General features: G+C 39.3%; 1 protein-coding gene across 1 annotated transcript; it reads left to right on the plus strand.

The window, feature by feature from the left end:
* Positions 1 to 828: 828 nt before the first annotated feature.
* LOC139327526 (SITS-binding protein-like) lies at positions 829 to 37,251 on the plus strand. The gene is made up of 10 exons (XM_070957368.1): positions 829 to 1,296; positions 6,688 to 6,859; positions 10,164 to 10,374; positions 11,638 to 11,788; positions 12,820 to 13,023; positions 14,378 to 14,646; positions 18,214 to 18,350; positions 21,722 to 21,843; positions 32,227 to 32,406; positions 37,078 to 37,251. The coding sequence occupies exons 1-10, from the start codon at positions 829 to 831 to the stop codon at positions 37,249 to 37,251; spliced, it is 2,088 nt and encodes a 695-aa protein (XP_070813469.1).
* The last annotated feature ends 18,244 nt before the right edge of the window (positions 37,252 to 55,495 follow it).

Raw genomic sequence — 55,495 nt, forward strand, 5'->3', positions numbered from 1 at the left:
CGTTAACAATCATCCATAGACTATCATAAGGTGCTTCTTATTTTGAGTTCCTTAGTTGTTATTTTTTTTCAAAGTTTGATTGACACCTCTGCATAGAGTTAATCAAAAGTCTATGTAGAGGTGTCAATCAAACTTTGAAAAAAAATAACAACTAAGGAACTCAAAATAAGAAGCACCTTATGATAGTCTTGAGTCTTGAGTCTTCAGAGAAAGGCAGCGTACAAGTTGAACAAATAAAGTCTATGGATGATCGTTAACAACAAAGAAAGCTAAGCCTTTTTTAGTTGTATCAGTAAGCACTTGTGCTGATGTTTGGTTCAAACCTGCTTGTTCAATAAGCAGGTCTCTCTTCTTTAAAGGCAAGGCTTTCGGAAGCATTCAGGCCTCCTTCAGCAATGGACAGCGTTCCTGATTAGGCAACCTCAGACATGCCAGAGATACGTCAAGCACCTGGGGAAAATCTGGCAGGACAAATGGACCTGGCATTCCACATTATTTGCAGTTCTCTTTTCCAAGCTCCCTCCCTTTACACTGCTTCTGCAGCACTGGCTCAAATAACTTCCTCAGATTTAAGTTTCATCTTGAAGAATGCATGGAGAAAACCTTTCAGGAGTATTATTCTGCCCAGTTCTTTTTGTTTTTCCCCTTCCTGGGTACCAATAGTGTGGAATTATTGATAGACAGCCAAGGTCTATGGGGTGGAGCTGGGAGAGAGGACAGAATTTCCTGTAAAATTCAATAACAGAAAGCTTGGGGCCCTGAAATCCCTTGCCAGATTTCCTCCTCCTCTTCCTTTTACTCCTTCTGTCTTTTTTGCTGATTAAAACAATGCCTTACAATCATCCTAGGAACAACCCCAGTGCAATCCCAGAGGCGATGTGGGATTCTGGGCTAAAGGAAATGAATGAAACCTGGAAAGGAGTGATTGCCTGCTTTGGGGTAGTGGTCTTCCTTCTGATGACCATTGGGATTATTTATTGGCAAGTAGTGGATCAGCCAAACACAAACTGGATCCTGAGAAGTAGTGCCAGTGGTCTGATTTGGGATCGAAAAGATCACAGTCTCATCCTTCAGACTTTGAAAGAAGAAAGAACCTTGCTAAAGATTCGCATGGGAAGCTTCCCAGAGGTGGAGATGCCTTTCATAAAGAACATATGTTGGCAGAATCGGTCAGAATTCTGTTACACCTGGGAAGGTATAGCCGAACTGAAGGTCTTCCTGGACTCCAATCCTTCTCCCAACAGTGAGTGTTACAATATCAACTGGACTCCCCTTCACTGCCAGCTGAAAGTAAAGGTAACTAATTACAGCTTTCCTTTATTTTACTTCTATTGTATTCTCTAAATAACTTTATGACAAGGCAAATTCAGCTGTGGTGATGTCAAGATAGTAATGATGTGAAGAAAGAATATGCATTTGACCAGCTTGGAGTTACCAGATTGGTAACTACAGTAGCAAACAGTTGCTGCATTAATCTTAGTTTTTATTGAGAATATAGAAAATCTATATTTCTACCTTCGCAGCATATAAAGATGTTTAGAAAAATCTGAAGAGAAGGATTCTTCTGCATAAGTGCTATGGAAATCTCAAGATGAAGGAGGAAATAGAGAATATAAAACTGCACTCATGAAATTAAAAATGACAATTATACTATAATTAAATCCCAAAGTGATTTTAGTGCAGCACTGTGGGTTAATGGAAGATGCTTTTATTCAATGAAGCTTCAAGCAAAGCATTCTCTCAGAGCTGTTTCTTGAAGGAATGTGGTTCCTTCATTTCCAAGAATCAGGCAATCACTTTATTTCTCTTTCATTTGCTAACTGAACTTCCATGTATGTTCCTCTTGTTCTAGAAATACCCCCCAAAAAGGTTATTGTGCAGGCACCAGCCACACCTACCCAGAAGACTCTTTCAGCTACTCCAAAGGCTGGAGGTTACCAAAATAAGTCTGAAGGCACCACAAAATATGTCAACAAGGCAAATTATGTTGCCTCTTTCCTTGGATTAAGAGGATTCCATCTCCAACAGTATGAAATTCTTGAATCCAAGCTATCTTGCACAACTTAATTATTGAGAAGACACTACAATAAACACATCATATATGTAAATGTGCAAAAATAATGTGTCAAAAATAACAATTGGCCACCAAAGCTAAATGTCCAAATGACAGCAGAATTCTTCTTTGCTATATTTACCCTGTCTATGTGTGAAGGCTTTAGATTAAAGTAATTTCAAAACTAGCAGATATTTTTCTATCAGAACCAAAATGTAAGAACTGTGCTGCTTTTTGGACATGCAAAGCTGGAAAAGAGGTGTTTTCAGATGCATGTACTGTATGGGCATACATAATTGAAAATAATCTACAATGAGAAATTAGCTCTCCTTCCAAACAAACATATTAATAATTGAGATCTTGCAAAATGAATATTGCAGCCCAAGAGTTTTTATATTTGAGATTAAGGACAATGGGAATGCAATGTTAAAGAAATTTAATGAAAATGTGTTTTGTAATAAACAACTGATCTCTCTTTTTTGCCCCCTTTCCGGTTTCTTTGTATACACTGTCAATCAAAAGGCATTATGTAGAGCTTTTGTCTTTTTCCATAAAAGTGTTGAGAAGAAAGAAAAAGGAGGGAAAGGAGATACTGTGGGTAATAGTAAAATACAGAGGCCTCTGAATTGCCATACAGTTTCACAGCTTCAAAAAATGGCCTCATTTGGAAATTATTTACTAATACGTTAGGCATTCCTGGAAAATAAATTCAAAATTTATGCAGTTGGTGTGAGAAATACTTTTCCATTCCAAATTTCTGGAATGACAGCAAAAGAAGGAAGAAATCATAATAGAAATAGTATAAACAGTTGAATAAATTTACTCCATTTTAAGCATGAGGATTATGCAAGGTTAATTTTCATCCATCACAATGAATCATAGTTCTTTTTATTTTTTTTTAAGAGGTCCACAAACTGCAGCAAAAATAAAGCCAAATCTTTTCAGAATCAGATCTTGGTGACTTGGAAGATGAGAGATCACACATGAACTCTAAAAGGTCTTGTTATATCTTCTGCCAGGGGGTCTCCAAACTTGGCAACTTTAAGACTTGTGGACTTCAACTCCCAGAATTAAAGTCCACAGTCCCAGAACTGTCTCAGGGGACTTCCAGCTAGCCAGCTTTCCATCTTCCAGCCCTTTGAATCCCAACTTAAAATATGTTTGAGACTGATTTGAGCAATTTTAATAATTTTGTAATAGCTTAAGCCAGGATTGTCAAATTCATGGCCCACAGGCCAGATGCATCACATGCTGGCCATGCCCATGCCCGGTTTAGCAAAGGGAGAAAAGTCACAATATGTCTCGTGACGGTGACATGACAACGTGGGTTTGACATCCCTGGCCTAAGCTATTTGAATAGCATTTAGAAATAGTACAGTTATAAAACAACCCTCAATGTTTAAACCTCAACTTTAAATGACTCCAATGTCAGATGACCCAGTCCTTTGAAATCCATACATTCAGATCCAATCTAAGGTCACCCGATCAAACAAAATCCTAGTTGAATCAGGACAGATTATATATATATATATATATATTTTATATTGGGATAGACCAGGTGCTTCGACAGAAAAACACTTAATCTCTCCGCTGGCTCAAGCTGATAAAAGAAGGAGAACTTGTGGCTCAGAGGTTAATACAACTGCCTAATATGCAGGCAGCCCATGTTTGAATCCGAGTAAGGGTATGGCTATCTGATGAGAGCTAAATAGCTTGAAATAGATCTATACTAGTCTCCCTTTATTTCTTTATCAGCAAAATATAAATTTGGTATAAAATATAGTGCTGTCTACAGGTTGGCTGGCTTCAAAAAACAAATTAGACCAATTCATGGAAGTCACGTGGATTAATGGCTATTAGCCTAGCTAATAGTGAAGGCCATCTGCTGGGAAAATACTGAGTCACTTTGTGCAATTGGTTAGCCACTGTGAGTGTGAGAACGAACTGCTGGACTTGATGGGATGACGCTTTTTAGAATACCATTGTTGAGCATGAGTGATTCATAGAGGTGTTTAACTCAGTCTAGTGGACCCATTCTGTCCTGAGGAACCGCTAAGACATAACAAGGCAATACCAGCCTTTTGTCAAATTTATTAGTAAGCTCGAAGTTGCGTCATTTATAAGCAAGTTTGGAGCTGATGGCACTATTCAGATTATTTATGTCTGTTATAATTATATAGATGGTTGTAAATACAGGAACCTTCTACTGATATTATAATAACCATGGATTGGTTTGAAGTTGGAAACTTGTTCTTCACATCCTGCTACCTTCTATACCTGTGATGGTGAACCTATGGCATGCATGTCAGATGTGGCACACAGCACCCTCTCAGATGGCACGTGAGCCGTCGCCCCAGTTCAGGTCTGCCGTGCATGCGCGTCTCAGCTGGTCTTTGGATCTCTGCCACGCATGTGCGGGACGTGTGCATGTATAGGGTGCTGGGCATGTGCGGGACCCCGCACACACACGCATGGAGGACTGGGCGCATGTGTGGCGGGGATGCGTGAGCATTGCATTTTGGGAGTTCGGTCCCACACGCACATTCTCAGGGGCGCACATACATTCACATGCATGCACAGGCTTGGGCACTCAGTCCAGAAAAGATTAGCCATCACTGTTCTATATAGTAAAGTACTTTGTGGATAACAGGCAAATGTCTAACAATAGCAGTGTTCCATAAGAGACTAGTCAGCTAGCAGCATTTCTGTATGTCAGCTGAACTAAAGAAATTGTACTCTAGTGCTAGTTTTAATGACCTTCATTAAAGGGAGCAGAGGATTCAAGAAGAAAGTATTACCTCAATCAGTACAGAAGTAATTCTAATATAGGAATTGAACATTCAGTGTTGTTAATAAATCCTGACAGCCATCTTGTAACATCAGAGAAAGTGGCTTTTCAAGTGAAAGATTATAATTCTCATAATAAGCAGTAAATACAGGAATTATCCCTTCAAGGTACTTATTATTATACACTGCCTGTTTTTTTTTTATAGCAACATCTTTGTTAATAATATGAGTACAGGATGGATTAATCATGTCACATTATATTTTAATTGGCTTACATTGACATATATACCATTGCCTTCAGCAGCCTTTTTAAAATCATATCCTTTGGAGTTCTCTATCATTCTCAATTTGTAATAGCAAAACTTTTGACCCTGCATAAGAACAACATATTAATTTTAACAACATTATTCTAAAGAATCTTGTTAATTATATATTTTTTAAAAAATCAAAGAGGATATTTTCAATGAGATCATTCATAACTGGATTTCAGTTTTACTAACACCTTTTCATAATGGGAGCCACAGGAAAATAAAAATACATTGACATTTACTGAAAGCTAATATGGTAAAAAAAAAAATCTATTCTCTAATTTCACAGAGATATTCTTCTCTTACAGAATAGGCTTCTAATTTTTCCATCTCATTCTAAGGATGTTTTAGAATTTATTTTGATAAAAATTGTGTATTTTTATTTATAAATATACACATTATTTTAAAGTAGTGAATGGAGGGAGTGGTAGTTGCTATATTTTTCTCCAATTTTCTGCAGCCACCTTGGCTGCCCAACTCACTAATTTGAAAAATATATGAAAAACTCCTTCATAATTTCCCTGAAGCATAGAAAAATAGGAGAACTGCAGATCACAACATAGTGAAGGAATTAAGTTTGATAATAGATTGGATGAAGGCTAATCAATTGAAGTTCATATCAGACAAGTAAAGGATATTATTGGTGGGAAAACCATCTGCCCATCTCAGTAGCGTTCAATCAGTAACGTTCAATCTTTTCTGGAAATATTTGCACACTTCTTGAAAACTTTCTTGCCACAGTTGTTAAGTTATTCACTGCAGTTTTTAAGCTAGTAATTCGGCTTCTCCATTGCTTGTCAAAAGGTCACAAAAGATGATCACATGACCCAAGACACTGCAACCGCATGGCATGCAAAAAATACATGCCAATTGCCAAGCATCCAAATTTTGATCATGTGACTGTGGGGCTGCTACAATGATTGTAAGTGTCAAAAACAGTCATAAGTCACTTTTTTCATTACTGTTATAATTTTGAACAATCACTAAATGAAAGCTTGTAAGACGAAGACTTCCTACCTATACTATGGTATCAATTATACATTTTTTAGTAACCTCTTGATTGAGTAACTGTGATTTGTGTTATGTGGGACATTCAAAATAAAGCTGCAAAGTTGTAATTGAGAACAAACAGTATGATCATATCATGCTAGAGTTTCACCAATTGCAATGATCACCAGTCAATTTCTGAGCTCAATTTATTGTTTTGGTATTGGTTTTTAATGCACATAATGGCTTGGGCCAAAATATCAAGGAATGTCTTCGCTTTTATGTACTTATCCCAGCTCTTTATTCATTTAGTGGTCCTCTTCCTGTGCCCTCACTTAGGGAAGCGAGGCAGGAGGCTTCAGGAAAGAGGACCTTGTCCTCCAGTGTATGTGACCTTGTTTAGAGAGCTGTCCTCATATCTTTTGGGATATGTTCATTCTCATAAACCCAGCTGGATCATAGTCTATCCACAGAAGCTGATTGTGCTAAAAATCTCTTTGTTCACATATGCACAGGATTTCATTTTCTTTAATCTTGTATTTTGCTTTACAGGATTACTTTTCCATGGTAAATGTCTCCTGGTATGGAGGAGCCAGTGTCAGTAGTCAACATTGGCCTCTGAACAGTGTGAACATCAAGTCCCAACCGTTCACTATCAGTAATCTTAGTAAAAGCCCAAATGCTTATGGCTCTGTCTTAGAAAAATATTTTTTGGGATCCACTGGTAAGTTTCCTTTTCTTCTTTGATTTCCTGAATTGTGGTGTCTAAATACAATAGCACTTGCAGCTTTGAAAACTTAGATAAAAAGAACTGTTAGGACATTGGGCAAAGTGGATTACCACAAATTTTTGGATAATTACTTTGTTGTCCTTTGTAAGATCTTCTGGCTCCAATGCTAAAACAACTTGGCCAACATTGGCTACCACTGTTCACCTTTATCCAGTAGGAGGAAGTGTTACTGCTTCATTATCTGGGATGTCTTGTTAATGTCCTAAGTATTATTCCTCATTCCTGAAAGGCTAAGAGGAGGAGGGTGGCTATTCATCTTAAGTATTGGTCTCCCCATTACTCAGAACTGAGAGTAATTTGTTATATTTTTTAAAACATAGTTCAGTCTGTGCATTATGCACAATGGTATCCACTGTCCATTCTACTTTTGCAACAGTGCATAAGACTAGGTCATCTTTGCCAATATGGGGTCTTCCAGATGTGTTGAGACAACTCTGAAAATGTGCTGGGAAGGCACTCTCAGAGTTAGTTTCTAAGAATCAAACTCAACTCGAAAGAGTTTTTACCTTAAGAAACGGAGGGAAGCTGCCCAGCCTATGCTGTTAAGGAGAGAGGGATTGCTTAGGATGTAAACCTTACAAGAGACTGAAGAGGCATGGGATCAAAGACAGCCCTTCTCCAGAACAGTCGATGTAGAAGACTTGCCCCATGAAACGCATCACATACCCCAAGATATTGGCTTTCCATAGAGCTGTCAAAGTGATAGTCATAGCATTTCACCTGATGTTTGGTAACATAGCTGCAGTTGTCTGATTGATTGTTGGTACTAGGCTGTTGCCTTTTTATCAGATGATATTTTATCATATTGTACCTCTAATCTGTAACTTACCCACAGCCTTGGGAGCTAGGAAGTACAGGTAGTCCTCAACTTACAACCATTTGTAAGTCTCTCTGAAACATCATCCCCCCCAGAGAGTAGACTGTCCCCCACTCTAGCACACTTCCGGAAGGCGCTGAAGACCTGGTTCTGCCAGTGGGCCTGGCGAACCCAGAGCGGGATGGAGCCCATTAAATGGCTCGTGTGAGGTGCTGTTGCTGGGGTGTGGGGGGTGATTTTATTATATTAATTTATTATATGACTCTTTTTTTATTAGTTTTATTGTTTTTATATGAGGTTTTATATTCTGTAAGCCATCTTGAGTTGCCATGGGCGAATAGGTGGCAATATAAATTCCCTAAATAAATAAATTTGTTTAATAACCATTTGAAGTTATAATGGCACTGAAAATATGCCATTGTTATGATCGTCTTTCACACTTATGACTGTTACAGCATCCCCATGGTCACATGATCAAAAGTTAGATGCCTGGCAACTGGCGTGTATTTATGACAGTTGGAGTGTCCCATGTGATCCCCTTTTGTGATCTTCTGACAAGCAAGTGTCTTGCTTAGTAATAGAATTTTGGGCTCGATTGTGGTCATAAATCAAGGACTACGTGTATATAAATTCAAATGAATGCATTAATGAATGTGCATGTACAACTTTCCAGTCCCTAATACTGTTAGGCTGAGAAAACAAAAGACTAAATGTGTTTTTTCTCATTGATAACTGTATACAGAATTGTCTGATTGGAAGGATAGACTTTAACGAAGTTACAAATAGGTGAAGAGTGGATGTATGAAGTGGAATTATAAATTTAAATCTATCAAAGAATAGGATAGCAGTATGGTCCAAAACTGGGTAGGATAGAATTAGCCTGTTGGATGCAAACCAGTGGTGGTTTTCAAAAATTTTTACTATCGGTTCTGTGGATGTGGCTTGGCGGGCATGGCTTGGCTTGGTGGGCGTGGCTTGGTGGGCGTGGCAGGGGAAGGATACTGTAAAATCTCCATTCCCCCCCTAATCCAGGGGAAGGTTACTGCAAAATCCCCATTTCTTCCCGATCATCTGGGACTTGGGAGGCAGAGAATAGATGGGGGCGGGGCCAGTCAGAATATTTACTACCGATTCTCCGAACTACTCAAAATTTCCGCTACCGGTTCTCCAGAACTGGTCAGAACCTGCTGAAACCCACCTCTGATGCAGACACTTTCCATTTGTTAAAATATCTCGAAATAGGGAGGAGGACCTATTTCACCCTTCCTTTCCATCTTAAGGGGCATAAACAGCATGACAGCATTAAAAACATTTGCCACACTTTACATTGTAAAGCATGTTTAATGTTCTAAGTATCGCGTATCACTGAGCTTTTGTCTAGCCTAGTGTCTCTGCCCTGTCCCATTGTAGCAGATCAAGGGGAAATGCTTCCTTCTAAAGGTTTCCCACAGTTCAGAACTAAGTTTCATACTGTGAAGAGGTTTTATTGCCAGGATCCACAAATCTGAAAATCAGGGAACGCCTCTCTCATATGGTGTTTGGCTTGGAGATACTATTGATTAAAAAAAAAATCTAATTACTCAGAGTTTCCATCAATGTTTGTAGACTATGGAATTAATTATATCTATTATACATACTCCATCTGTAAACAACAGAATGTTTATGCAGTCTCACCTACAAGCAACATAAATAAAATAATGTAATCATATGTACAAGGCTTGTGTGATTTTATGTATACAGTATACACACTCATACATAAAGACCCACAGTCCTGTATTGTATTAGAACTCCCATTTACAAGGATAGACATCAAGGAAGCTACAATCCAATACACTACACTGGGTTGACAAATTAAGATACTAACTAAAAAGGGACCTTGAAAAATCAACATCTTCAAAGAGGGATGGGGGACAGTTTGTATTCCCCACTGTGTCCATCAAAAATTGTCTCAGCAGATGCTAGCATGTAGTCCATCTTGGCTGAGTATACAATACAATACAATACAATGCAATGCAGCGTAACGCAATGCAGCACAGCGCAATGCAACACAATACAATTCTTTATTGGCCAAGTATGATTGGACACACAAGGAATTTGTCTTTGGTGCATTTGTCTTTAGTGTACATAAAAAGAAAAGATACATTTGTTAAGAATCATAAGGGACAACACTTAATGTGTTAGGGTACAAATAACCAATAAAATCATACTAGGAAACAATCAATATAAATCGTAAGGATACAGCAAAAAGTTACAGTCCTAAGTGGGAGGAGATGGGTGATACTGGGAATCTGGAAAAAAAAACATGTCAGAAGAAAGCAATTGCAAACTACTTTGGAACTTTATCTTTCACAAAAAAATATATATATTGAAAAAGTATTTAATGATTCATGAATAATGCTTTTCTGTGTATTATCATTGAAGGAGTAACCGTGATGATGGTTTCAGATACACCAATCTCTCTCTCAGTGGAGAGAAACAGACATTTTTCCCTTGAAAATATTCCTGGCCCAGACAGGGCTGTCCTGCAGTACACTGTGTGCATGAGTCAAAACATCACATCTGCTCATCAGGAACTAGTGGGAAGTCGACTTCCGAGACAACAAAGAAGGTTGCCAGATACAGACATACTTAGGTAAGAATTAAAGGAAGTGTCATAGTGTTAGATGATATCTCAAGCAGTTATTTAATGCCAAGATCTGGGAATTCTGGGAATTGCTGTCCTTACATATTAAAAGAGCTCCAGACTGGGAGAAAAAGTCACAAACATATAGCTTGATCCTAAATCAGATTGAAAATCAGACTGTGGCTCCCAAAGATGGAGGGACATGTTTTGCTGCCATTTTGAGTGGGGTACAAAAAGACTATTGTAAGACCTAAAATAGTTGAAAAACATAAAGAAATCAGGAGAACTCTATCAAATCTAGGAAAAAGTAACAAAAAGTGCTGTGCCTATATGTATAGAATATCGACTGTCGGGAAAGGAATGACAGAATCTGGGGGTGGAATTAAAAGAGGAATCAACCTAGAATCTCTAGCTCACAAGTGAGCTAAGTCCAATCCCCTCCCCCCCCCAATCCATTAACTCCTAGCAGGTGCTAACTGTTAGATAAGAATATTCCTGTGCTCAGGCGTAAATAGCAATAAATCAATTTAACTGGACGGACCTGATCTTTTGCGCCTGACATCAACCCATCTAATAATCACCCTACCGACTGTGACCTTCACCCGCAAAAAACAAGATTAAGTCTGGCCTCCTTACAAAAATTTCCTCATTGGGAACCAAGGCTTCTTCACTTATTTCCATTTGTCAGACACCGACTGAACATAATTGACAGAGTGAGAAAGGGGTCTAACATAACAATTTACTAATTACAAAGGTTTGAGTCACATGTTGGGTTACTTTTTTTTTTATTTATTTATATGCCGCCCTTCTCCGGAGACTCAGGGCGTCTTACAATGCATTAAGCAATAGCCTTCATACTTTGTATATTTTATACAAAGTCAGCTTATTGCCCCCACAAACCGGGTCCTCATTTTACCTACCTTAGAATGGATGGAAGGCTGCGTCAGCCTTGAGCCTGGTGAGAATTGAACTCACGGTAATTGCAGGCAGCTGGAAGCTAAATACTACCTTTAACAGTAGCATTAGTCTGCTACGCCACTCAGGCTCCACTCAGTTTGACCAAATATAAGTTTCTTATTTCTTTTCTACTATGGATGTAAGAAACGTTTGTGCATAGTAGTCGAAAAGAAAGGGTTTTTCAAAAAAAACCCTGAAAATTCTCTGTTGGTATAACCCAGTTATGTAGACAATATATTATTTTTATGATCACAAAATCTGTGATCCAGGCTAATCAGTTGTTGTTAAATCAAGCAAGACTCTTCTTTTTAACAGGTTGCCAGTCTGGAGATATTACGGTATAGTTGATTCTGTTGCTCAAATGAAGCGAGGACTGAGGTCTTTCTACAATAAGCTTCAAACACATAATCTTGGGGAGGGTATAATTGCTCTCAGTGAAGAGTCTACAATGCTACTTCGAAATATGGTATGTGCAGCAAATCCAAGTTATCATCCACAAAATTTGTTCCTCAACAATTTATAATTCTAATATTCTGCATCAAATTACAGTTCAGAATTTCATTCTTCAAATGCTTGGCCAACAAATCTTTTTTTTTTTTTGAGCCACCAGGTATTTCATTATAACAGTATTTAATAGCTATTGGTATACTCATTAGCTATAATTGTTATGGTTTTAACAGCGAGGGAGGGAGGGAGGGAGGGAGGGAGGAAGGGAGGGAGGAAGGAAGGAAGGAAGGAAGGAAGGAAGGAAGGAAGGAAGGAAGGAAGGAAGGAAGGAATGACCGCACCAGACTTAGGCATTCTGTTTTGTATTCCCTGAGCTATACTTTCAGGACTTCTAATCTACACTGTTGAAACAACTATTTGGACAAGAAATGGACAAGCAGCTTCTGGAGCTCCTATTAACACACTGTCTAGGCCCTGACCAGATTCACCCAATGACATCTAAGATAGAAACATCAGGGGTGAAATCTACTTACCTTCCTTACTGGTTCGGAAGCATACGTGCTGCGCACACACCTTCTGCGCATGTGTAAAACCAGGAAGTAATGACACTCTGGTGGCAATCGCTACCAGATCGCTGAACCACAGGGAAAAATCGCTACCGGATCAGGCGATGCGGTTTGATCCAGAAAGATTTCACTCCTGAGAAACATCCAGTACTATAACATTTTGAAAGTTATGATCTGATAAGCAGAAGTCCATCTAAGCGTGCTCAGCTCCCTTAACTACAACCACCAAAGAGTTTATTCAAGTTTTGCCTACCGCTCTATACACAATATCTCTTTCCTGGGTTTCTGCTTTGATGCCAAAGTACCAATGAGGAAACTGGAAAATCTCTCTTGGCTACGTAATTCAGATGCTCAGCTGGAGCTCTCTTTAATAAGCAGTGGTTTACATAATAAGCAATTAGTCCTACTGTCCATACAGCCTAGTTCTTGACCTCTGCGACAAAGGTACAGCCTCATTGTGTTCTCTCTTCTCACTCCTTTGCAGGATCACATCTATTTACCTCTGCTAAGAAGAAAAAGGCTGCATGCACTGAGATTTATCATGAACAACTTCCGTATGAAACCACGAAAACTTTCCATCACTCTGTCCCCTTATACAAGCATCAACTCACCAATTTTCCAAAGGTCCCTGCAAGAAGAGAAAGAAGAATTCTGGTTGAGCCGCCATTCTGAATCCGGTGACTATTCGGTACGATTTGCAAATGTTGTCTTTATTACTTGGCCCATTGTATTTAGTGGTCATTTATATCATAGGATTATTTGGCCGCTTGATTTATTTTAAGGGAAAATTAGACCCAAAATCTGTATAAAGCAGAGGTGAGTGATTGGACTACCTGAATGTTTTGTTCTAAAAATTGTGCCATGCTCCAACTGATTCGGCTAGACTCTCCTCTTGCTGGGATTTGGGTATTAAGGTAGGAGGGAGGAATTTAACCCTGCTCAGCTTCCTCTATAACTTTTTTTTCAAAGTCGCTGTTATTTACTTGCATGGACATAGGCACATTATGCTTACGGATGGAGTGATATGCAAGAATCCCAATCCAAGTTGCAGGAACTTCTAATGCTATTTTAGAGTTAGGGTTAGGGTTAGGTTAGGGCCGAATTGTGATCTTAAGTCAAGGACTACCTGTATTATGTTTCCTTCTCTGAGTGACATTTATTTATTTATTTATTTATTTATTTATTTATTTATTTATTTATTTATTTGTCACATTTCTATGCCGCCCACTCTCTGAGGACTCTGGGCGGCTTACACCAAAGACAGTATACTAAATAGCATATTGCCCCCCCCCCCCAAACAATCTCGGTCCTCATTTTACCCACCTCGGAAGGATGGAAGGCTGAAGGATGGAAGGTTGCTCCAGAATCTGTGGGAGGTTAGGGGGTGAGATATTCATTGGGTGATACTCTTCTCCTGATCAATTAGAAAGTGAGCACTGATTGGACTGCAGTGTCCTCAACATGTTTTCAGCATTCTAGGGTTGCTTGAAAAGACAACCATCACAGTTATGCTTCAAAGTATGAAGCATAATCTTGTGAAAGATTAAGAAGTGGAAACTTTGGCATGGAAATATTTTATACATAGCATACAGAGATAAGCGTGTTGTGTGACAATCCAGAATGTTTTATATTGGAGTAGTACAAAAATGCTATTAAATTTCCTTTCAGTGTACACAGTGTGCAGAAAAAGAATAAGAAACAGTAAGCCACAGAAACAATAGAGATAAGATATGAGGAAAGAAAGGTAAAATTTGTATAGTGAACACTATTCATTATACCTTTTCTATCTTGGCAAACCAGTCGTGTTACCCTATATTCATTCATCTTTCATCTATTGGCTTTTCTTTGTTACGTTTCTCACCTCTATTCACTCAATTTGCCTACTTGCAGAAAATACATAAATTCTGTAAGTCTAATACTATATAATAAAAGCTGAGCTTTTTAGTCCTCCAATTTAGTGGATGAATTTAGTTGGCTAATCCATTTATAGGAATTAGTCTCCACTTCTGCTACAGCTTTCTTATGTCCACTTTCCGTTACAGGTGCCACTCCTTACCAAATGGAAAGGGCAGTTTTCAGCCTGTCTGAATGTAACCAGTCAGGCTGCAGTGCTCTGGTTCCTGGGCCAGGTGAAGCTCCTGAAGCAGCAACTGAGAGCAAAGTATGTGGTTTTTGAAGGTAGTGAAGGCAACATATTTATGGACCAAGAGATCTCACCTCCTGCAGAACTCAGAGGGGATAAGTACATCCGTATTTTGGCTTCAATAGCAACAATGTTGGGAAATACATCAATAATTACTGGTGCTACAAGGTTCGTTTCAGGAAAAAATTCTCACATTATATCTTGTCCTAAGGCAGGGCTGTCTTCCAATATTTTATTTATTTATTAAATTTGTCATCCGTCTTGCCACAAGTTGACTCTTTAGTGCCTTTATTTTTTAAAAAGTGGAAGTTCTTGGAGTTAGACAATATTTGTTAATGCTGTACTTAACACCTTCCCAAATTAGGACTCCCTCCCCCATTTCCAAATATATTGTCTGTCCAAGAACCATGGGAATTGTGGGAAATGACCTCAGACACATACACTGCAGAGAGTACTAATTTGGGGAAAGTAGCTATCCTCAAAGATACCTTTTTTCTTCCTGTTTTTAGGTTCAGTGTGGGATTAAGAACATTGGGTTAGTTTATTTTTCAGACAAAGTTCAACAAAGAATTAAGGAAAGTGCTGACTAGCTCTGAAGTCCTCCACCTGCTTTTTATAACAATGCTTTTCCCCAATCAGTTACAAGTGGAAAGGCTTATCATGTATATTTACTATGAGGCTATTTTCCCATTAATTTTCTGCAATGAAAGAGCAGTATATCATGGAATAAATGGTCTTTCCAGCATGTTTGGAAATGACAAAGAGCTCCATCTTATCTCCTAAAACATACAGGACCTTTAGGGTACCAAGATGATGGCAAACATTGGAGCAGTAAAGGATGGGATTTATGGTTTACATTCCATGTTAAAAGCACTAGGATGGAGAAAGCTCATTCCTTTGGAGGGGGGCATAGCATACATTCCAAGCTGGTGAAAATGCACATAGGGATCAAGATGGGTTCAACAGTTGGATTGTGATTCCTTTTACTATGTATCCTTTTCTCTGATAACCCACAATTGGAAAAAGGAAAGTTTTTTCCTTTTCAAGTAGATCTCATTTGCCAACACCCCTCCATCATGGACTCAGATTGTGAGTGCCTTTTTCTGAATGTGTACAGTGTGACTTGAGCTTCCATAAATTCTGCTGCTATTGAAATAACAATTGATTCCATATAGACAAGATCTCTATTTCAGCTGTGAAATGCAGAGGTGTTTTGTTTTAGCTTAGAACCAAGGTAGACATGCTCACCGGACTCAAAGTTATCATCCTATTCCAATATGCTGGGTTTATTTTCTTAGGATACTTATACACATCTATAATTTTTCCTTTTCAAAACCCTCACAGACAGATTGTCATGCCCAACTTCACCATCTGTATTCACTAATTCTCCAGACAGTATGTGTTCCTTCAGGTTGGCCAATAAAAGAAGGCAAAGTTAGCACCCTAGTTCCACCTTGATCATCATCTCCACTTCACAATAAGTACATAAAGTATTGGCTTCTGTAGGGAAAGGTGCTATAACATCATTTGGTAGTTCACCTCATTTTAAGCAGAAGAATGAAAGAATGCCAGTGTATCATGACAAGTCCCTTAGCACAAATGTAAGTGCCTGCTGATGGGAAACTCCATGGAGATCTAACATCTCATGCCAGGAAATAGATGATTTGAACAGATTGGTTTGATCACAATCTCAATAACGACTCTTCTTTTGTTTTCCTACTTAAGAAGTTTTTACACTCCAAATTGAGCTCCTCTTGCTCTAGGAAAGTGCTCTGCCATCAAAATTCTAGAATCTAGACCTCCCCAAATCCTGCATGAATATCTTTCAAACGTTTCCTAGCTCCATGCATTTGCAAGCAGCCCTCCTCGCCTCTGTGCCATATAACTAAGTATTTTCATCTCATTTTTTTCATTCTTTTCTGTTAAAAGGAGTTTTCTACACATGCAAGTCAATGACTCCGTCATTAATTCTAATAACCTTAGCAGTTACAACTATCATTTCACTGGGACAAATCTGAACAATAGAAATTCCAGTTAGTGTTTTTGAGCTCAGACCTTAATCCGAACGTTTTGAACGGTTGCTTTCCATTCTTTTTGAGTGATGAAATTCTTGTCTTTTAATCCCCCAGCTGTCTTGAAAGAGCTTCACGTGAGTCTGAATTGCATGTTGGAAAATATTTATTTCCTGACCTTCCTTTGACCAAGTTTGTTTTCTAGAGGGATTTCTAGAGAGGAAATATCAACTAGCCACACTTCTCCTCTGTTTGCTGTATTCTAGTGAATAGCAGAGTGGTTGATCCAGGGGTGAAATGCTCCCAGTTCGGACCGGCTCAGGCGAGTAGGTAGCGATGGCGGCGGGCAGTTCAGAGCAGCAGTAGCAAAAATCCCTGCCCCCGCCCCCCCATGCCCAGCTGAGCCGCGCAATCATCAGAACCTTTTTTTTTCTTTTAAATGGCTCTGAGGAGCCAAGCTCTGACGATCCCAGCTGAGTTGCCTGCTAACCGGTAGCAAAAATCCCTCCCCCCCTCCCCCAGCCTCTAGCTTGCTTACCTTAGCTGCTGGTCGCAATGCCTGCCTTGATTCGCTTGCTGTAATACCTGCAATCCATTGCATCAGCAAGCAACTGAATCTCCCTGCCTGCAATCAAGTTCATCGGTGAGCAGCTCTATCTGCCTGCCTGCCTAGCCTGCCTGCCTGCCTTCTACCTTCTATGCAGGGATCTCCAACCTTGGCAACTTTAAGACTTGTGGACTTCAACTCCCAGCAAAGCTGGCTGAGGAATTCTGGGAGTTGAAGTCCACAAGTCTTAAAGTTGCCAAGGTTGGAGACCCCTGTTCTATTGGATAAGTTTTTTTCCCCTTTGGGAGCTTTAAAAAAATAGTTAATTGGTTTTTTTTTTTTAAGTTGTTCTTTTTTTAGACCTAGCCATTTAAAGTTTAGGAAGTTTTAAATTTAGCTGCATTTATATAAAAATAAAAATAAAATAAAATAAAATAATATTTGTGCAGCTTTCTGAGATTTAGTGTGTTTCTGTAGTGTTTCACTCTAACTACACAAACACACAAAATCTCACAAAGCTGTATATGGAATTTTGTGTGTGTAAAGTGTGAAAGTTGGTTTTTTGGGCATTTTGTGGCTGTGTGAGGTTCCTGCTTGTTGCAGGGGCCATTTTGGGTCTAGCATAGCTGCTTTTACATTGTGGGGAGCCAGTTGTGTTGTGTTGTGTTGTGTTGTGTTGTGTTGTGTGTGTGTAAAGTGTGAAAGTTGTTTTTTTGGGGGGGTCTTTTTGTGGCTGTGTGAAGTTCCTGCTTGTTGCAGGGAACATTTTGGGTCTAGCACAGCTGCTTTTACATTGTGGGTGAGCCAGTTGTGTTGTGTTGTGCTTCGTAGGTTAAAAAAGGGCAAAGAAGTGACATTGACTTGGCCACGCCTACCCAGTCACCTTACCACCAAGCCCCACCCACTAATTAAGCCACGCCCACAGAACCGGTAGCAAAAAAATTTAGATTTCACCCCCTGGGTTGATCCCCAAAGCCATGTATGCAACCATTCATTCTGGTCTAGCGTTTCTATTTAGCAAGTTAGGAGTGATAATTAAAAGCAGAGTCTGATTTCATGTTCAAGGTCTATTTGACTTTTTGTGATTTTGATGCAGCATTTGCTAATTTCAGTAAGCACTTATTGTGCATTTAAGAAATTCCATGTTTACTGTATAATTATTTGTATTGCTCATAGATCCAGCCACCTGCCACTCTTTTTCCAAATGAATCCACGACAATCTGACTGGAGTTACACTGGTTTGAAAGGGATTATTCCATCTGTGCTTCATTATAGTCTTCTTGGTTATAACTTTTTCATTCCAGATGCAATAGGTAATATTATTATATGGTCTGCTTCTTTCAAAAGCTGTATTAAAAGGCTAATAGAGATATAAATCAAAACCCAGGCAATAACTTTCCAATATAACATATTTATAAACAGAAAGTTACAAATCCAGTGCCACCTTTTCTATATAATATTCAGGGGAATGAATCCTTTCTGAAATTCCACCAAGTAACTGCCAGTCAATTTGTATATCTAGATGGATTACTGGTCTGACAATAAAAGGCAGCTTTTAAGAACCTTACTGGGAAACAAATGTACACAAACTGACATCAATGTCAAATTTTGCCACCATGCTGGAGTTGTCTGATTTCAATTATCAGGCATTAATCTGCGTACTAGTAAAAACAATTGAAGAATATAAGTAGAAAATCCATATACATTTAATCCTGGCTTCATTTATCTAACTGATGAAAGCACAGGGCCTTTTGGTTTTGTAGCTGATTCGTAGCATGGATTACATCTATTCCAGAGCTCAAAGATATAGTATGTTTTCTGTGTGAAAGTTTCCCAGGTTTAATGCCTTCAGACTCCAAGTAGATCTAAAATTGTTTTGATCTGAAAACTGAAGACATATAGCCAATCAGCATAATCATGTGTTATGTTGACAAATGACCCGATTAAAAGACAGTTTCCTTTGATAAGATATGAAACTGTATTTCAGATTTCTGATTATGAATGAAAATCGCCAGATACTTTTGGCTGTTCTTCATTAGCCATCAATTTGTACCATTTAGCTCAAGTTATGCCAAGAAACTTTCTGGACATCTGCAAAATCTAAAATAAAGCTATTGAGGATCTCTAAAATGTCATCATTTATCTTCTGTACTTGTGGAGGACAAAAAACATGGTATTTTTCCAATTCCATGGAGATGTCATCAACTTTATTTCTTTTAGCCTACTGACTTTCATTTTATGGCTTCAGGCAGCATTCAACATTTAGTCTTAAAATAATTGAAGGCAGCAAGAAAAAAGGCAAACCCTTAAAACCTGAACAAAGAGATTGAAGCCCTTTCCTAAACTGAAAGAAGAAGGCAACCAGCCTCAGGGTCAATGAGGAATCTGTCACCGAATAAGCAGAGCTAGCTCTTTGTGTCAAATGCATCCATCACAAGCCTGGGGAAAGGCATTCTGCTAAAGAAAAGATGGAATTGAATGGGGCAGATAGTGTGCAAACAGTTGTACTGCAAAATAAATTGGCCTAAGCCATATTCATACAAATTTAGCTAAAAGCCTGAGATGATTTCAGATTGCCTAAAATAAAAGTTGTTTCTGTAATTTCAAGGTTCTCTCTGAGTGTTGGAATAGACTGCTTTAAAGTCTGTTTCCATAATCTCCAACAATCATGCTATGCTAAGCAGTGCCTTTTTAAACCACGCTTCATTGAATAAATGACTAGTTTGATATACTGTGTTATGCCTTAAGCCATGGTTTACAACCCAGAGGAAGTAAAGTTGCATATCATACAAAATAGCACAAGTCCTATTTTGCCAAATGGCCCTATCCTGACTATGGGCCACCAAACATTTCTGGAGAGTGGGAAATGATGTTGTTGCCTTCCAATGGCTCTTGGCCAATGTAAATCCTCATTTTATCACTTATATTTGCCTGATCTAAGTAGAAAGCAGTGCTTTCTGGCTTGTGCCAGCTCAAATGTTTCTATCCAGTTTGTCTGATGCATTTTGCTTTCTTGTAGGCCATTCCCAGAATAGGTATAATATATTGCTTTGAGACATGCAATAACGTACTTGCAGATATAATTCAATGTTACACAACAAAGTAATTTCCTTGTATTGTAAAACATGGCTTCATTTTTCATAAAAGCCAGGCTACCTGCTGAACCTGCTTAGTCCCGTTACATTGGCCTGCCCCACCCAGTCAGACAGGGAAGGTATGTTGCAGACCGTCTCAGTTAAAGAACTCTGACTGGTATGATCTAGGAAGAGAGCCTTCCCTATTGTCGCCCCCGAATATTCTCCCCCAGAGGTGAGACAGGCCTCCAATTCTCCTTCCCTTCCCTTCTGCAGTCTCACTTGTGAGAGGAGCAGGCAGCTGTAAGACTACCGTGTTTTCCCAAAAATAGACCCTGTCTTATATTTTTTTGAACCCTGAAATAAGTGCTTGGCCTTATTGCCATGCGCTCAAAAGGGCTTATTATCAGGGATGTCTTATTTTGGGGAAAACAGGGTAGTTGATTCCCTGAGAGACCTCCCTTCGCCTTTTTAATTAATTTTTAACAGGGTTTAATTATTCTTGTCCCTTCTAAAAACAATTAATTTTTAATTCTAACATTTTAATTTTTATATACTGTGTTTATATTTTATTGTACATCGCCCAGAGTCCCTCTTTGAGGGAGATGGGTGGTTCAGAAATATGAGAACTAACTAACTAACAACTCATTGTCTTGATACTAGAGATTTTGGATTGATCAAGAGATAGGCACTGTTAGAACAGACTCTCAATGGTACTTTAATTCTAGTAGCTTAGGTGAAAATAAGTTAGATTGAGTTGGATTGGTCTTTAAAAGATCCAGATGCAATAAATATGTGATAATAGGAATATAATGTTTAGCAAAAAAAAAAAAAGCCCCAGAAGTATGAAACATTTAATAGTCAGTCCTCCATTTCTACTCTTATGGTTTTGTCTGGGTTTTTTTTATTACTATTGTTATATAAGAGCAATGCTGCCTGAAAAATGAATGTGAAGCATGTGTTTGACAGAGGGAGATGAAAGATTTCCCTTCTTTTAACAGGAAATTATCTGGGTCATTTGTCTGAAATTCAGCTATTTATATTAGTACTGTACTGTTCCAGCTGGAAATGTGTATCAGTTTAATTTTTCATGCCCTAAACCATCCAGGCCAATTATATTGCTTTCTCTCAAGAGTCAGATAGTCAGAAATGTTATTTTCCACTACAATCATTATACAGTTTTCTGACATGCTTCACCACACTTGCTCTGTTCCAATTTAATCAGTGGCAAAATGTACATAGGATCAGGCCTTCCTTGGTTTTAGTTCCTTTATTATTTGTGATCTTCTTTTTTAAAAAAAATAATGCTGATTTTAACAGCAATTCTGCTCCCCCACTCCCTTTCCCTGGTTTCTAAACTATCAGATAAGGGATTGGGAATGTAAAAGCACAGGAACTCAGCACTGGGTAGATCTGGGATATGATATTGATTATGCTATGATTTAATACTGCCCTGGTTATCAAGAGAACAGAGAAGTGATGTTAAAATGACTTGAATTATATTATCAACTCAATGTAGAGGTTACTCATTTACTGAATCCAAAATTAAAGCTGAATACTACAGCTGAACATATAGTCTGCTAATTTAGCTTTCTGTACATTCTGTAAAGGTGGAACATTTTCTGCTGAATTTCTGACTGATGAAGAGCTATATATTAGATGGCTCCAGATTGTCACCTTCCTTCCAGTCATGTCTTTCAGGACTCCCCCGTGGGTCTGTTGTGGTGATTGGGTAGGTAAACTTCAATGGTTTATTTTTGTTTTCTAATGTTACTAAAATCAAAGAAACCTTTTTCCAGGCTGATTGTTTGCTACCTTTCAAGTTCCTCTGAAAAAGATGTGCTTGTCCTTTTTAGTTGTTAAAACTTGCGATCTAATGCAGATAAGATAGCATCTTGCCATTCATTATTTCTCTTCTGAGCGTGAATGACAAATTATTTCACCATAATTAGAATAAACGTATCTTGGTGCTTTTGAAGACTTCTGAGAATACATGGACAGACAAGTAAAAAAACAAACAAACAATGGATCATCCAATAAATCAACCCAGAATTCTTCCTTGAGGCACAAATGACCAGGCTCAAATTATCTTAGTTTGGACACATTATGCAAAGACCCAGCATTTTGGGAAGGCTTTTGTTGCAATATTTTCAGGATCAGACTCAATAAGATTAGTGAGAGTTAGAGGTTTGAATATATTTTCTTTTATTTACAGCAGGCATTCTATATTCACTGAATATTCTCAGATAGAAGCAAGGAAAAAGATGTAGACAGCTCCTTATATATACAATGGGAGGAGCTAGATGTGGGAGTGGTGAATTATGAATACATTAAGGAGTGAAGAATAAATTAACCCCTGATACCCCGTTCATATACTATTTACACATTGGAGAATAAGGCATTTACATCTGACAAATCCCCCTCTAAATGCCGATTCGTTATGCAACACCAATTACATTCAGATTCAGGACAATACAAAACATACAATTTAGAAGTTAAATATTTGTGCTGCTTAGAAGGTAAAGGCTTTGTCAATATGTCAGCTAATTGTTCTGAAGTATCACAATGCACTGCTTTAATAAATCCATCCTGAGATAATTGTCTCACATGTTTAAATTTTATATCTATGTGTCTGGACCTTTGTCCAATGGCGTCAGATCTAGATATTTCAATGGCTGCTTTGTTGTCTTCATGCATAACAAAAGGCAAAGCAGGTTTTTTCCAAACATCTGAAATTAAATCATTAAACCATACAAGGTTATTTGCAGCTTTGGATAAACAAACATATTCTGCTTCTGTCGTTGAAGTGGCCACTAGTTCTTGTTTACCAGTGTACCAGTAAACTGGACAGTCATTTAAGAGGAATATATAGCCAGATGTGCTTTTTCTACATGAGGTGTCTCCAGCCCAGTCCGCATCTGCGTAGCATGTAAGCTTTGGTTCTTTATTATCGTTAGGTTCTAACATTAAACAAAAGTCTAGTGTACTTTTCAGATATCTTAAAATTCTTTTAACAGCTTCCCAGTGATACATTGTTGGCTTGCTGACATGTCTGGATAATAAATTGAGTGGTAAAGCGATATCTGGTCTTGTCCAATTAGATATATAAAGAAGTGAACCTATGATTGATCTATAAAATGTGTTATCTTTGAATTCGGGAGAAGATTCATCAGTATTTCTTAGAAAGTCAGTTTGCATAGGAGTATCACAAGGTTTGGCATTATTTAGATTGCATTTATTTAAAAGTTCTATGATCTTATCTCTCTGAGTAAGTTTGAATCCTCTTTTAGTCTTATTAATTTGAACACCAAGATATTTGTTTACTTTGCCTAGAGATTTTAACGAGAAATGTTCATTTAGCTTAGTTACAAAAGTTTCTCTTCTCTCTTTATGTTTTCCTATGTATAAAATGTCATCCACATAAATCAATACAAATTCTATGTAATCATCACCCTTTTTTACAAAGAAACAGTTATCAGCAGTGGTAGCATTGAAGTCCATGGTTTTAAGTACTTTTACTAAACAATCATACCATTGTTTACCAGATTGTTTTAACCCGTATAAACTCTTGTTTAACAACCAAATCTCATTTTTGTTTGTGTATTGACTGTGAGGTGCTCTTACATATATTTCCTTATCTAGTTTTGCGTGTAGATACGCAGTCTGTATGTCATATTGGAATACATCAAGATTGAGTGCTGATGCTACCACTAGAGCTGTTTTGACACTCTCTGTTCTTACTGTGGGGGAATACGTGTCAGTATAGTCCTCCGGATATTTCTGTGCATAACCTTGTGCAACTAGTCTAGCTTTGTATAGGGTATTGCCTCCCTCTAAGTTCTTAATTTTATATATCCACCTGGTACCAATAATTGTTTTATCTTTAGGTGCAACTGCAGGTGTAAATACATTTAGTCCTTGTAAACTTTCCATCTCTTTTTTCATCGCTAATTCCCATTTTTCTTTTTCTTTACTAGGGAGTTTTAACACTTCCTCATATGTATTAGGTGTTGTTGGCTCACCATCCATATGCATTATATAATCCTTGTATTTATTTGGTATTTGATTTCTGGTGTTTCTAATAGTTCTTTTAGGTTTACTATCGTTATCATGCAAATATCTTGCTTCCTTTTTTGTTAGTGTATCTGTTTTTATTTTGTGTTGGCTATTTGTCCATGTTTTGGTTTTGTTTTTATATTTGTTGATATCTTGCTTTTCTATAGTCTCTTTCTCATGAGATTTTGTATCTTTGTTGTTATTTGGAAATATTTCATTAAGATGTATTTTAGACCAGTTGGCCTGTTCGTGGAATACAGCTGTTCTGGAGACTATAAATTTGTTATTATTATCAATGAATCTGTATCCTTTAGTGCCTGTCTCGTAACCCATAAATCTGAGTCTTCTGGATACGTTTTCTCCCTTTCTTCTTAATTGCTTAGGTATGTGTACGTCTGCAGTGACTCCAAATATGTGCATGTGTGCTAATTTTGGTTTCCTATTATACATCACTTCATATGGTGTCTTATTTACAATGCTGGACCAGGTTCTATTTTGTGTGTAATTTGAATAATGTAAGGCTTCTGACCAGAATTGTTTGCTTAAGCCAGCATCTTCCAATGTGCATCTAATCATGGTTTGTAATGTTGAGTTCTTCCTCTCCGCAATCCCGTTCTGGAACGCAGAAAATGGGCTAGATGTGTAATGTAACATTCCTTTGTCTTTTAACCATTGGGAGAATTCTTTAGACATGAATTCACATCCCCTATCTGTCATAATTTGTTTTATTTTGATATTGTGTTGTGTTTCTATGCGTTTATAAAATTCTTTAAATTTTTGAAAGGTTTCATCTTTGTGTTTTAATGTATAAACAAATCCATAGCGACTATAATCGTCTACTATTGTCAAGAAGTAACGTTTTCTATAAGTGATTGATGGAGTTAATGGACCAACTAAGTCCATGTGTACTAAATCAAAAATTTTGTTGGTTGATCTAGTAGATTTTCTTGGTCTGGGACTAGTTTTTAGTTTTGTAGATTTACATACTGAGCATTCCAAATAGTTTTCACAATTTTTTATTTTAACACCTTCTGCGTGTTCAGTCATTTTTTGTACTACAGGAAAACTGGCATGTCCTAACTTCCTATGTAAGATGTGAGCACACTCATTATGAATTGGCTTACCTATTTTTGGTTTTTTTTCATTGTGTGTATCTACGTGATCATGAGATATTTTACATTCATCATTGTCACTGTTGCTAATATTTTCATTATCTACTTCAATACAATCTTCCATATTTGAATCAATGTTATGCAACCATTTTTCCTTTGTTATCAGATAAGGTAGGCCTCCTTTAATCATCACAGTGCCTATATTTATTTTATTCTTCTCCAAAGTCGCTTTTCCTTTAGAAAAAACAATGTTAATGTCAGAATCTCTACTTAGTTTTATGGCACTTAGGATATTATGAGGTATTTCAGGTATTAACAATACCCCCTCTATTTTTCCTAGACCAGGCAGGGTTACATTCCCTCTACCTAATACTTGAACCTTTTCTTGGTTAGCTACCTTTATTACAAATTTATCTTCTATAAATGAAGACAATATATTTTTGTTATTAGTGGTGTGATTAGTTGCTCCAGAATCAATAAGCCAATTGTTGTTCTCATTTTGCTGTATGTTAGTGTTGTCTTGTTTATTTAATCCATTTAGTGAACCAGATTTTCTATCCTTTGAATTAACTCTGCCCCCTCTATTCTCTTTGTAATTTGGTGGGCTTCTATATCTATGTCTATCTATGGAAGACTGTCTATAATTGTATTTGTATCTATATTCTGACCTATGTCTTTCTTTTGAAATTTTGGGGCAATCTCTCCTATTGTGTTCCCTGGATCCACAGTTATGACATTTAAATGTTTCATTATATTTTTCTTGGAAAGCTACTTTCCTATATGGTTTGTGTTCTATGTGATTGTTAGAACGATTCCTTCTTGAATTGTCTTCTGCTATTAATTTATTGGATAGACTTTCTATGGATAAGTATCCTAGATTGATTGTGTCTAAATGTGTTATATAATTGTCCCATGATGGATCAAGTGAGTTGATAATAACACTTTTCATTGTTTGGTCTGAAATCACCTCCCCCCTTAAATGCAGCTCAGCTCTTATTTTGTTTAAAGATATTAAGTGCTCACTTATGGAAACCCCTGGTTTTATCCTAGATGAAAAGAAATCTTTAGACATCCTTGTGGTGGTAGCTACACTGTCACTGTGAAACAAATTAAACATGCATTGAATAATTTCTGAAACAGTCAGATTTGGCTTAATGCTGTGATACATTGCAGGAGACACACTAGATATTAATAAGAAAAATGCTCTATGGTGTAAACAATCTATTTTTAAAGTCCAAGGTCTTTTTGGGGGACTAGTGATAAAAAATAGTAAGTTTTCCTTCATAAAGACAACCTGGAGCTGTTGATACCATTCTTGCAAATTAATGCCATCTACCCTTAGCTTTGGGAAGTCACTGGGTAAATTTCCAACATTATTAGGTCCATTACTTACAACCTGAGGCAGTCCGTGGTCTCGTAAATGCAGAAAGTTACAAAACGGCATGGGGATGCTCGCAACGAGCCTGCACGGTCTCCTCGCCAGTTCATGTCTTCCTGGGCCGTCTGCGTAGTCTTGCGCATGCGCGTTGTCCATTTCTTCCTTGAAGTCGTCGTGAAAGGTTCTCCTCACCGCGGCTCGCTCGTTCTGCTCCTCCTCAGATGAATCGGTCTCTGGTTCGATTTTGGGAGTCCTGACGGCGGCGGCTGTTCTTCCTTTTCTTCTGAGGGCGTTGGTGCTTGCTTCGGTCTGTGGCGTGGGGCGGTATCGGCAGGGCTCTCTGGGTTCGGGCGTCGGCGTTCTCGTAGTCAGGATGGGAGCGGGCAGGTCTTGAGGCATTGGCTTGCTCGCTCGTTTCTTCGTTAGCTTTTTAGTAATTTTTAGTTTTGGCCCAAATGCAGCAAAAAGCGTTTTCATTGCTGATTTTATTTGGTAGTTTGTTGAATCACCTTCACTTTCTGATTCTGATTCTTCTGAGGAGTTTGAATCTTCTTTTTCATTTTCGTTGTCTGATAACGTTTTTCGCGCCAGAAATTTTGAATTGAGCTTTTTGATTGGCTCTGCTTCGCTCACCTTGGAGGCCTGTTGAAACCAAGATGGCTGCCATTCAAAATTTCGCGCTGGATCACCATTTTTCTTCTTCACAATATTTTTTTCTGCAGTCATATCACTCACTGTTTTTGGGTCTTTAGACTTTTCATTAGTGATGTTTTTCTCTCTCGCTGCTCCGCTGTTCTTCAGCATATCTTGGAGGTTCGCGATGAGGCTTTCATCATTCTTCTGGCTCTTTAATAGTTTTAATATTTCTGACCTGAGTTCGTTATTCTCTATTTCGATTTCCTCCTGGTCATCATTTTCATCTATAATTTCTTCGTCTTCAGTGGTGTATTCTTCGGATTCTCTCGAAATTGCGTTTGTGGATTCGTTGAATATTTCTTGTTCTGTTTCCATTTCTTTGCTGTATGCCCTGGTGTTGGGCCTATCTTTCTTAGACATTTTTAAGTTTTTATTGAGTCAATTAACCATCCTCTGCTACCAGCTTGTTGCAATATTTTCAGGATCAGACTCAATAAGATTAGTGAGAGTTAGAGGTTTGAATATATTTTCTTTTATTTACAGCAGGCATTCTATATTCACTGAATATTCTCAGATAGAAGCAAGGAAAAAGATGTAGACAGCTCCTTATATATACAATGGGAGGAGCTAGATGTGGGAGTGGTGAATTATGAATACATTAAGGAGTGAAGAATAAATTAACCCCTGATACCCCGTTCATATACTATTTACACATTGGAGAATAAGGCATTTACATCTGACAGCTTTAATGTTGGGCAAGATAGAAGGAAAGGGGAGGAGAGGAAAACCAGAGGCAAGGTGTATGGAAGAAATAGTGATGTGCATCACTGGAAGAACTGAAGAATCAGATTAGGGACAGCTCATCATGGAGAAAATCTGTCTATTTGGTCCCTAAGTGTTGACAAAACCTGATGACATGACTCAATCTCAAAATTCTTTACAAAGTTGTTGAAACATCCCACATTTGTCTCTCTCACATACTCTGTTGGCTCTTACTGTTTTTCATTCTCCAATGTATCCTTTGGAAGGCTTAATCATATCCAAGCTTAAAATGGATACAACAGAAATCCATGAAGGCCCTCTCAAACAATCCATTTAATTTTCCTTTTTATTTCAATTTTCCTTTTCATAACAATTCATTCTATTCTCTTGTGAACCTGGGTGTCAGTGGTGGGATTCAATTTTTTTAACAACCGGTTCGGCTTAGTTGGGGGTGTGGCTTGGTGGTCATGTGACCGGGTGGGCGTGGCTAGCTGGTCATGTGACTGGGTGGGCGTGGCTAGCTGGTCATGTGACCGGTGGGCGTGGCTATCTGCATAGGGACTACAGAGGGCTGAAAAAAGTCATTTCTTACTGGTCCTCACACTTTTGACCAGTCCTCGCACTTATGACCATCCTCACATTTAAGCCTGTTGCGGCATTCTTAACAACCGTGTCACTCATTTCACAACTGCTTCTCTTCATTATGGTGACAAGATAGGGCAAAAACGTAAAATGTGAGGACAGTCGTAAGTTCGAGGACTGGTCAAAAGTGTGAGGACCAGTCAAAAATAACTTTTTCAGCCCTCTGAGTAGTCCATATGCACAAAAGGACGACCCAGAGGGCTGAAAAAAGTCATTTCTGACTGGGCCTCGCACTTTTGACCGATCTTCGTGCTTATGACTGGTCATCATTTATGCCCATTGTAGCATTCTTAACAACCGTATCACTCATTTCACAACTGCTTCTCTTCACCATGGTGACAAGATAGGGCAAAAACGTAAAATGTGAGGACAGTCGTAAGTTCGAGGACTGGTCAAAAGTGCGAGAACCAGTCAGAAATAATGTTTTCAGCCCTCTGAGTGGTCCATATGCATAAAAGGATACAGCAATAGAGAGGGATGAAGGAAGGGAAGGGAAATTAGAATAGGAGGGAGGGTAAGAGAGGGAGGAAGAGAGGAGGAGAAGGAGAAAGAAAGACGAAGTAGGGAGGAGAAGAAGAAGGGGAGGAAGAGAAAGTAAGAAGGAAAGAAAAGAGAGAGGTGGTAGGTTTGAGGAGAAAGATTGCTGTACAATAAAAAAGATGAAAGGGAAGAAAGCCAACCCCAAACAAATATAAAGATATTAAGATAAAATAATGAATTGTTAAACTTTAAAGAATAAAAGAGAACAAATATGAATAAATAACAATAATTAGAAACACACATACAAACATACAATGTATTTTCTTTGAACAGAGTATTTGGCCGGTTCACAAATTTAAACAGTGTTTAGTCATTTCAATTAAATTTACAATTTCTATATTTCCTTTTTGTCATATTTATTCCTCATCTATTTTTGTAAAAAAACCAATATTACCCTTCATCTTCATCTCTAATCTTAATCAAATTCAATTTTTCCCTTCTATTCTATATTATACCTCTTCCCATTGTCATCTATTTTTATATCCATCCTCACATTGGTTAATTATGTAATATTACAGTTGTTTAATACAAATTCAACATTTTAATATAAATCAATTAGTTATATAACTACCTTTTTGTATATTAATCAATATGAACATGAATATTCCAATTATTTTCATGCAATCCAATTTCTTACAAATCAATTAATTATATTTACCAATAATAATAAACCAAATAATTTCCCCCATATATTCCTCCAAACCACAACTTAACCATTTCTGCTTTCAACACAGTATACAATTAATAGTATCTCAATTATTACAATTCCCTAGTTAAATAGAGCTTTTTTTCTTTTGTGTTTTAAAAACTTGAACTCTCCTCTTTCCCCTAAATTTCCCATTGTTTGCACCTACCTTTTTTGGTGAGGAAAAAGAAAAGAAATCTGCCTGCCTAATTTTCCAACGTGCAAAGCCAACAGCCTGCTTTACTTTCTGTTTCATTTTTCAGTATAGCTAGGGGGAAAAAAATCAGCACTCTTTGCAAGCAAGGAGCAGAGCCATGAGCAAAACAGCTGAGAGCAAATCAGCTGAGACTCGGGAGCCGATCTAAGCAAAGGCTAATTAGCCTATGCTGAAGCTCCGCGGGCCAATAAAATTACAAAAAAACACCGAACCCTTTGTTAAATTGCTGGCTCACCCGCCCCTCGCCCACCACTATTTATTGGCAATAAATAGTGGTGCGGAGGGGTGGGGCAAGGGGCGGTGCGAGCAAGCAATTTAACAAAGGGTTCGGCCGAACCCCCTAGAACCGGCAGAATCCCACCACTGCTGGGTGTTTATGCTTCTGCAGAATGCCTCTTTTTGTCCTCAGATTCTAGTAAATGTTCCTGTGATATTTTCCTTCTTAATATTGCAAACTTTTGCTTTTTCATTTTCATTTATTTATTCTCTAATTTATGTTCTTAACTTTCCTCCCCCATCAATCATAATAATATTTTAAGGTGCTTCCAACCTTTCATTTTAAGCCTCATGCTTTAGTACTAAATTTAGCTAAATTTAGCTAAATTTAGCTAAATTTAGCACTGTGTCCACAGTGCCATTCATGGGCTTCTCTGACTCTCCTAGCCAATTCAAACTCCCTTTCCTTCTCTTCTTCCTCCTTTACCTTCTTCCTTCTCCTCTACCCATCAACCCTCAGTTCCTTTTGTATTACTTCTTCCTTTCAATTTAGCTATTAGTAGCTTTCTCCTCATGCCTTTTCATGTGACTGCCAGCTTTGCAATCCAAATAATTAGCAGCAATTTTGTGTAACACTTGGCAACTGCGCTCACTTTCCCCCTTGTTGCCTTGGCCAGGACTCCCTTCAACTGGCCATGGAAGGGCACTAAAAAGGCAGCTAACTGGCACCTTTCCCCGTTCCTTGTTCTTTTACTCACTGTGGTTCTTTTCAAGTCAAAGGAAAAAAACAGGCTTAAAAGGTCTTAACTGGAGATTGTATCAGAAGGATAGCAATGCAATTATGGAAAATAAGGGAGGGCAGTGTGACAGGAAGCCAGCAAGGTGAGAATGGCCACCAATGGGAAATCTCTGCCCCACTTCTCTATAGGAAATGCTGTAAAGTCCTGAGCCCTGGTGGCACAGTAGTTAAAAGTCTGGAGTTTGATCTTGACGGAGCTCAAGGTTGACTCAGTCTTCCATCCTTCCGAGATCAGTAAAACAAGAACCCAGATTGTTGGGGGCAATATGCAAATAATGCTGACATTGAAAATCACTCAGAGAGTGCTATAAAGCACTATGGGCAGTATATAAGTCTAAAATGCTATTGCTTTTGTCATCAAATTAGCCCAGATTTCCAGAAGCCTTACCGCATTGCTAGGGATGCAGGGTTTGGTGTTCCATTCCTATCAAAGGTGGAATCTCTGCATATGGGCCTCATTCTTCTTAGTCCTTTAACTAAGTCCTTTAACTGATCAACTTAGTCCTCTGTTGATCAGCTGTGCCTTGCTACCTACCTACCGCACTTGGAATTTTTCCCCACTGAAATTATTTCCCATCTTGCTCCTTTTTAAAAACTTCTGGAAGCCCTTCCTTTTCTTTTCCTCTCCTCTCCTCCCTCCCTTTTCCTTCCCTTTCCTTCCCTTCCCTCCCTCTTTCTCTGTTGGCTTTAACCTCTTTTCAGAACTCTAGGCTTTGACCAGCTGACTTTACACAAGTTGCTTTTCTATCATTTTCTTCTCTTGAAGTGTCTCATTAGATTATATTTCAGGAAGCATGTGCAGTTGCTGCTGCCACTGGTAACGATGGTAAAGCCTGACCACGTTCAGTTCAGGGAGGAAATTTCCATCAATGACTAATTATGATGAGAAGCTGAATAAACTGATGAAATATCAAGAAGTCCATGTTTTCTGGCTAATTCTATATTTAGTGAAGTGTTTGCAAATAATGCTTTTTGTACCTACTACTCATCATTAAGACATATTTTAAAATAACCTTTTCTTTGTTTTGATTTGTTATTGTTTTTTAAAGCTATTGTCCTTCCTTTCTTACAGGTGTTGAACCTCACCAGGTATTATATTCACAGACACCAGAATTTTGTGGTTCCACTCATTGAGAAATACAGCAAGGAATGGCTATCTAGGGGAGATCCAATTTTTCGACCCACCTGGTGGCTCAGCCCCACTGAGCCAGCTGCCTTTACCATTGATGACCAGTTTCTCATAGGCGAGGAGGTAAGACATGGATTCTTTCCTAGCATATTTTAGGTCAGCTCCAAAGGGCTGACTGACAATTTTTACATGCATATTAGAATACCTGAAAATGTCAGCTCCCTAAGGCTTTTGGAAATCTCTCTCCAGTTAAGAAAAAAAAAAGAACTCTGAGTGCATCACACTATCACTTCTGAAAATACTTTAAAAATACAGTACAGCACATCAGCAAAAATATATTTAAGACTGACATTGTCAAAACATAATCCACCCTTCCCAAACCTGATGGTCACTCCCATCAAAATTCCAGTTAGCACTGATGACAATGATCAAATACAGTGACACTGACACATTGGGAAGGCACTCAGTTGAAGAAAAAAAACTGAAGACTTCTGCAATGATAGTTCTCTTTCACCAGCCTTTGGGAATTAATCTACTAGAATGTCAATCAGTCAATGGAAGTCAACCAGTGTGCATTACATGCTTGGGGCTATGGTATTTGTTAAAGGAGGGAGGGAGAAAAGGATTATTTCTTTAAAGGCCTTTTGAAAAGCTGTCACAATTACTAGCGTGGCCTGATTGAACAGTGTGCTTAGAATACTGTGTTTGCTTCATTTTAAAACAGATAATAGAAAAGGAAGGCTGGGAGAGCAAGTAAAAAAGAAGTAGAAGAATAGGTTTGATGTTCTTTTAAGCAATGTAATTTAAGAAAGACATGGTAGAGATTTAGATTTTTTTGGTTAGTGATACATCAGCAATATATTAGATCTAGTATATTTCCATACTGCCTCCCATCAAATGCCTTTCCAAGCAATTTACAATACTTATATAAAAGGTATACAATACAGGTTGTTGACTACAGAGTTGGTGGGGGAAAGGAAACATTATCCAACATCCATGCAGGGAAGGCTTGGCTAAACAGGTAGTTCTTCAAAAGTTACTTACAGGATGCAATGCCAAATGCATCCTGGGGTTCATATGCACCCCCAGAAAGAAAGCTGCTCATGAGAAAATGCAAAATTGTTTTCTGCCAGGGTTGGCGCACAGCTAGACTTAGATGGTCGTAGTGATCACCCATGTCTGTAACATCAAAGATGGTCTACCAATACTCCAAGTTGTTCCAGTCTTCATATGCTTTAGGAACTAATTCGCAGCTGGTGCAAATTGCTTTCACAGAGACAGCTAAGAGCTCTGCTCTGCAATCTGGCCACTACATTCTGCACCAGCTGCAGCTTTCAGATAAAGTTCCACATAGAATGCCTTAGAGTAATTGGCTCATCCATTTTTCCTTGAAGGGAAGCACATTGTAAATGTTAACTTTTTTCTCTCAGTCATCATAAGTAATTCCAATGTCACTTCCTTAAGCCAAAGCAAGGAAGGAACAGAGCTGATCTTCTAGAAAGATGGGCTGGAGGTTGTTGGGATTAATCATTCTCATTTCCTTCTGTCCAAACTTTATGAATTAAATATGAGTTTATTTGTTGCAAAGTCTTTATTCTGAGTTAGCTTTATTGGCTACATAAAATACCATTGTAATCAAACTTTTGCCTGGAGTGGCATAAAAAAATATGAAAATTTTCCTTCCCATGCAGTTCCTTTCCATTCCCCATTTTATATTGCTGAATTTCTATCATTGCCATATTTGGATAGAGGATTCACTAGAATGATTGTGAATGATGCGACGCTTTCACTTTTACTTTATATTTAATTGAAATTCTAAAGTCCATGTAGTCTCTTTTTAATTCCAAATAGTATCCAATTCAAATGTTTATCCAATCCACTCCAAATTAAAGCTTTGTTACTTTCCACAATTGTTGACAGTCAAAACCAAGCAGTTCAGAAAAACAGATACTCCTTAAAAGTTCTCACAGTTTCCAGATTAAATACGGTCGTAGCTGTTGTTTTTTTTCTGTCTTCCCACCAATATTGCAGTAGTCACTTTCCACCAGCAGATGTCTTTCTCAAATCCACAATATTCTCAGAGCAACTACGGTATTTTTCAGAGTATAAGAGGCTGAAAATTTGCGTCCGTCTTATACTCTGAATGTAGCTTTTTTGAAGCTTTTTTTCAGCCCTAGTGAGGTGCTAACGAGGTACTAGCCAAGTGAAGCAATCTCCCTATGCTTTGCCTGCTTTTCTCATTGCTGCTTCCTCTCAACTGTGCCTTAGAAGCTGTTTTTATCCCCAAGCAGGGGATAAAAAACCAGCAAACTAATGTGCTGAAGCTGACCAGACTAAGGATGCTAGTCAGATGAATATCTGATAGGCAGATTTTTTCCCCCTATTTTCCTCCCCAAAAACTAAGCTGCGTCTTATACTCTGAAAAATACGGTAAATATCCAAGCTGTCAAAAATATTTTAAATCCACATAAAGAGTTCTTTTCCTCGGGTTTCTTTTTCTTTTGTTGTTTTTAGTTTCTCCAAATTCAATTTTAGCTATACAATTATAGCTAAATATAATTATAATAATATAACAGATATACAATTTTCTTTCTTGGACTTTAGTATTTTAACTTCCTCCTTGTTCTTTTCCTTCAGATGTCAAAACTATCAAAAATATTTTAATCCACATAAAAATTACCTTCCCTTGGGTTTTTTCTTCTTTTATTATTTTTAATTTCTCCAAATCCAATTTTAAATCCAGTTGTAAAATTTTCTTTCTTGGGCTTTAGTATTTTAACCTCCTCTTTGTTCTTTTCCTTCCATTAACTTTCCCAAGTGCCAATTAGCCACTCATTTCTGCTCCGGGACACCTTTTGAGGTTATTAAAAAAAATTTTTTTTTACCTGTGAGTTGGCCAATCTCTCACCCAGTACCAACACTCCTTTCGGACACCGTTCCTGCACTAACAACTTAGTCCAGTTGCCCCAGCTTCAGAGCCACTGCCCCCGCCGCCGGTTCAAAGAGCAGTCTCTGACTTTTCGAGGAACTTGCCTGTTCCTCTTGGTCATCCAAGGCACCTCTCCTTTTTCACTATCCCTACAGGATGGTTCCAGTCCGAAGACACACACACACACTGACAGCAGTTTGTCTGGCTGTATTTTCGCATGGCTCATCAGAACCTGCTATTTCTCCAGCCGGTCTCGCCGTGATGCTCCCAGTTTTACCAATGTGACATTTTCCACAGACCCAAAACAGCTCAGCAACGTTGTTTCGTGGGAGAATTTGGAATGCATCAGGAAAACAATTACCTAGAGCTTTGGTATACAATGTGTGGATGGGAACTTACATGGTGTTCCCTCGCTGTAGGTGGAGTCCTTTAACTGTAGACAGATACAAATACAGGATCTAAAACACCTTTCCAGCTTCAAGTCTAAGTTGTCTATATTTCAGGGACTTTCCATTTAGCAGTATTTTAGATCAAGATTTTGTTGCTCTTGTTCCCCTCTTCTTTTTCTCATATGTCTTCTGCTACAAAACTGCAGGAAAAATGATCACCCACCTCTTAGTTTATGATAGACTGCTTCATAATAAATTGTCACTAGGCATCCTTTCGCTCCACCTGATAGTTGGACTTCTGAAAGAGAGCTAAACCCATGTTCCAAAGCTGTCTGTATGTGGCTTTAGCACTGTTTCAAAAGAATATGTTTAAACCTTTATGTTTAAAAGCAGCTTTAAAAAGCCTAAAAAGCAGTGGGAGCCTAACAAGCTGAACACTGAAGTAGGATCTTTTTACGTACCCTGTATCTGTTCTAATAAACTCCATAGGATTGGAGACCAAGTTGGTAGATAGTCAAATCCTTTCCTTCAGCTACCTCTTCTCCCAATCCTAAAAATCCCTTCTGCAAAGCTTGGAGAGACTTTGGAGAGATTATCAAATCTGCTGTTTCTTCCTATTCCATTTCCATCCCTATTAAGAAGGTGATTGGTGGATGCTTTGTCATGGACAGGTGACATTTGGTAGAAAGTGAGCAAAACTATGTTAGAATCCACCCATCCTGTTTCTTAACTTGCCTTGCACACAGTAAAGAAGCATATAACTATTTAATAGCATCCTTATACTGCAGGTTAGGGATCAGAACAAAAGAAATGAATGATGTGGTTGCTCCTTTGTGTTCTAAATAGGGTTGAAAGCTATTCAGATTTGATTCCAAAAATTGTCTTGGAATGTGAGCATAGCACTTTGTCTGCTAGTCTTTAAAGCAACCATGTAATTTCACTGATTTGCATGGCTGCCCTCTGCAATTTCCTCATGACACGTGGAAAGCCAAAACTGCTTTAAGGAATTGCAAGCAAGTGCCCTGTTCACACCACTTCACACTCTAAAATGCCTTTAATGAATCAAAGCCAAAGCATTCCACAGCTCTCTTGTTTACAACGTATGTTTCTGTAAGATATTTTGGACAAATAGGGTTGTCCTATTTCCTTTCCTTGAAACTGCTACTTCATATAAATGAGAAATTCCCATATTATATAATCAAAATATATCATCACATAATAGAAATAACTAAATTGCAATTATAAGTCTTAAATATTTTATACATAAAGTGAAAAATTGGAATTACAGGTGCAGGATAAAAATGTCTCTTACTGTTTTAAAATGTGTCTGGGCAACTTTGTGCCTAGAACTGGTCTGATCAAATAATTGTGGACAAGTTTCAAGTGAGCTTCATATCTTCTATATTAAGACCAACTGTATTTATATACATTTTGTCTCTCAGATATTATTAATGAGATTATCTTTGTTAAATGCAGGTTCTTGTTGCTCCAGTAACAGAACAAGGGCAATTCCAGAGGGACATCTACCTACCTAGAGAAGGTCAAAAATGGATGGATACCAACACTGCCCAGATGTTTGATGGGGGAACCTTCCTCAGGAATTATTCAGTGCCCCTTGTGGATGTGGCTGTTTTTATTAAGATTTCCTAGACTTTCCTGGAATTTCAGGACATTTATCCATGCTGTAGAGAAGAACTGTTGCCAGGACTTCTTTGGCTAAATGGAAGTTTCTTGCAGCTACCAGCCAGAGATGCAATTTTCCAAAAGTATATATACTGGTATTAAAATAATTCTAAAAGGAAATTATTTCATTCCTATCATTTAAGTTTTAAAAGACAATAGAGAATTGTCTATGTATGTTACTATTACTTTGAATTTTGAAACCCCAGTTACTGGTTTTCATTGTCTTAAGAGATATTTGAAGCATCCTGTTAATTGGGAAGAGATTATGTGTGATCATTGTTATGCCAATCCTCATTACTTCCCACTATCCCTAAAGGTCAAGAAATGAACTTGATCTTTATTTTTTTTAAAAAATCGGGTAGTAAAATAAGAGGAACCTAAAGCTTTCCATGGTACTGGAAATTGGTTAGCATAATTTCTAGGAGTCAAGCTTTCTGAACTGTTTATAGTTTGTTAGACTGTGTATAAGCAGGCAAAATAATTTTTCATTTTAACTATCCAGTCTTATTTTACAGGTTATTTTTGTATAACTTTTATTACAAGTTTTAGAGAGAAGATAAAAAAAACTATCAAAAACCATTAAAAAATAAAGGAAAAAAGGAAAAGAAGGAAAGGACAAAGGTGCAAAAAGAAAAAAAGATATAGAAAGAAGCTTCCAATTTTCTTCTGTAGCAAATATTATTACATAAATATCTCTTTATAGTTACAAAAAGCTCTCCTTTTTCTATTACCTAATATTTTCTAATTATCAGAACCACAAATCAAAAGTTTGGGCAGGGGTTAGATGTTTTAGAAAGTCCATAAGGGGTTTCCAGTCAGCAGTAAATATAGATATTCTCTTTTCTATGAGTAAAATTAGCCACCTCTGCTAATTCCATCATCTTCAGCCATTCCTCCATGTGAGTAGTGCTGAACTTTTCCATTTTTGAGCGTGTAATAATTTTGCTACAGTTACCATATACAAAAACAAAGTCCCATGACTTTTTTTTCAAGCTATTTAACCCAAAAGAAAAGTGTTTGGTTTCAATTGACTATTTTACAGAATAGGCAATATTTGCAACACAGATAGGATGGAGGTATTGAATTACACTGATTATAAAGAATGCTGAACTTTTCTTGTTTACCTGGTCAACCTAGTTTAAAAATTAATTGAACCAAAAATTACTTTAAGCTTTGTGAATGAAAATACTTAAACCATTATCTGTCTGATCCATCCATCCATTTTACATTTTATTTGTCTCATTTATGCTCACTGCAACTGATCAGAGGCTTGGCAGTTTACAACAACTACGAGCAAATAAACACAAGGCACTCAGAATTAAAACATCCACAGCAAGACTCAAATAAACATTATAAACCATTAAACCAAGAGCATAAAATAAATCAAAAAATCCTAGATGCTCTATTATCCATCAGGATCCACAGGTTCTTCCAGGTGGGTCATATCCTTAGGAGGAGGTACTTTTCAAAGTGGCTTGCTGCCAAGAAATGAAAGACTTTACAGCTTACAACTAGCATTTTGAATTGTAGCCAGAAGCTCATAGGGAGCTTCTGCAGAGCCCAGATGTAATAGGCTCATGATGACAAGAGTAACTGGGCTGCTGCCTTTTGGATTAAATGAAGCTTCTCAGCATCTTAGCAACATTGCTGGTTCCAATGTCTCCCCTGGGTCCCAGCATCAAAGTCATAGTGCAGATGGTGGTTAAATCTGCAGCTCCTCTCAGTTACACCATTACCGTGAGCTCCAGTTCTCCTGCAGTGAAGCTTCAAGCCTCCGGAGATCTCCCTCATCAGGTATCCTAGCTTTTATGTTTGTCATTATGCCAATAATGGTAACCCACCTTACCTTTAAAGGCAGCTGCAGCTCCACCAAACAGCAGAGGTGAGTCAATTGGCTTATTTGCTGTTGTCGTCACCATACCTGCCAGATGAGATAATTTAGTAATCTGATGTTTTCAGTGTTCCTATGCCAATGACAGCTAAATTCTCCCAGTTCTCATCTAAGCTTCACTTTCTGCAGCCAGCCAAACTCCTGGGTTACAGATCTGGGTCCATCCAAGCCAATATTGTACAGCCACCATTGAGCTCCAAGAGACTAGATCCAGGACCACTCCAAGCACCCATTTGTGTCTACCAGCCATCTCTCTTACCAACATTTCCAAGCCACATTCACAGAAAAGACCTTTTAAAGCAGCTATGACCAAATACCATCTTAAAACCCAGATACACATATACATACATACACAACACCTATCTACCCTCCATTTCTAAAATCAATTTGATAATATCTTAAGGCATGTGTATACCATGACCATAGAGAAACAAATGAGGCATCAGATTAAAACCCGCAGCACAGGTAATACAGAAAATTGGCTACCCTTTCTGTAGCCGATAGCACATTGAAAGCATTTCAAATGAGAAATTTTTAAAAATTAGACAGAAAAGATAGTGGTAAAGTTCTCCAAATTGTCCAGGATACTTGTTCTCCATTTGGTTGACAAACTTAGATATTAAATATATCACTGCAAAAACCTACAGTGGAAAATGTTCTCATTTTGTCCTCAGCATTGTCAGCCATCAAGGTAGATCAGACTAGGAAACCAAAGCCACATAGGACTTTTATTGAAAAATTATAATAATAACAGAATCTTGCAAGACTGAATGTGCTTCTCTCTCTTCCTTCATCTTCATGTAAAATAGGGAGGGGCTGGTCTGAAACATTTACTCACATTACTGTTCTTGCCCTGCACTTGGGCCCCTTTCATCTGATCATTGCCGTGGTAGAAGCACTTCCTCCTTTCCCTCAAGGCTATTTCCTCAGAGCTTTACAGTGTTGTCTTCCTATTTGCCTCCATGACTAATTTAAAGCCAATGTGGGCAACACATACGTCAGTTAATAGTAGTAACTGTGAGGGGGATCTTGGAGTCCTAGTGGACAATCACTTAAATATGAGCCAGCAGTGTGTTGCAGCTGCCAAACAAACCAACACAGTTCTAGGCTCCATTAACAGAAGGATAGAATCAATATCACATGAAGTTTTAATACCACTTTATAATGCTTTAGTAAGACCACACTTGGAATATTGCGTCCAGTTTTGGTCACTATGATGTAAAAAAGATGCTAAGACTCTAGAAAGCATGCAGAGAAGAGCAACAAAGATGATGAGGGGGCTGGAGGCTAAAACATATGAAGAACGGTTTCAGGAACTGGGTATGTCTAGTTTAATGAAAAGAAGAACTAGGGGTGACATGATAACAGTGTTCCAATATCTCAGGGGTTGCCACAAAGAAGAGGGAGCCAAGTTATTCTACAAAGCACCTGAGGGCAAGACAAGAAGCATGGATGGAAACTAATCCTGGTGGCTGCCTGGGACAGTGCGGCCGCTGTGGCTTTGGACCGCGTCGTGCCTTTGCAGCCTCTGACCCGGCACCGAACTCACCTAGCTCCTTGGTTCTCTGAGGAGCTGAGGGAGATGAAGTGCCGGAAAAGACGCCTGGAGAGCGGTTGGAGGACCAGCCGTTCCAAATCCGACCGAACACTGGTGAGGTCTCATATTAAGACCTACCTAGTGGCGATAAAAGCGGCAAAATCTAGCTATTTTGCCGCCCTTATTGCATCATCAGATAATCGCCCAGCCGCCCTGTTTAGGGTGACCCGCTCCCTCCTCCATCTGGGAGCGCGGGATGATCCCTTGCAGGGTCGAGCTGAGGATTTTGTCCAGTATCTGCAGGACAAGATCGCTCAGATTCGGGAAGGCCTGGCCTCTGACTGGGTAAATCCAGACGAGATGACTGAGACAGGTCTTGAGAGTGTTATCTGGGAGGAGTTCGATCCTGTGGCTCCTGAGGATATGGACAGGATTCTGGGATGGCTGAATGCGACCACATGTTTATTGGACCCGTGTCCCTCCTGGTTGGTGCTGGCTTCCTGGGAGGTTACACGAGGCTGGCTCCAGAGGATTATTAACGCTTCCTTGAGCGAGGGTGTCCTATCGGCCGCCTTAAAAGAAGCGGTGGTGAGGCCCCTTCTCAAGAAGCCCTCTCTGGATCCGGCTGTTTTGGCTAACTATCATCCAGTCTCCAACCTTCGTTTTATTGTGAAAGTTGTTGAGAGTGTGGTGGCGCGGCAGCTTCCACAGTACCTGGATGAAGCTGTCTATCTAGATCCACTGCAGTCCAGCTTCAGGCCTGGGTACAGTATGGAAACGGCATTGGTCACGTTGGTGGATGATCTCTGGAGGGCTCGGGATAGGGGGTGCTCCTCTATCCTGGTCCTGTTAGATCTCTCAGTGGCTTTTGATACCATCGACCATCGTATCATGTTGCACCGGTTGGAGGCGATGGGGGTGGGGGGCACCGTCTTGCAGTGGTTCTCCTCCTATCTCTCTGACCGGTCGCAATCTGTGTTGGCAGGGGGGCAGCGGTCGACCCCGAGGTGCCTTGTTTGTGGGGTGCCGCAAGGGTCGGTCTTCTCGCCCCTTCTCTTCAACATTTATATAAAGCCGCTGGGTGAGATCATCCGTGGCTTTGGGGTGCAGTTCCATCAGTACGCTGATGACACTCAGCTGTACATCTCCACCCCAGGCCACCCCAACGATGCCCTTGAAGTGATGTCCCAGTGACTGGAGGCCGTGCGGGCCTGGATGGGGAGAAATAGGCTCTAACTCAACCCTTCCAAGACCGAGTGGCTGTGGCTTCCGGCGTCCCGATATAGCCAGCTGGTACCATCGCTGGTTATTGGGGGTGAATCATTGGCCCCCACGGAAAGGGCTCGCAACTTGGGCATCCTCCTGGATACACGGCTGTCTTTAGAAGAGCATATGACGGCCGTGGCTAGGGGGGCTTTTTATCAGGTCCACCTGATACGCCAGTTGCGTCCCTTTCTAGATCGGGACTCCATACGCACGGTCACTCAGGCATTCGTCACTTCCCGCCTGGACTACTGTAATGCTCTCTACATGGGGCTCCCCTTGGGGTGCACCCGGAGGCTCCAGTTGGTCCAGAGAGATTATGGGGAGCGAGAGATTATGGGAGCGACGGGGCGCTCCCACGTGACACCTCTCCTGCACGAGCTGCACTGGCTTCCTGTGGTCTTCCGGGTGCGCTTCAAGGTGTTGGTGACCACTTTTAAAACGCTCCATGGCTTAAGGCCGGGGTATCTACAAGACTGCCTTCTGCCGCCAATAGTCTCTCACCGGCCAGTTCGCTTGCACAGAGAGGGCTTCCTCAGGGTGCCGTCGGCCAGACAATGTCGGCTGACGACCCCCAGGGGGAGACCCTTCTCTGTGGCGGCACCTGTCCTCTGGAACGACCTACCCCCAGAGATACGCATGATACCAGACCTCTGGACTTTTCGTTGGGCCCTCTCTAGCCGGGCTGGCTTGATCCCATCCTTGCGGTTTTAATTTGTAATTGGTTTTAACTGGGTTGTTTTAAATTGAGGGCCAAAATTATTTAATGTCTTTTAAACTGCTTTTAAATTTTATATGTTGTGTTTTACCATGGCTGTTCACCGCCCTGAGTCCTGTTGGAGAAGGGCGGAATACAAATTAATTAATTAATTAATTAATTAATTAATTAATCAAGGAGAGAAACAACCTGGAACTAAGGAGAAATTTCCTGACAATTAGAACAATTAATCAGTGGAACAACTATCCTCCAGAAGTTGTGGGTGCTACTCCATATGGCAGCCTTTTAAGAAGAGACTGTACAGCCACTTGTCTGGAACGGTAGAGGGTTTACTACTTGAGCAGAGGAGTGGACTAGAAGACCTCCAATGTCTCTTCCAACTGTTTTTTTTTTAATGTAATCCATATATTTAAAAAAAATAAGCCAGCTCAGTGTGCATAAGATTTAATTTAGTCAGAGTAACAGTTCTACCATCATTTAACTGCAAAAAGTTTGGTTTAAGAGGTTTTATGGTTTCCAACTAGGACATTATGTCTTTTTCAAGTTATCCTTCATCAAACTTTATTTCTTCCTATGATGCTGGTTGTCATGCAATTGAATGCTGGGTTGTAATGACATCTAGTGGAGAAGGACTTTTAAAACAGCCCTCATTTAATAACCCTTTCTGGATTTCTTCTATTATTTTAGTCACATCTTGTAAGTAAACTGAAGATGTGCAGAATTTTCAGTTCCCTTGCACATACTATTTCCTATAAAATGAAGTTCAGAGTGGGTATCCTGTAGACAAAATCCCAGCAGTTTAGACTATAGAATGTGTAGTTAGGGTTGAAATGAAGTCCAACACAAAGGATGAAGAATTTCTGGATTTATTTGATTTCATAAGCAAACATTATGGCTATAATTTACTGAAACAAAACTTTTCAAACTTTTTATATGAAAAATCCTCAATAAAAGCTAATCTAATTTTTTCCAACTGTGTTTTCAGTTGGGATCATTGCATATTTAACTAGGTATTTAGCAAAGATAACATTTTCAATTTTGAAAATGACCTCCATCAAACACAATTGTTACTATACAATGAGAAGAATGCAAACTATTAGACAGACAGATGATAGATAGATTACAGATGGACAGAGAACTAGACAGACAGACATATATTGAAGATATTCTGAAGCTATATATATTTTAAAGGAATTGTATTACAGGCATCAGTCTGGCAGAATCAATTCTGTCTTATGGTGTGAAGACACAATTTTGCATTATTTTTCAATACTCCCACCACTCATTTTTATTAATGAATTGATATCAAATATGATTCCATATCTGTTCCTAAACTTCTTTAAAGCATAATTGTTTCACCCACCACATCATTAAGGAACTCAGAAATGTGAAATTTGTATTTTGGATCATCTACTTCATCCCCCCAAAAAGGGCTTGTACGTTGTTGTTTTTCTCGGACAGTACTTTGCTTTGTAACATTTGCCTTTTAAAACCTTCTGCTATTTTATTTTTTAAAAAACCTTGATATCTATACTCATTTATACATTTCAGTAATTCTACTGCAGCATCTAATTACATACCATACTTTGCATGACTGCCTAATTTGTGACAGGCTGTCATATCAAATAATTATACTAAACCCCATTCGAAGTAGCTTCCACCCCCCACATATTTACTATAATCATCATTCAGTATTAGTCCTGGGTGTAATTGGAGGTTTCTATGCAAAACATCTCAATTTCTCTTTTTTATTGCTACTGAAATAAATTCTTTATCTAAAATTTTGCAAATCAAATACTTTATATATTTTTTCCCAGGGGTGCTATTTAGCAGGTTCCAACAGATTCTGGAGAACCGGTAGCAGAAACTTTGAGTAGTTCGGCGAACCAGCAAATACCACCTCTGGCTGGCCCCAGAGTGGGGTGGGAATGGAGATTTTGCAGTATCCTTCCCCTGGAGTAGGGTGGGAATGGAGATTTTGCAGTATCCTTCCCCTGCCACGCCTACCAAGCCACACCCACCAAACCACACCCACCAAGCCACATCATGCCTACTAAGCCACACCCACAGAACTGGTAGTAAAAAAATTTGAATTCCACCACTGCTTTTTCCCCAATATGTGTTTCTTGCAAACTATATCTTATTTCAATACTTTAAAATAGTTAAATATTTTTCTTCTTCTTTTGGTGAGCATTTGCTCCATTTATATTCCACATTAGCCATTTATAACCCATATCTATGCCAACATCTTAGAAAAGTCAATACCTTTAAAAAGTGCCTATTATATTAGTCTTCTCCTCAGCTTCTTGCTTTAGTTGTTCAGAGTTCAGAGTGCAATAGCCAGAGACTGTACACCCATTCGAAAGAGGTCAGGCGTGGCTTGGTGAGTGTCAAAGACACTGTCCTGGACAAAACCCAGAGCATCCAAGAATACATCAGTATTCAAGCACCCAAAGATGAGCTACTGAGAGAATGCCTGAGGCAGAAGCAGACATGGGAGGAAGGTCAAGCAAAGGAAATGTCATGGCAAGACAAGACTTTGCGTAGGATGTATCACCAATGACATGTATTTATGCATAGTGAGATGGAGCAACAACCATACTTATACTGAATTCCAATCTGAATTCTGACATTGACTCCAAAGTATCTAATGGATGACAGAAGTAAAAAAAAAAATGTTTTTGCCAAACTATTCTGGAGTGAGCAGAATGAAGGGATTCCTATCATCCCTGATTTACCTTTCTTTGCCCCTGAATTTTTCTCAAAATAATTTGTGTGTGAGAACCGAACTCTGTCAAATCCTGCTCAGTTCAGTAGAAGTGTGATGCTCCATTGTGCTTGCTAACAAAATGTTTGCCTAGAAGCCTGGGTAGTTTTGAAGCATTAAATTATATGCAATACTGCACAGCTCTTCAGTTTATGTGACATTATGTTTAGGCAAAAATTAAACAATCCTATTCTCAAACAAAATAAAGCTTTTACTCTGCAGACTGGGATGATTTTTTGCCAGCATCTCGGTGTACCTTCTATAAATATAAATGGCATGTTTCCCAGTTGCAAAGTTGATTGTACTGACATGCGAAATAAGCAAGAATTGCATCCCTTCTTTCTCAAGCTCTGTCATGCAAGACCAAGTGGAATGGGAAGTCTTTTCTTTTGATTGCTTTTGGTAAAAGATCTATTTGAGAATAAAGCTGATTTTTGTTTGGTTATATGCAGGACTCTGTTTGAAAAGATGATACTATGCTATAATCCACTGATGGTGTACCAGCTCAAAGATTTGTAACAGGAGGTAAGGGGGGGGGCAGTTCCATTGGGCAGGCACCATGACAGAGAAGCCATGCTATCAGGATCTCAGCAGATGATGTTATTTCATAGAAGGGACTTGGACAGGGGTGGGTTCTAAAATTTTTTACTACCGGTTCTGTGGGCGTGGCTTATTTTGTGGGCGTGGCTTGATGGTCATGTGACAATTATTTAGGATTTAGCAGAGGTACTGGTCTACCAGGCTTTTAACTGCTTGCAGAGCTGTACTGATCTATCCATTTATTTTTGCAGGCACTGACCTACTCATGTATTTTTGCAGGCACTGATCTACTCATGTATTTTTGCAGGCACTGGTCTACCCATTTATTTTTGCAGGCACGATCTACTCATGTATTTTTGCAGGCACTGATCTACTCATGTATTTTTGCAGGCATTGGTCTACTCATTTGTTTTCTTTTAACATTGATCAGCTGTAGGGCGGCCCTTTGAAGCCCCGAGGAAAGTGTTTTTTTCCCCTCTAGCCATCAGCTGGGACTCAGGAGGCAGCAATAGATTGGGGGTGGGGACAAATGAAAGGTAAGAATAATGCGGGGGGTGGGGGGTGCAGAACTGGTTCGGTGACATCATATCATCACTGCTACCAGCTCGGTGGAACCGGGCGGAATCGGGAGGAACCCACCACTGGACTTGGACCATGCCCATCTTGCCGTATCATGTGGGATGGCAGAAATAACAACACAAGGGGTACTACAGATAACCCCTCGCCTCAGGCTATATCCTGATCACTCTTTCTACCACCATATGTCCCTCATGTGACAGTTCTATGGCCATCGTAACAGGGGAGGAGCATCATGTTTCCAGTCCTTTCCCAATAAGTTGGAAAGTACACAGCAAGCCTGCCATTGGTCTGCTTTTTCTACTCTTGCTGAAATGTCCAAGAAGCCGCTTTAAAAAAAAGTGATGAATTCCAAGAACTCGTTTTTAGGTAAGATTTCCTTTCCCCATGCCCGTGCCCTATATCCAATCCAAATCATTGGTAAATATTTGTATTTAGAAATCTTCAGGCTGTTTTAAGGTGAATCTGCCAGTCATTTATTGATAAGAATTTCCCAGGAAATGGTAGAAAAGTGTTGAGTTTGATAGGAGAAAACTGGTCTTAAAATTTCTCATTGAATGTCTATGGAGATTCTCAGTCATCCAGGTCATGGTTTTTTCTTTTCTTCTTCAGCTCTGAATTCTTTCATTGAGGAGTTAGAGCTGCGCTTTCTGCAGGATGTTTTCTGCTCTGTGTCCCTTCACTGTTGAGCATAGGCACAGGCTGTTGGGCATGAGTCTGTCCTATCTGCATCTCAAACTGAAGCGCAAATGGTTCTCACTGAATGTTAGGATCAGAGGTTATTTAATTATTGAACGTATATCTCAGCTTTCTGCTGATGTAACATTTAAAGTCACAAGGTGTTATCTAAATTAGAGAACAGTCTCCTGCAATAACTAGTTTCAGCTTCTCTTCCACAAGTCCCATTTGCAATGGAACTGCCTAAGTATGCATGCATACAAATACACACACACACCTAATTAACCATCTCATACTTAACTGCAAGGAGCTCTTTTGCTGCCCAATGGAAATGTGATTTCTGCAATCTGCATGATGATGCATTGGCCTTCCATTCCAAGGCATCCTCTTGCCACAAACGGAAGTCACACAGAATGGTACATGGTTTGAGTTGTCTGAAAGGCCATGTACATTATACCACTTGGGAAAAGCATGAAAAATGTCTCAGTAACAGTACCAAATTGGCTAGATAACATCCTTAGTCAATGCAACTTACAATTTAAATACAAATGTTAGAATGAAAAAATAAAGACAATTCAGTTCAAGGGAAAAAATTAAAAATAATGCCACTAAATCAAAATCAATTCAACTAAAAATAAAAGTTTCAAGATATGAAAGTTTGCCATTTGCTTAATGCCATTCCAGAAAGGGCAAGGTCTGCAAACAGGAGGAACTTGGAGCTTTGTAATCTATTTTATTGCAGTTAGGGTATTATAACAAAATCTTAAAAGCCAACCAAAGCTGATGTCAACTCTCTCTTATACTTAACAAAATTAAGGCAGAATTTTTTTAGGTTTCTTTCTCCTTCCTCTCTGATTTCTGTGGATTCTGTATTGGCTCTATATACTCTTTGACTTCGCATGAGAATGAGGAAGGCATTCTGGGAGCCTTATGGGAACAGACCTCTTTTATAACCTAGACAAGCAACCTTCTCGCAGAAGTGAGATCTTTAAATGACTTATTAATTACTCTTGAAAGATCTAGTTAAGGCTAATGTTCATCTTTGGAATTTTCTATCTTACAAAGATAACACACCTTTACGCCCTTGATTAATTCTAAATTAATCTTTTAATTTATTAATTCTATTCTAGAATTCTAAAATAAAATTCTAGTATCTATTTAAAATTGAATTTGTGTTTTGCTATATTTGGAGGTTCTTAATATTTTGGACAAATAATTCTACCCATCGATAGCTTTTTAAAATGATTGACAGATTTTTTTTCTCTTGAGATTTTAGTTGTGACTTGAATGATCTTTACTCAATTATGGTTTCTGGTGTAAGCAACTGTGATGCAGTAAGGTTTTTATATGGGATACTCAGTGTTCCTATTCCCAACGTTTAAAAACACATTGGGAAATTTGAACATTTCCCCGAAGTCTATCTGATTTCATTCAAAATAAGACCACAAGTTATTTCTTCTTTTTGAATGGATACCTTAGCAAAACATGTTTACAGTTTGCAGGTACAAAACTCCAGCTTGTTTTTTAAATCTTGGTCAACATCATGCTTTTCAGATTTCATGGATCAAAACTATTCCTTCTGTAAATGTGGAAGAGTCAAGCATGCTACACCAAGGATAAATTTGTCACCACCAATTCAGTTTTGTTTGCCCAAGAGCAAGGTCCATTGAATACTTCACAGCTGTCACAAAATGCTCTCTATAGCAGAAAAAGTGGAAGTCTGCTGGTCACTCTGATGGAATCTGAGGTCAAGCTGTATCAGCCTTTACCTTTCACGTCACAATACACTATAACGTGGACAATTAAAAAAGAAAGAAAATGAAATTATTTTAAGATATAAATGTTGGAACCTTAAAAAATCATGTTAGATGCTATTTCAGTGATGGATTAAGACTCATAATCCTATACCATCTATAAAAGTGGCCTGATACCAACCTAACCAAACTAGGGGGTTATGGCTATAGGGCTATGGTATGGCCATGGCCATGTGGTTTTGGTAGGGAAGAATAAGGTTCCAAGTCCTGTTTTGAACTCGGCAAACATGCCACAGCACTTCCAGCAACTACAGGGATCAACAGATTGCTTGGCTGCACAGTCATGCACATTCAATAGGGGAAATACAGGGGAAGTAAGTTCCTGCTCTGTAACTGGGATGGAGCACTAGGAGAAGATAATCTAGTCCACGGCTAGATTTTTCCCCTCCCTCACTCTATGTGAATTAGGGATGGGCCTATCTGAGAAGTTTTTCCAAGTTAGATTGTTTGCCTTAGTAGCAGTTCTCCTTCCTATCGTTCAAGGCCATTCCCTATGTCCCCTACACAAAGGTAAAGCTAAGAATCTAAAAAGCAATAAATGTAGGTAGGAAGTTGAAGGTTCTGGAAGCTGCTCCTAAGTAGGAGTAGACTGTAGATGAGGTTTAGTAAAAGGAGTTATCCTGTTTGTTTTTTGAGTTGCTGAGCAAATCACCTTTACTCTGTTCTCTGAAGATGTCGGCAGTCCTTGGTGCCCTGCCAAGATGTGATCCTTCCTCAACTAAGTCTGCCCTCATATGCTTTTGCTTATTTGTCTGCCAAGTTAGCCTCAGGTAATAGATTAGTGGCTGACTTCTGAGACTGACAATTTGATGGATCCAGCCCTTCAGCTTCTATCTCTGAGGAACCAGAGTAGTAGACCATAACATTTTAAACCATGGTGTGCAATAATACCTAAGAAAGACCCTGGAAGGCAGGGTGAAAAGACTCTGTCAAGGGAATAGTCAAATAAAAGACAGCATAGTCTATAGCTGAGTAGTAGGTGGGGCAAGAGGCTCAGAAGAGACCCTCCCGAGTTTCTCAGGCTATAAAGAAGTCGAGGAAGAATTTTATTTTATGCATGATTCTGTCAGTGTAGTTTTTCAATAAAGTAGAAATAGGTCATCCGGTTTTGCATCCTAGCTGGTCACAAAGCCAACATGAAGTTCTCTGATATTTGGGACCATTGGTGATCACTTTGCTTAATCTACTTCCTGGGACTGTTGGTAAAATTCAAATAGCTGGTTCCAGGGGATTATAAATGCTTCGTTGGGTGAGGGTGTCTTTCCTGCCGCCTTGAAAGAGGCGGTGGTGAGGCCTCTCCTCAAGAAGCCTTCCCTGGACCCGGCAATGTTGGCAAATTATCGTCCGGTCTCCAACCTTCGTTTTGTGGTGAAGGTTGTTGAGTGTGGTTGCGCAACAGCTCCCCCAGCACCTGGATGAAACGACGTATCTGGATCTGTTCCAGTCGGGCTTCAGGCCCGGGTACAGCACGGAAACGGCATTGGTCGCATTGGTTGATGATCTCTGGAGGGCTCGGGACAGGGGGTGCTCCTCTGTCCTGGTCCTGTTAGATCTCTCAGCAGCTTTTGATACCATCGACCATGGTATCATGCTGCACCGGTTGGAAGAGTTAGGGGTGGGAGGCACTGTGTTGCGGTGGTTCTCCTCCTTTCTCTCTGACCGGTCGCAGTCTGTGTTGGCAGGGGGACAGAGGTCGACCCCGAGGCCCCTCATATGTGGGGTGCCGCAAGGGTTGGTCCTCTCGCCTCTCCTGGTCAACATTTATGTGAAGCCGCTGGGCGAGATCATCCATGGTTTCGGGGTGGAGTACCATCAGTACGCTGACGACACCCAGCTGTACATCTCCACCCTGGATCACCCCAACGATGCCCTTGAAGTGATGTCCCGGTGCCTGGAGGCCGTACGGATCTGGATGGGGAGGAACAGGCTCAGGCTCAACCCATCCAAGACCGAGTGGCTGTGGTTTCCGACGTCCCGATATAGTCAGTTGACGCCATCACTGACTATTGGGGGTGAATCATTGCCCCCCACGGAGAGGGTTCGCAACTTGGGTGTCCTCCTGGACTCACGGCTGTCTTTAGAAGAGCACTTGACGGCCGTGACCGGGAGGATTTTTTATCAGGTTCGCCTGATTCGCCAGTTGCGTCCCTTTCTGGATCGGGACTCGTTACGCACGGTCACTCATGCCCTCGTCACCTCCCACCTGGACTATTGTAATGCTCTCTACATGGGGCTCCCCTTGAGGAGCACCCGGAGGCTCCAACTGGCGCAGAGTGCGGCCGCGCGGGTGGTAATGGGAGCGACATGGCGCTCCCATGTAACACCTCTCCTGCGCGAGCTGCACTGGCTCCCGGTGGTCTTCCGGGTGCACTTCAAGGTTTTGGTTACCACCTTTAAAGCGCTCCATGGCTTAGGACCTGGTTATTTACAGGACCGCCTACTACCACCAATAGCCTCCCACCGGCCAGTACGCTCTCATAGAGAGGGACTCCTCCGGGTGCTGTCAGCCAAACAGTGTCGACTGGCAGCCCCTAGGGGGAGAGCCCTCTCTGTGGGGGCACCTACCATCTGGAATGAGCTCCCCGCGGAGATACGGAGGATCCCGGATCTGCGCTCCTTCCGCCGTGCTGTGAAGACCTTTTTATTCGATCAGGCGGGCTTGGCCTAATTTCTTCCCTTTTTAAATATGTAAATTTTAATCTGTTTTTAAATTATTGGGGTGTTTTAATCTGTCTGGGCCAAAATGATTTAATTTGATTTTATCTGGTTTTTAAATTTTTTGTATTTATGTATTTTATTGTTGGCTGTTCACCGCCCTGAGTCCTTCGGGAGTAGGGCGGTATACAAATCAAATAAACCTAAACCTAAACCTAAATGTAGGGGAGACTCCTGTATGCCTCTTTGAGTGAGATATAAATATGATCGGCATTCAAGAGATGCCTCTGGAATGTTTTTCCCAGCATCTCAAGAATGAAGAAGAAACAGCCAAGCTTTCAACTTGAATCTGATGCCCTTCCACTGGGAAAAGCATTCACAAATAAAGCGTGTGGGGGGCGGGCGGAGGGGGGAGGGCAAATGGTAGAAATCAGAAGGGATGGAGGAGGCCAAGAGAAAATGCCTTGCAAGTGAGTTTAGGAAGAGACAATGAGGCAGTCTTAGGTCAGAGATGGGATTCACTTACCTTCTCTACCAGTTTACAAATGTGAACTCGCGCGTGCACACGCTCGCTTCGCTCGCACACACCTCTGTGCATGCGCACAGCTTTCTGCACATGTACAGTAGTCGCACATTACATCCAGGTGGGTGGGCGAAGCCTCCTGCAGTCACTGCTACCGATTCGCGCGATTTGGACAGAACCGGCTGAATCCTACCACTGTCTTAGGTCCTTACTGTCCAATTTTGTAATAGTATTTGGGAGTCATCTTGGGAGATAGGAGGAAAAGTCATAGCCTAGTCAGCCATAATGCAAAAGATATCTCAGGCCACAGAAGCAAAAGTCAGGTGGGAAGCATCTCAGAAGAGAGCCTGCCTAGTTTTTTGGAAAGTAAAAAAAGGGAGGAATGCTTTCAGATTTGCAAGATTCTGTTAATGTAACCTTACAATAAAGACAGAGTTAGTATTCGTGCTTCTTCAGGATTACTTCAAGGGTTGATAACCTTCCTATACACTAGTATCCACTACATTGTTGGAACCCCTGGTTTGAATCTTAGTGTAATTGTGTGGCTGCTTCATTCCTCCAAAAGTTTCTTCTTGTTCTTCTGTCTCATCTACTTTTCAGACTTTCCCTATACTGTTTGATATTGATCACAACTGCAGCTAAAACATATCCAATATGAATGGGTAAAATACAATTGAAGCCTATTACAGTATTACATATAGTATTATAGTATTGTTCCACAATACAGCACAATACTATATGGTATGTTGTTTCATTTTAATTACCTGTCTTATAGTATCCCTTGTTCCATAATTTTGCTGTGGAGTTTTGCTGACTGCAAGGAGATGGAATTGCCAAGAATTACTTGGAAAGCTCAATGTGCAAAATGGTAAAATTGCTCAGACTCATTAGAATAATTCTCCTGGCTCCAAAACTTGTGATAATTGTAAATGGGAGGGATACAATTTAAGGTAGTATATTAACAAACAAAGTCTTATTTAGGTGGAAGTAGGCCCTTACGCTTGAATGGACTTTGCTTCCAATTGAGCAGGCTGTAAAATAGCTATCTGTTTTATTACTCATTACGTATGGTTTCTTCTTAAGCTGCTAAACTGAAACTGTTCTTTTAAAATCCTGCCATTGGTACTCTATAATGTTAGGTTTCCCTTTTGATTTTTAATACTAAAACTATATTAGCTTTATCACGTCCCAATTATCTTCTTGGAAGTAGTATTCAACCAATGCTTATATAATAAAGTTATTCTAAGATTGATTCGAATGTTCATAGTTACAGGAATGTGGAACTAATAACAAATTGAAATCCTGTATTTTAATTTTGAAATACTTTTCTTCAACTGTGATTATGGGAAACCATTAAACTACTCTGTTATTACTCTCTGTCCAGTAGATGGCAATGCTGTCTATTAGCTAGCTCATTGTAGATTTTTTTTTTTAAAAAAACATGAATGAAAATCCTTTCCAGAAATACTGCAAACTTTTTCATATAATTGTAAACTGCCTGCAGGGAATGTATTTATCAATGTTCATCTGCATTGCAATTAAAGACACAGGAAGTGTACATGACTTGATAAATATGCATTTGTTATTGGAAAACATTTTACATTTATATTCTGCTTTTCCTTCAAAATTATCATAGATAGTTTTGAGGTCTTCTGGATTTGGATCTCACATCAAGACAATCAACTTACTCAATGTTTCCTAATCCATCTTTCTATAATGTGGCAGACTGAAGATGTGATCCATTACCTCTGTTCAGCAGAGCTGAACAGGCATGTTGTGCAATGAATTCCAGCAAACGTCTAACTGCTTCACCTCATGGGCTTTAAATATAAGACAGTTCCGTAAAAGTTATATGAATTGTTTTTTAGAGGAAGCTTTTTGAGAATGACTTGCATGTTCATCTAATTCCTCCTCAACTCTGTACATTGCACCCAAATATTTTACCTTCCAAATTTTCAGGGATTACCTGTTTGTTACGTCTATTGTTACTGCTGAAGTTTCAATTAGAATTTTAAGGCCATTTGCACATAGGGCATTAAACATAATGCTGGACCCTGCTCATCAAGAAACAAGAAGAAAAGCCATGACAGTAAGTAGGAAAGAAAATCCACAGGTGTACAATATCCCCCCCCCCAAAATCACTCAGTATTGAAAATGCTAGATAATTTTCACACAATTCAAATGGAATTCAAAAAAATGATTATTTGGATCCTTTTCATTCTGGATTGAGGTCAGGGTATATCAGCACAGAAAGGATATTGATCACGCTTGTGGGTGACCCTTGGAGGACTTGAGATGGAGGTACTGCATCTATTTTGGCCTCCTTGATCTTGGTGCCTTTCCATACCACCTACCTTCTGGACTGATTGCAAGGATTGGAAGAGGGTGCCACTATTTTGCAGTAGTTCCCTTCCTTTCACTATGGCTACACCAGTCAGTGTTGGTGGGAAGGGGTAGAGGTCCAGCCCTAAATCCCTATAATCAGGGTGATTTACAACTTGGGTCTCTTGCCACTCCTTTTTAACATCTACATGAAACACTGGGTAGGTTATCTGATGGCATAAGGTGCAGTATCATCAGTTTGCAGATGATACCCAGTTATACAACTCCATCACTGGCTGGGCAGGTAGTGTGCTGACCCGATGCCTGTAGGCTTTGAGGATCTGGATAGGGAGGGACTAGATTCAACTCAATCCTAGCAAGACAGTAGCTTTGGGTTTGGGAGCCCACTGGGACTGGTGATGCATTAATTTGATTCTAAATGGGGTAACATTTCCCCAGACAGAGCTGGTGCACAATTTGGGAGTCTATACTATAACACTACTGCACGAGGTACACTGCTTTCCGGGGTTTTTTCCCCCGGGTATAAAAGTGCTGGATATTACCTTTAAAGTTCTATATGAATTTAGGGTTAAATATAAAATTTCACAATTGCAAAGGAAAGAGGAGGATGGTGGAGTTAATGTTATTTAGATTTTAAGAAAACATTATGGTAGAAGTGCCATATTAAGAATATGGAATAGGTATAAACTCAGGTTATGCCCCAAAATGCTTTTTTTGGCTTCAGCACATTAGGGGGTCGGGGGGACAGAAGACACAGAGAAATGGTTAACATATAAAGATTTGTTAGTACAGGGACATGGATAATTTAAAATGAAATCAGGAACACAAATGACTGAAAAGAGATTTAGTTTTCAATGATTTTCATATGCAGAGTTAAGAGAAAGATTTAACATAGAAAGGTAACTG

This window comes from Pituophis catenifer, unplaced genomic scaffold (genome assembly GCF_029215685.1).
Source record: "Pituophis catenifer annectens isolate HBS135680 unplaced genomic scaffold, rPitCat1.0.hap2 SCAF_1, whole genome shotgun sequence".
In the NCBI taxonomy this organism is placed as follows: Eukaryota; Metazoa; Chordata; class Lepidosauria; order Squamata; family Colubridae; genus Pituophis; species Pituophis catenifer.

What these genes read in the sequence shown, in the direction of transcription:
- LOC139327526 (XM_070957368.1), top strand. Translation starts at nt 829, where the DNA reads ATGCCTTACAATCATCCTAGGAACAACCCCAGTGCAATCCCAGAGGCG. An exon ending in CCAGATACAGACATACTTAG is followed by an intron (nt 10,375 to 11,637) that starts GTAAGAATTAAA and finishes TCTTTTTAACAG; the next exon opens with GTTGCCAGTCTGGAGATATT. An exon ending in AGTTTCTCATAGGCGAGGAG is followed by an intron (nt 32,407 to 37,077) that starts GTAAGACATGGA and finishes TGTTAAATGCAG; the next exon opens with GTTCTTGTTGCTCCAGTAAC.